This window comes from Seriola aureovittata, chromosome 3 (assembly GCF_021018895.1).
Source record: "Seriola aureovittata isolate HTS-2021-v1 ecotype China chromosome 3, ASM2101889v1, whole genome shotgun sequence".
NCBI lineage: Eukaryota > Metazoa > Chordata > Actinopteri > Carangiformes > Carangidae > Seriola > Seriola aureovittata.
The window spans coordinates 19,895,874-19,953,263 of NC_079366.1; the positions used below are offsets into that span (position 1 = coordinate 19,895,874).

Consider the following 57,390-nt stretch of genomic DNA (forward strand, 5'->3'; position numbering starts at 1 on the left):
TTTGACCACTTGCTGATGAAAAGCTTAAGCTAGACATTTCAGCAATGCAGGTATTCACACACACACACACACACACACACGCACACGCACGCACACGCACACACACATACACACACACACACACAGCTAATTATTGTTGGGGCATGTCCGCACGCTGCTTAAAGTCCTAGCTAAGAAACTGCATGATACTCCAACCAAAGTTTCTCCAAAATATATGTGTGTGTGTGTGTGTTGCGTGTCTTAATTTGCTTCTCTCTCTCTCTCTCTCTCTCTCTGACTGTTTCTCTCTCTCTCTCTCTGTGATGACTACTTTGCATGAATTATCTTGGTATGATGTTTTGTATTTGTGCTTTTTTCTTTGTTCTATCTTGCATCATATTTAACCAGATATATTTGTTTGACATTTTTAAAGTGGACTATGTGGCAGACGCAAAGGAGTTGTTTGTTGATTTTGCTATTGCTACATGGCCAACGTTAGCACACAAATAAACACATTTTTGCAAATGCCAAACCATTAATTTAATCATTGTTTTTTTCACTGCAAAACTAGGTAAGCACTGAAAGGAAAACAAACCTATAAAGCCACCTTTCAAGCCGACAGGGGGTGATACTCAAAAGACTTTTTGGGTGGAGTATCACTTCAACTGAATGCACGGAAATGCGCAGTAAACAAGTCACAAAGGTTACAAGCAATGGCTCACCAGGGATTTGTAAATCCACACATCCTGACACACATTCTCAGTGGGATTGGAAACTCAAATCTCAAACCATGAGACATGGGCTTCAGTTTTGCTTGTTTCAGTCTGACTTTCATTTTCAAATATTCATCTATTACCAGAGGAGAATCACATCCATTGGTGGGTGGTCTGTCACTGTCCTTCTCCGCTGCCCACCCACAACAGAAGATAGGCCTGGTTTGCATATTTATAGGGAGGATGTTTGTTGTTAGAGACCCGCTGTTTGAGTGTATGAATTAGCTTAAGTTCGCCAGTTGCCATGGTCACGGATATGGTTGTTTTACTTGAGCCCATTCAAACTCACATACACACATCCCTGCCCCCCTTAGGCATCCTTGAGTTTCTGTGGCTGTATGGCTTTTTTACACAGTGTCGGTGTCTGTGTTTCAGCCTGGTGTGATTTCCCATCACTAGTTAACTAGCTTGAAAATAAACATAAAAAAAAAAAATTACAGTATGTTTTTATGAGTTTTTACTGTTTTTCTTTGACAAATCTCGTACAATTTCCACTTCCTACCTCAATGCAGCAGCCCTGTGCACTCATGCTTCAACACTGCTTGAGATCCTGGAGGTCCCATGGAGGACATATGCCACAACAACATGGTGCTACCATGTGGCACTGAGCACAAGAGGGGAAGGAGCAAGTGAGAGTCGTTCTATCGCAGCACCCATGGCAGGAAGGCAGAGGAACCCAGGTACCTGGAGAAAGTCCAGATGAGCAGCGCCAGACACAGAAAACAGTCCAGGTGCTACCACTGTAGTGCCACAGAAAAGAGGTTGGACCACAAGACTGAAACGGCAAACGATAGCTGAATAGTTTGCCACCTTTCAGCCTCTTGCTGTGTGAAGAGCTGTCAGCTCTGTGGGCAGAGCCACACAGATGGAGAAAGCAGGACATATGATGGGACACAGATGGTAGAATGCAGGGATGGATGGGGAAAAAAAGAGTCTTTTAGATGGTCGTTATGTGCACAAAGACCCAGAAAACACTGCTGCCAGGGTGACAAGTAAATTACTAACAGAGACCTCCAAAATGCCAAATCAGCTATATGCAAATGTCAGGATAATGGAACAGTCTTCAAAATCATGATGGCAAAAAAGAGAAAGATTTGGTAATGATAGCCAATAATGTATTGAACATTTTACATACATATATTTGTACAAATACTGCTAAAAGGCATGGAACCCAATAATTTGCATTGGTGACTTAGCTGCCTCAAAATGAAAAATGCCTTGAAATGATTAAAATATTAAGGAGCCGACTTCATCATCTTTTAACAATAATTTGTCTGTACTTGTTGAAAACCCCTCGAAAACATCCGAAGTGTGACCTAAGAACATCTGCATCACATGCTGAGATAAGCACATTTATACTCGACAGCCCGGACATTGAAGCTGAACTGTGAAAGCTGACAGGGTGAATACAGTCTTTAAAAAAAAGACCTGATGGCCTCCCCAAACACTTTAAAATGATGCTGCAAAACATAAACATGAAGATCGAGCATGTTGATTGTGGAAGGAAAATTTCGAGACTGGGTACACAAACATGAGTGTGTGTGAGTGTGTGTGAGTGTGTGTGTGTGTGTGTGTGTGTGTGTGTGTCTGTCTGTTTGTGCGTATGTTTGTGTATGTGTGGGAGGATTGCCCTATACATCTGAGATATTCTGGCTGAAAGAAAGAAATATGAGCCCACACGGACTGAGGTTTGAAGCCTAGCAGCCTCAAAGGTTTGAAGTCAGGGTAGATATCGTTCCGTTTTTTGCTGTACCATGAGAACGCCCTGCCTCAAAATCATAAAAACATGGTGCAACAGAGTTCTGCAAATGTACATGTCTTTTTGCCTGTTGGTGCAGAGACATTTGCTCTCAGAAAATGTTAAAGACAAATCAATGTGATGAATTTTCACATTTTGCATTATACAATAACATTTTATTTGCAGTTATTTAGCTCATGCAATCAGATGTTTGGATTACATCAGTGTATATGAGGTGTATAGACTCAACCCTACTTGTGTACACACCTCACCCCACCCCATCCCCACCCTTTAGGAATATTACCAGACAGCTTTGTATTTCTTTGGTTCATCAACAGCTATGACACATCGGATACTCCTGTAAATGCACAGGGAGAGGGGATGGAACATGTAATTTCAGTGACTAAGGCTATTTGTGTTGGTGTCTACTATGCAAACCATGTGGTGTGTTGCATCAAGCTAAATCAAGCTCAAGCCCAATGGAAAATTGTGAATTGCAGGTGTGAAGTCACGCAAGCTGGAGCACCTTTTTTTTCTCTTGGGATATAATTAGTCCAGTGAATGTGAGATGTGTCCCAAGACCAATCAGAACATGCTGATGCTAATACGATATGACCTGTGTTCAGTATGGATCATGAACGCTGGAATTCAGATCTTAGCCTTTTAATGGGCTTTAATTCTATCGGCTCAGGGTTTTAGCATCTCTTTCAGTGCTGACACAGCCTATATGGCTCGATTTTACCCCTTTAACAATAATCTGGTCCCAGGCCTGCAGACAGAAAATACAAAATGCCTCCATGGACTTCAGCCCTTTCTCCAGTTACACTAGAGTGGAGTGGCATTAACAGGCCTAATCCTGATTAAAGTGTGGTCTCAAAATGGTGGAAAGCAGACTACAGTAACTGACCTTTGGCCTAAAGAATGAAGTGGGAGGTGGGGGGTGCTTGCAAAAGGGAGGAAGGTAGTCGGTAAACAATCAGTGTCAACAAGATAAACAACTCCCCACCCCTGCTCTCTCATTAGCTTACTTGAATAACGAATACTCTGGAGCCACATTACCACACTGTAGCAGAGCTGTGATTTCCCACAAGCATGGACCCTAACAATATCAGGGTTTAATGAGATGGTAAACACTGCTGGAAAATATTGACGTTCAGCAAGTAGGTCTTTTTTTTTGGGGGGGGGGGGGTAAAAAAATCATCAAGGTAATCTCACAGTATGCATATTAAGAGCACAAAATGTCTTTATTCAGATGGTGGTAATTCAATTCTGATCTTAAAGAGTCCATCCTGGTTAAAGGAAGGTCAACAGATAAAAAATAATTGACACAAACTGATTGCCCTCAGACTTGGCATGTCTGTCCTCACTCTCTGTCCTGGCTCCATGTTGCCAGACTATTTATTGTCAGAAGAGGTTTTATGAGCCACAGTTAATGCAATGAGACTGACAGAGTAGTCTCATGTTAAAAAGGAACCACCCTCCAGTCACATATTGAAAACATTTGGGTTATTTCCTGAGAACATCACTTTGATTGGGGGATTATCACTTTTAGGCCTGCTGCAGTTGAGGAAGCAGAAAACACATGTTGCTGATGGTTTGTGCCTCAGTTATGCCTAAAAATGGAAATCGAATGAAACAGGAGAATTAAACCTTAGATTTTCAATTCACCAAATTGATTTTACAATTGATGACTATTGCATATGGCAGAACTGGACAGTGAAGAACATACTTGTCATTTTCATCCTTAATAGTTATTAATAGTCTCATGTTTGCAGTATTTACATATGGAGGGCATCTGCAGAGATATAACACAGGTCTTGGTGTGGTATGTATTAAATGTGACTGCAAACAGTTCACCCAATAAGAAGCAAGTAAACAAGGGAAAGGGGCAAAATGACTGAGACTGAGACTGAGACTGAGAAGATTTTGAAGTGGGCGTTGAAGACCACAATGAAGAAACTTGTAGTTACAGTTGACACGGAAATAATTATATCTGAAGTCAAGTCAATGAGGCTCATTTTCTAAAAATAACATGTTTTTTGCTCACAGCGAAACAAATATTAATAGGTAATAGTCTAATGTAGTGCAAGTGCATGAAGGGTTGATATTAAGACCAAAATTTTCCTGAAAAAATAGAGTCCTAATGCTCTTACTCTCAGTGCAGATTTGGTCACTGATGACCCATTGAGGCCAGCTGGTTACTGGTGGGTCGACTGGATCGAAATATTTCAGCAAGCTGGAAGACAACAAACAAACAGTGGAGAGAGTAATGTTTGGCTGACAGGCCTGAGGCAGTGAGCAATGCAAGGCCTGAGCCACTATGATCAGAGAGCAGATGATAAGCCTATAAATAGAAGCATGCAGCGGGGGGGCGGGGGGGGGGGCAAAGGCTATTTCCTTTCATATGATGCAAAAGGGTGGTTGAATTTCTGTACTGTAGTGAGCACTTTGGAAAATGACCAATTATTATTACATTTACACCCATTAAATCAGAGGTTGCCAAACACATTTGGCACATTTCACCAAGGGGGTTTCTGGGATGACAATAATTTACTGCAATATTTTTGTGTCATGCGTACCATGAAAATAGATTACAGACAATTGATATTAAATTAAACCATTTTTTCTGGGTTTACAGCCAAACTTTGCAGATCTCCATGACACTGTTTGACTGGTTTAGGTTGTAATTTTAAAAAATATTTAATCTATGATGCAGGCTTACATCCAAAATTCAAGTAGATTAACAAGCATTTTATACAAATTATTTTGTAAGCCTCCTACATTTTGATAGAATAGAAGATCTGAGTATTCCCTCTGTGTCTCCTTGATCAGCATTCATTAACCATACTAACCCATTTTTAAAAAGGATTCTTGGCCTAACTTGCAGCTGTAACTGCAATGATCGTCAAACCATGTCACAACATAAATGCCGAAAATACAGCAGCAAAATGCCACAATTTTCTACTGAAGTCCACGAGAGTAAGAGAGGAAACAGAACCGTGCAGCGTGAATACATGATAACATGCACAAGTTGATGAATGCTTGCTTACATAAAAGATCCTTGCAGGGTCAAGGTCAAGTTTCTTGCAGGCCTTTGCTTGATTGCATTGACCTGCAGTGAGGTCAAACAAATGTTCACACAATAAAACCTAATAAGACAAACACCCCATGTGACTCCATAAACCTGTGGCCTCCTGCAATCAGAAATGAGCTGCATGTACAGAGTTCAGTGGCACAGTGCATTGACATCACTGCATATGTCAGCCCATGATAAGAAGTTGCATAACTTCTCTATAATTACCAGAGGAATAGTCATGAGGCGTGCTCCAACACAACATCAGACTTGATCGGAGAAATGCATTAATGTTGTGACACAGTTGCACTGTGACTGGGTTATATTCTCACTATGACTGTACACCAGCTGCACAGTTTCAAACGAGGATGTAGCGAGGCTAATTTTGTCTCGTTTACTGTGTCTTCACTTACGCATGAAGAACGTACATGCGGGCAGGACGGAAAACACTATCCTCCTGTGAAAAGCTATCAAACCGCCTCATAAATAAATCATTGTATTCTATCAAAGCTTAAAGAGTGACACAAAAAAGCAAATATCTCCCCTGTTCTGATCTGTATTTAGTGAATTAAAATTGCATGGGAGGAGAGATCACTAATCAGCTCACTGGCAAGCAGCCTTGCTTCATAAGTAGGTAATAAAAGGACAAACTAAGGATAGTCAACATATCATAGAACCCATCCACACCATCAGGGGCTTTACACCTGTCTGCATCATGGCAACAATGAATTTGTAATGAAATATGTGTTGCAAATGTTACAGTAAATAGGAGTTACACACTGAAATTAAGTCATGTACAACAACAACAGGCTAAACACAGGAAATACATTGACATACATACATTTATACAGTTTCATTTGCAGCTGAATGTGGTTTCTGCATGGCTTCAGCTTGGTCAACCAAATATAATCACAATTTTTTATAAATGTCAATTGTTTTTTTTACTTGACGCAAAAAATAACATATACACTTAGCTGCCAGTTTATTTTGTTTTGTTGAAACTTCTGAGGAACCTTTTATAGCCTTTTGCGAAGCTGCAGTTTGTGGTATTGATGAATTATGTTGTGTTGAGAGTGAGAGGTATTTCTTATTTTTTTCCCACCCAATTTATATTGATGAAAGTAAATACTGAAAAAACATCTCTCTGTTAATATATTAACTAGGTATAAATAAACAGGCAGCTGTGTATATACAAACAATGCACAGTATTCAGTCTTTTCATAATATGTTATACAAATGGATATAGTACATTTCAGCACCACTGGTACCCTTCTAACTTTGTTTGGCTGCTAGTGTCACACACAGCTTTACACATTTTACATCATTTTTAAATTCCAGCTTGTTCATATGTACAAAACTGACAGTAACAAACTTGCAAATGTATGATAAATTGTCAGTACAAGCCCCATTAGGATCCTGTGTGGTACTTTTTTTTTTTTAAACTACAACTAAAATATTGTTTCTGGCTCTGATCATCAGACCTTTTCCTCATCATTCACTTCAATGGTATTATATATAAGAATAAGAAGCAATTCACATGTATTAATCGCATTCTTATTGCATATGTGTGAACAGATTGCAACATAACTTAGAAAATTAGACTTTCTTGGTTGCCTATAACAGCCGGTTGACTGATTTCTATTTAAAAGACTCGGGAACAATTTTATGGCAAAATACAGAGGATGTGACGTTTATGCTCACTCACGGATGCCTTGCCTCAGTTCTTCTCTTCTCTGCCAAGGGTGTGCAACACTTGCTAGCATTCGCTTAAAAATGTTGTCCACTGACATCAACAAAACACTGGCTCCCAGCACAACGCAGACCCTCTCACACGCTCCATATAAGCAAAAAAACATCAGCTGATAACAATATTACATTTTATAATTCCTAATTCAAAAAAACATGAAGTTAGTCAAACCATAGTCTCACAGAGCCAGACTTATGACCACGCTTCATTTTAGTGCTGTGCCAGTGCTGCACAGTAAAGTATGGTCTAAAATATAGTTTATAGTCAAACTATAATAAGAATGTAACTGTAGTTATCTCATCTATCAGCAGGATGCCAATCACGTTCAGTCTCATGTTGTCGGACTGGCCATCCAGACTACTGGGACAAATCCTGGAGGGCTGCTGCACCAGTGGGTCAATGGACCGTCAAAAAAAATCCATAGAATTTTTACCATCCCTGTCAGTCTCTCTCTGTGTGCCTGTCTTTTGGGGTGTGCTGAAAGCGTGTTCCAGCAGATAAGTCCACAGCGTCACGCCGCTACCGGTAGACATTCCTTCCATGCACTCACATTTACGTTGCTACTGGTCTCTCGTATGCAGTCCCAATTCATCCCATTCAAAACTCCACATGGTTTAGTGGTGAAGGAGGGGTAGACTACTCCTCCTTCTTATCCTGGTAATCCTTAAATTGGCACTATATCCAAGCACCACAGGGCTGGAATTCTTTCCCTGTCTGACCATCACATCACTGTTTTGGCTGATGCCCAGGATGCTCGCTTGTGCCTATCTATGGAATGCTAACATGCACATGAGCAACAGGATGTTGACTGCAGCTCACTTAACAGCCACCGGTGTCATTACTAACAAGGGTTTTCTGAATCTTACATATAGAACCTTTAAAAGTCACTTGCTTTATTGTAAGTTCATTGCGATTGCTTCAGAATGTATTCCAGCAATCTGATGCACAAACATCCGGCTGCATATTAAGTGCCTGCCATGCAGAGCAACTCATTTTTATACTTATACTTGGATGTAAACTCTGTTGTGGTAAACAAAACATGGATGGCAACATGCAAAACATTGCCTCAGGAATTAAATCTGGATCACAATAGTACATGAACAGTATATACTCATATTTGAGAAGCTGGAAACTGACTTAAATGCCTAACTGACAACTAACATTTTTGTAGACAATTTTGTGCCATTGAACCAATTCATTTTTTCAGCTCTAACTATGTATCAACTAACTATCAAGAATAACATACAAAAGCTCAACAAATATTAAAACGTGCTGAACTTTATTTGTAAGTAATAAAGAATGTAAAAAAAAAAAGGCATGAGATTTCTGCTAATTTACTATTCTGTTAGTACATTTAAAATTGCAAAGAAAATGTGGTCAAGGGTGTAAAATGACTTGTTTAGGACACCAAACACAGAGTTTATGAGCTAACTTGCACTTCATGACCATTGATGATTTATTTGTATCATTCAAATGATGTTCATGTAATAATAAGTAAAATATGTGTCAAACATCTCAAGTAAAATGTGTGCTTTGCAACTTTACATTTCCAACCGTGCAAATAACACCAGCACAATCTATAGCAACCAAATACTGCTTCTGCAGACTCATACAGGACTTTCATGATGAGTTGGACAGGAAATGAAAACACAAACAGTCTGAGTAATTCTGCCATGCCACACACTCCTGTGAGAAACAGCTGACGTGTATACAAGTGCCCTATTTGAGTGGCTGTTGAATGTAGTTTATTTCACGGTTCAGATCCAAAACCCTACTTTAGAGAAGTTATCAAATTTGGCAACGACAACAACACCCCAAGTTCAACCACAACACACGCCCGGATTCATCCCAGCCAATCAGAGACCGCTAGTCTCTGTGTCCAACCAATCAGCTACAGAGGGGGCGGGTCGCTCAGGCTGTTGCTAGGGCATGTCCCCGATGACTTTTATACTGTCACGCCAATCGAATCGCATCTTACCTTGTTCAACCTGCTCATTGGCTAAGACACACCCGGGGAGCCCGCCTCCAGGCTTTTCTTATTGGACAGTGATGCGATCACTCCCTTCGCTGAGTTTTAGTTAGGTGCTGTTGATACTGTAGTTTGGAGTCACCAAGACTCAGAAGTGAATATAGCAGCGCACATACATCGCTCTGAAACAGTTTTTAAATTTCCATTCCATTATTTTATGACTTGTACATTTGTGTAAATAGATTATTTCTATTTTTATAACGAGACAACAACAGGATGGAACTTAATTCTCTTTTAATTCTGCTGGAGGCTGCAGAGTACTTGGAAAGAAGAGACAGAGGTATTTCACGCTAAATTGCCAAGTTGACAGCATTTCACGATCATTTTGTGAATGGAGAATTAAGGGTGGCAGCTGGCTTCACAGTCTAGCATATGTAAAGTTTTAACGTGCCCTGCCATAGTGCAGGTATGATGTCACTTTATAGACAATGGGGCATAGACCAGACGATGGGCGCAAGCTGGACCGAGTAGCCTTTATGCTAGAAAAAGAGTAACTGTAATTCATTATTTAAAGGATGTCATGTATATGGACTGTGTTTGCAGTGTTTCTAATACAAAGCATTTGGTATATACACTTGAGGGCAGTATTTTTTGTAGGGAAACAAGAGTGACATTGAAAATATAGCGAGTATCACAGGGACAGATAGTCATAAATGGCCATGTATTATTGACTGTCTAAAATATAAAGATTGCTGTAGGCTACACATTGCTATATGGACGTATATTGGAAGCTATATAGATGTACTGTTCCTCTTGAATTGATATTTAGCCTCTGAAGCTATTTCATGTTTCACAGTTTCCGACTCAGTGGCAGCTCACTTTATTCTTATCCTTGCAGACATCACAATAAATGAACTTAATTCATTTTGTTTTGTGTGTCATCGTAGAGGCAGAACACGGTTATGCATCTGTTTTACCGTACAGTAGCGACTTCTCCAGAAAGAAAACGAAAGCATCGCCCATTTCCAGAAAGACTCAGAACAATAGGTAAATATATTCCTTGCTTTTGTATTTGTTTGTCTCCATGCCAGCTTATAGAAACACACACACACACATAGAGTGGAGGAGAGCTGTTTTCATGCACACTGCCATCTTTCTTGCTGCCTGGGCTGGGCTCTCTGTTTTGGTCTCTCCAATAAACACTGCCACGCGTACACTGTCAACTCTAGCAGCTCTCTCTCTCTCTCTCTCTCTCTCTCTCTCTGTGTTTCACACACACCTAAAAAAAAACAGCCTTCCCATGCTGAGAGAAAGCACACCCGACATGCACGTAACCTTTCGTTTTTGCACCCTGTCTCACACAGGCTATCATGCTTTCACCTGTGCAACGCTTTGAAATGCCCCTTTCTTCATGTGGTTAGTTTGATTTGTATATTTGTGTCTGTGTGTTTGATGTCAAATGAAAGTAAATATTCTTTACTGTGGGGTCCCATGTCCATGCACACCCCATCCACCTCCTACTTCCACCCAGACACACACACACACACATACACATACTCACATTGTGGACTGTGACACTGTAGATCGAAGCCTCTGATCAGAGTATCCATTGGTTTTCATTCTCTCTTTGTGAAACTTTAACCAACACGAATTCATTCAGAGTTTGACCCCGTTTCTACAGTATGCTTTCACAGTCTTTAGCTACTATAGAAGTTACTGCGATGGTATAACGTTACACTGAATTACTTTACGTAAGTAAATGCAAGTTTCAGTTTCGCTTCAGTCCTGTGACTAACTGACTCTTTGTAGACCAGTTGTACAGCTGATTAAAGGTCATTTAAACATCAGCTGGTTAATGTTTAAGCCTAAAAGGACTAAAAAAGCCTATTCAGTAGGAGGAAAGCTTATAGGGTTGTATTGTATATTATCTTCGTCATCAATTAATCTGCCAGTTATTTTCTTGACTAATCGATTAATTGATTTGCTGTTTTGTCTATAAAATGGCCTTCTTTTATGCAACCATTTGTCCAAAACCTGAAGATATTCAACTGTGTATGTCAAAGCTACACATCTGAGAGGCTGAAACCAGAGAGAGTGGCATTTTGCCTGAAAACCTACCTGCCAATTAATAGATTATTTTAAAAGGTGACGATTAGTTTTCTTTCACTGTGTTGCTGTAAAAGAGGGGTTTAAAATAAGTGAGGGACACACCCTCACCAGGAATCCCCTTTTTCTCCTGAGTTCATATCCACATTGGAGACTTTTACATCCTAGACTACACACACATTTTTACAAGGTTATTTTGCCCAGGTGTGCAACAGTGAACTCATTCAAATAGGAGTCCATCAAATCTGTGATTTGCCGTTAATGTGTTTTTGGTGAAACTTGCCAGAAACATTTGCATAATGTGTCCTCATCAGCCCAGTTTCATTCCCAAAAAAGACGAGCATGTCAAAGATCTGATAAAAAAAAAACATTTCCTGTTGGCTAATATTAGTTTAGGGAAACACAGTGAGCCTGATTTCTTCAGTAGTGAGTCTCAGAGTTACATCATTGCACATACAGCATGTTGGCCTGTAGTATCACTATTGTAATTACACTCCTTCTTCAGGTTTTGTAAATCTGAAAGTTTATTTTTGTCATATTGAAAGTGGCCCCTTCCACATTCCTCTGATACATTCTCTGACAGCCGAACATAAGTAAGTGTGTGTGTGTGGGTGAGGGGTGTGTGAGCGTGGAGATGTGGCAGGTGGGTGTGGTGGCTAAAACAGACACATACACACTGTGACTCACTGGGCTTCATGCACCAGACCTGCTTTTCCCTCCTTTTTCTCGTGGCTGTGAAAAAAAAGTGGGGCACATTTCCAAGCTCTCTTTATACTCTCTTGCAGTTTTTTTTAAGCATCAGCAGGATGGTGTGGGGAGCGGGGGTTAGTGAGGTAAAACCATGTTTCACGTTTGAACTGAAACCAAATTTTAACAGAAGCTGGCTATCAGTTAAAAAGCAAAATGCTTGCTTTGTAGCATCAACAACTTGTGTTGTAGTGTTTGATATCATGATCAAATCGTCAAATTAAACAGATGACATGTTTTTGCAATGGTGCAATATTTAGGGCATGTGAAGAAAACAAAATCAGCCTATTTCAGCACAGAGAAAGAAGAAACCCTGGTGGAGTTTCCTTGTTTCCTGGTTGGCTCTTGTTAAATCAAAACACTTCTAAAAAAAAAAAAAAAAGAGTGATAGCTGGAATTTTATTATTAGTTTTCCTGCTTCACCTTTTTGTCACATTAGATATGAAATTAGAAAACGCCTTTTAAACTGTTTTTACATCCTTGAAATTCTGTGGAAATGTGGGAAAATACACACAAGGTACTCTGACTATGAGCTTTGGCAGTTTTACTTCCCATATAAAAGGTGACATAAGGCCAATTTACAGGCCTTTCATAAGCAGGGCTGAGTTTATGACATCACATCACATAGTCCTTTGCATGCCACACCGTTCTTTTACATAAGATGTGCATCAACCTCCAATCCATGTGCATTCTATTCCTGTGAAATGTGCCGTATGATTTCCTGGTCATGGCCCTGTGCTTTGACTGGGACGTTCCCTCAGTTTCCCAACTTCCTCCATGATGGATTAAAGCTCTTTGTTGGCCTTTTGGATCAGGTTATTAGCAACAGTGCAACATCCTGTGCTCCCTCTTGAATGATTTTGTGCAGGCGCCACATTATCCCCAGTTGCACGGTCAACTGTAACCCCTTTGGAGCAGCGAGCGGCGTCGCTGTGCAGATGCCCCGGCCTCCTCCAGCACAGCTGTGTGAACCACTGCTTCACGAGCTCAAGGGCTCTCAAACTGTGGAAAATCTGAAAGGGCTTGTTGTCAGTCTGGCCCTTTGTTGTTGCTGTTTTTGTTTTTATTGCCGTGGTATCCATGACGGTCTCATGAACAGAGGCCCTGTTTCAGAGGGACTGCAGTGCCCTCGCTGCTCCCGGCTGCACATCATAATAGAGACTCTCCTCGGGATAGCCCACATGCTGAGGAATTCTGCAGCGTCTAGGCCTCCAGACGTCTGGGTGTGTTTTTATCCCATGTCCAGCCAGCGTGTGGCAACAACAGCAGTGCGTGCATGCTGTTTGTATGTGTGCTGGGCGAGCAGGGAGGGGGATGTTGTGCAGTGTCACAGATACTGCTCTCTGTCTCTCTTTCTCTCTCTCTCTGGGCCATTGTTGCCCTCTGCTCTCGCTCTCAGACAGATGTCACACAGATATGGAAAAAGACTTTAAAAAATCTGGCTTTATTTTTGCACGGTTGTCATGGATATCTATTTCCAGAATGTGTGACCAAGTTTCTGCATGTCTGTATCCTTAATTCACCAAATCAGAATGAATATGCAACAGATAAGGCCTGTTATAAAGTGTTACAATATTCGCCCTGTATAACTACAGCAGTTAAAAGCCCCAGAGCCACCTGGAGGCAGAAAGAAAGCAAAAAGCTGAGGAAAATCGAGGCCCTTCTTTGATGTCTTGACACATTTTTCCTGAATGTTTCTCAGATCTGCTGTTACTTGGCACTCTCTTCCAAACATCTTGCTCTAATCTGTTTTACATTTAGATCAGAACATTTACTAACCAAGCTTCTCACCTTGGGATTATTCATTACATCCCATCCTAACTCTTGAAGTTTGTTTAGAAGTTTTGCTGCTTGCTATCTTGACACTAATCTTTGCCTTTATCTGTTTGTCCTTTCAGATCGTCGCACAACGAGCTGGAGAAACACAGGTGAGGTGACGTCTGAAGTTGTTTGTCCTCTTATGTTTGTCTGGTACACGCAAATATCTGTACCCAGCAATACTGAATTCCTAACATATGAAGTGAGGGGATGCTGGCTGCAGGTAAACGTCAGACATATTTCTCTCAGTCAAAAGCACCAGATGGAATCAGGGGTCATCTTCAAAGAGCCAGAGATTTAATCAATTAATTCCTCATGTGTGAAAATGGATAATAAGCTGATTTCAAAGAGCACCTTCATGCTGATTAGATCTGTCTCTGTTTCATGGATGAAACTCGTTACCTTGTATGGAAGGGGAATCCTGTCAGTAATGTGATAATCCTGCCCAGACTGATACTGTGAGCGTAGGCGTGGTGAATCTGTGCCTCGCCTGTCATTTCTCCAAAGTGAGAGGGCCACAGATGACACACACACACACACACGCACGCACGCGCACCATGATCTCGCTTTACTACTCCCAGCATGCACCTCACTGCAACTCAGAAACATGTTCTGTTTCTTATCTTTCCTTCGGGGTACAGCACTAGCTCGTGGTGATGTGATACCCTTGCTCATTAAAGGCACAGGCGTCTGTTTTGATTTCACTAACAGGGGAAGTGACTTCACTGATCCAAAGGGCTTTCTTGTCAGGATTCGAAACACAAAACTTAGCTGCCCTTTTTTTTTTTTTTGTATCAAGGTCAGCCCAACTGACTCTCAAAAAACTGCCTGCCCGAGAGGATTTAGGAAACAGCTGATGTGACTATCAGCATGTGAGCAGAAGCTGAGATGGGTGTGTTATGCTGTATGTGCGTGACACTCTGTCACCCACATTGAGGGATTGGGGTTTGTCAGTCACATGTCTGAGAGTGAGCAATGGATGTGTGTAGAGCAGAGAGAGACAAGTGCGGACATATCCCTCTCTGACCTGAGACACAGAGGAGGCCCCGGCTGATTACAGCGCAGGTGTTGAGACACAACAGTTACCTCACGTCCGATGATGGGGTGTGGTTGGTTACCAATGTAGTGACGTCCAGTCAAACTGACAAATGCAATTGCCAGTAAAGTGTTCCATAATCGCTTTACTCACTTCCCTTGTCATCACTATGGCCGCAAGTTTCTAAAAAATACGTTTTTTTCTTTTTCAACGTCCAGTGCAGTGTCATGACTGATGTTAAAACATGAGTTCTCTCATGTATTCAGTAGTATTTTGGCCATGATGTAATAATATAAATAAGTGAAAATGCTTTAAAACTCTGCAAGTCACATTGTCCACAAGTGAAGTATCGTTCTGTATTTGAAAGTATTGCCCTGCCTTATTCTTTCAAACTACTTATTTGTAATGACAGGCCCTGTAGTGATGAAGTATCACTGTGATCGTTTGCAACACAATGCATCCCGATTCAATCTCGGTCTGGACCTGTGGCCCAAAATGACATGTCATTACTCCAACATAGAGGTGTGAAAGGTTGAAACTGTGACTTGAGGCTTGAGGATATTGTTTAAGTGAGGTGTGGTGCTGAAATTATTAACTGATTGATCTACCAAGAGAAAATGAATCAACAACAATTCTGACACTCATTTAAGTCATTTATCAAGCAAAAATGTCAAACATTTGCTGATACCAGGTCCTCACATCTGAGGATTTTTGCGTATTTTCTCTGTTGTGTATGACTTATATTGATATTTTTTGGTTTTGAAATACTGGTTGGACGAAACAAGTGATCTGAAGATGTCACTTTGAGTTATTAGAACTTGCAATGGGTATTTTTTACACATACGTAATCAAGAGAAACCGAAAGAAAAGATCCTACTGGTATGCTAACAATTGGAATTAATCCAACATTTTCAGTGTCCTTGGTTGATCTTTTGTCTGTCTGCTGATGCTTCATAAGAAAACATAAGTAGTCCTGTCCAACCAGTTTAATGACTGTGTGACTAGTCTGGATTCTCTGATTCGCCTGTTTAATCTACATCAGTTGCTGTATTGTTTCCTGAAGTTCGACACCCCTCACGCCCTTGGATGCCACTCGAGGGTGGTGCTGCTGTTTGAGGCCTGACTCACTTTCTTTATTTGGTTATGTGTTGGTTTGTTTATTTCATGCTCGTGTAGAACAGTCATCTTTCTACTGCAATTCACAAGGTAGACAATGGGGCTGGTGCCATTGAATCTATTGTGAAAAGTCAAATACTAGTTAATTCAGGTTATCTTACAGGTAATTCTGGGTACCAATGTATCTGGAATTTCTTGATTTTCAAGAACTTAATTTAACGTAGAATACTGATGAAAGTTTCGTTCTCAGTAAACAAAATCCAACGGTCACCAAATGTCTAATGCCTACATCAACTTGACATATAAAATACTGACATTCAGGTTGGGAGCAAAACCCATCGTCTGCTAAACATCACAATGTCAGCTGTTTCGACGTCAACTCAATTTTCCGTTGAAAATTTAACGTCTGTTCAACGTTAGAGTCGTTACATTGATGTCAATTATTCACTTCTGAGAAATATAAAACGCATTTCTACTAAACTCCATTTTATCTTTTAACAAAAGAAGCCAAAGTGAAACTTTTTTTAAAGAACTTAAAATGGCTTAAAATTTGAACATTTTGATTGAAATCAAGCAAGAATACAAACCAGACCAGACATACAAGACTCTTCTCTACAGACACATTTTGCTTGCCAACAAAAGTTACAAGCCATCTATCCATTTGAAGCCAGTATATCAAAGTCTAATGTGAAAGTTTTTCAGACACAGTTCTGTCCACATTTTTCCATTTCCTGTAGACACCATTCTGACTTGCTGCTGCTCAGTGATCTTGTGCATGCTAAGTGTCTTTAGTGAAACTGTCCTCTGGCTTGGGACAGCCATTCAGGAGGCACCCTGCATATATTTGTGTCCTGTTATCGGAGTGAGACGTCTGGGTGGGTGCCAGCGTCGTCCCATAGTGTCGCCTGTCCTGACACAACCTGCTTATCTGCTGCAGCCTGAGCACAGTCATGACAGCTCTGTATAGACCATCTCAACAGTGACTCTGCAGGTTTTTTTTTTTTTTATTTCCTCTCATCATTGTATTGGCACAGGACAGAGCTGCTGAGCATCAGCTTGACGTTTCTGTGAAACCAAATGCTACTGTGTGGTTGGTCTCCGATGGTATTGCTTCCTTCCCATTTCTGAGTTCAACCGCTCGTGATCACGCCTCTGACGAGACTCGTCCATGCCACGAGTTTCCTTTTCTGGCTACGCCAAAGATGTTGCGAAACTGCAGACGTTTTGTTTCTCACACATCACCTGTTTACAGGAAATCTGAGTCCAGTCACGTAAGGCCGGGCAACTCGAATGTTTTCACTGCTCACCTCAGTTGACAAAAGGATTTACGGAACTATTTTTACCTCACAAACACGACCCATGTCTGTCAGATGCTCTCAGTTTCATTTCAGAGATTACTCAAGAGTTTGCAGATTGATTTCAACAAACAAAATGTGTTCGCAATACACTGCACTGTATTTCCCTGCTGCAGATAATGTGCAGCAACTGTGTGACACCTCTTGTACTTAACTTTAAATTTACACACACTTCATGGAAACAGGAGTAGGCTCTCAGTTTGTCACGGTCTAATCTTCTCTCTAATTAAATTTACTCTCCCAGTGTCTTCTACTCCCAGCTGTGATGAATGACTTATTTGGCTTTGAGGAACTCTTTCCCCCTGAGTGAAGCTCACCTATGTGTGTGTGTGTGTGTGTGTGTGTGTGTGTATGTGTGTGTGTGTGTGTGTGTGTGTGTGTGTGTGTGTCTATAAGCCGTGTTGGGCAGCAGGAGCAGCAACAGCACCTCACTGAGCTGTTTGAGTTATGGTGGTGGGAGGTAGAGCTGTCCACGGCCCTTTTACTTCACCCCTGTACCTTCTACTCTCTGTCTCCAGAGACCACATCTGTTTTCTCTGTTATCTTTTTTTCTCTTTCTCCTCATTCTTGCTCTAATTTTCCCCCAGTGTCTGAGTCAGCAGAAACCTGAGGCAGAAAGGCAGAGCCCCTCACCTCACACAGGGCCTTTATCATTCTTTACTGATCCTGATCCTGCCAAGACTCATCTGCGCCCGTTGCGACTCTTTTGAGGTGTAAATCTTCTTTTGTGACAGTGAGTTTATGTGGAGGAGTTTTGATGGGCCTGTTAATCTGCTTTTTAATGTGGATTGAACACTCCACACACACACACACACACACACTGTGAAGTAAAGGTCATGTCAAGTCCACATGCTGCTTTTAAATATGAATTATTATTATTATAATTTTTAAAAGACGCTGCTTCATAAACAAAGTGAAGAAAGTTTGGGCTTTAATGTGGCATTCATGTGCTCATATGATTGCACGTGGCTTTTATACTTTACTTCCTCATATGCCACACTGTCAGTTACACTCACATGTGTGTGGTGACCTGGAGTCATTAGGCCTTGGGCAGCCAATAAACCAGATTAATGAGTGATGTGGCCTCATCATTAAGGCTCATGTTGTAATTTGTAGCAACATGTATATTCAACATGAAATCAGTGAATCTGACCTAACATTCGAGTTGGTATGGGCTGTGCCACATGGATAATCTTATATCATGGTTCGCCTAGTTTTATATTGCAACATGAATACATGTTACATTGTTGATTAGTCTCCGGATTATTTTCTGTCAATTGTTCAGTTTATAAAATGTCAGAAAATAGTGAAAAGTGTAAATGAAAATATCCCAGAGCCCAAGGTGACATTTTCAAATAGATTGTTTTGTCCAACTGTGGTGCCGCCACCCCATAAAAAGGGCAGATGATGGTGTTTCACTGGAAACTTTAAAAGAGATGTTCCAAATTTTTTTATTTTATTAACAAAAATATCACCAAACAGAAAAAAATGAACTCCAGGAAATTCAACAAAAAAATAACTTAAACCACAACATCAAAGAAGTAAAAATCTGCATTCTCACAGCAAGCTGCCACCCGCGCTGTCCCTCATTACTACTGCGAGGACCTAATCACACACACCTGTTTCCCCTTTCCCTAACTGAGCTGCTGATCAACCTCATCAACCCAGAAAGAAAACTGAAAATATACAAAGTGGGCTGACCCTTCCAACATATCACACCTACAAACAAAGATCAGCCACATCTCACAACCAATGCATTTAATAACTGAACCTGAAAAATGTATAGAAACATCCAGCTAAAATACAGATTAAATATCAGTCAGACCCTATAGTGAAAAGTAAATGGAGCAACCTTTTCACACCAACAGTTCAAACCTAAAAATATTGAGTTTATTATTACATAAGAGAGGAAAAATCCTCCAAATTAAGAAGCTGGGACTACAGATTTGTAATTATGTACTTGAAAAAATAATTTGAGTTATGAATTCATTATCAGAACTCTCTCAGATTAATTTTTGGTCAATCAAATAATTGATTATTTGACTAAATATTTTAGCTCTGCATATATACATTTTGTGATATGCTCATTTTTCTGTAGCATTTGTAGATTAAGCAAAGATGTGGATTTCTGTGTCCGGTGAATCTAGTGGTTAAAATATATGTAATGGCGTTTAATCAATTTGATGCAAAACTCATGTAAATCCAATACTTTATAGCACAAAATGATTTCCATGAAGTAGTCCCGCTTATTGATCTGCAACATTGCCGACAATGGTCTAATGCAACCAGATATATTAAAGGGATATCTACTTCAATATATTTCTAGCATCTCCCTATATCTTCAGTCATATTACGCAACTTTACAAACTATTACACATTTACTGAAGTCAATGTGGATGTAGCCTTAGGGCAGACTGAGTTGTAACTACTGAAAGTCTGTATGTGCTCAAAGAATAAGAAACATGCTACAGCTGGAGGTCAGCAGCAGAGGTGACATGCGGAATTTCTCCACCCTGAGGTCACTGGGTCCTGAGAGGTTCTTCAACTTTCTCAGGTCAAACCCGGCCATGGTTGCTGCACTGCGTCGCTGTCTGTGTACGAATATAGGCCTGCCGATGATTCGCGGTTGGTTGCTTTTCGAGATATTTGAGCATGAAACCACGCCCGCCGTAGACCTAAATTTGCAGTGAGAACGTTCCTGCTCCCTGTCAGGTGTTGCTGCTGCAGGGCACCCCGCGTTTCTGTGTCAGTAAACTTGCTTTACTGCTGCAAAGCAGCTGATGCTCATAAAAACAACAACGTAGGACGCATTTTAACAAGGTGTGTGCATGGCTTTCTTTTTAAAAAACAATTAAAGAATGAAGTGAAAAGGGGGAGAGCGTGTTGACTAAACCATTCATGGTTTGCTCACCAGCCTTGTGCGCCTGAGGAGGAGGAGGCGAAGACATTCTTGAGCGTTGTGGAAGGGAGGAACGGGAGGCAGCGTAGGACGTGGCTGCTCTGTGTGTGTGAGCAGGCAGTCTGAAATTCAGGTCAGCAGAGTATGCACACATACACTGGAATGTAGAGTTAAGTAAGAGAGGCGGTTTAGGGGGAAGAGTTTGCGGGTGGATGGGGGTCACAAAATTAGCAGACCGAGTATTACGAGAATGCTCTACAGCTGCATCCACATTGGGTGCTGCTTGTTTTGTTGGCAAGCAGGGGATCGCAAGCAAATACTTGTATGATTATGCAGTGATAGAGAGGATTTGAGCTGCAGGCAATCTGTCATTCATAAATCTGTTTTTTCCTCTTGTTTTTATTTTAATAACTTCTGAGGAAATTGAATCTTTTTTGTTGTGTCCCCTTCTCTGTTAGTCACTTCACAACCTCTCAGATTTATCCTGCGATTCCTTTAAGGTGAGTCCAGATCCTCAAATTGGGACCCCACCTTTGCTGCTCTGCAACTTCCTCTCAGAAGTAAACAGCCAAACTTTTACAGTCAACGTGGAGGCTGTTAATCATTGACAAGGATTCATTATAAAACCAGAGCTTGTCGTGTCAGGGGAATGTGTTTACTGAGCTCACAGAACTTGTCTCTGCTAGTCTGTCCGACATTTGCAGATGTACCTTTCAATGCAGGCAGCGGAAGGCAACTAATGTCAAGGTCTGTCATTTGACCTTGTGTTGAAATGATTCAAAGATGCACAGGGAAGGCTTTCTTTATTTACACCCCCTCCCTCCCCCCTCTCTCTGTTTGCTCACACGCTCTGCTCTTTAAATTCTATTTGACATCTGTTTTTCTGTTGACACCACTGTAAGCTGGCTGTGCTGAGGAAGGAATTTTGTAATGATCCATGCTCGCATGGGGGATTGTTTCAGTACATGAAAAAAAAAAAGCCTAATTACTAGGCATCCCCCAGCACACCCAGTGGAAATTCCAGTTTGTTTTGTGGGAATGCCACTACTACGAGTGAACAACAAACTGCCTAATTCTGCAGTTTCCTGTTGTTAAATCACCAGTCAAGCACGCTCCTCTTTCTTCAGAGTGATTCTACGAGTAGTGTAACTGGGCCCCTCCCTCTGTCTGAGCTGCTGTTGTGGTGTGTTCAAGTTTCTGTTTGCGTGGGAGAGCGGAGTGATGTGAGAGTGAGCTCCATGTCCCCGCCGTCAGGAGAATGTGTTTATGGGGGACTCGTATTCTTCTGTCTCACCTCGCAGATGTAGGGTAGGCGTGGCATCCTCGATGACAGAAAACAAACACAGCTTGTCCCAGACGACTGACATTTCAAATCGGCATGATAAAAGCCTCTCGTGTCTCCCCGTGTCTCTCCGTCTCGTGTGTGTCTCATGTCTCGCTGGCGTGGGCAGCGTGGCAAACCACCACAGACAATTTCACACGAGCTGGTTTAACGCCGTCTTATTTTTCTGCCGTCTTGTTCTGCAGAGACGGCACATCAGATCTGTGTTAAATGTAAACAGGTTCAGGGCAGGGCGGGAGGGTGACAGTGAGACTGATGAAGTGGGCTGCTGAAAGGCCTAGTGTGTGTGTGTGTGTGTGTGTGTGTGTGTGTGTGTGTGTGTGTGTTGTGTTTGTTGGCTGGCCCCTGGGTAGGGCCCCTCACCACCTCAAACTTCCCTCCATCTGCCTCGTACTCCCAAGAAACCTGCTAGCCAGATGTGGAGCCACTCCACTGGCAACCCCAAATTCCACCACCTCACCATGGTGATCCACACTCACGCAACGCAGCCCCCGCTTCCACTTCACTCAGCAGAGCCGCGCCGTAAACAGGCCACCAGATGCAGAAAGATTCGGCTTTGGAAAAGTTTTTGGTCATTTTCTTGTGTCCTACTTTACAGTTAAAGCGAAATGTTAAATGACTGATGCTGTATAGAAAGTGTTTTGTTAGAGAATAAACATGTGAAAGTGTAAAACCAGTGACAATACAGGATAAACAAATAATATTGGCAGTTTTTAGATAGAGAAAGAAACTTGTACTCTACTTGTGATGCTGTGAATCTTATCAGTAATGGAAAGATGTTTGATGGGGGTAAGAAACACAAGCAGTCAGGTCACGTTGAACAGGCTTATTTGTAAGTGAAAACGAAGGCAAATGGTTCAATTATTACCTAAGCCGACTTCCTGGTTCAACTAAACCACTTTATTTGGAAGTAAAACTGATGAAATGAGCACGTCGAAAATGTAGGTAATAATCCCTGATTGCAGTTTTGTGTATAAACCTGTGGAAGTAGGCCAGATATTTCCAGATCTCTGCAATGTTATTGTTAATGACAAGAATGATGAATAAAACTATGAATATAATACACAAATTGTAAAGAGCTGGAATTACCCTTTAAGGCCTTACAAACCCAGATTAGATAATCTTTCATTTAGAGAGAAAATTGATAAACTAACTCTCTGCATCACTGTGCCTGCTTCAAGTGGAGCGGACCAGGCAGTGCATCCTCCATGCTGATGTCTTGTGGGCTCAAGTCAAAACAACACCAGAGGCCTGGTATTGCATTTTTTCTTTTCCTCAAACCCAACAGGGAGCACACCGAGTCAGCTCCGGCAGTGAGAGGAAACATTGCAGTGGTGTCTCCTGATGACCTCTGACCTTAGTTTAGCGGGTTTGGCTCCGTGCCAGACAAGCCACTCAGTCCTGTGCGTATGGGTTGAGGAATGCGCTAGGCTGCAGCAAGCTCATTAAACAGTGCAGTGAGTGAAGGCCCGTTGTTTGCACTGGCTCGCCTTCTCAGGCCCTGCAGCTCTTTGTGTGCCCATAGATCGGCAATCCCAGAGCGCTGGACGGTCGCAGGACTCACTAATGTCACCAGGACAGTGTGTGAGAACCACGATGTGTGTGTGTGTGTGTGTGTGGACACTGTAAAACTGGTCATCCACATCCTTTGACATGCATCCGTCAGACATACACAGGCTGCTGTAGATACACTCCTCGCCTTTGACTTAAGCTGCAAAACAAGACATTTCATGCTTGTTCTCCTTCCACGTTCCAAAGTGTGATCAGATCCGTGAGAAAGGCCCGGTCTGTACCCAGTAACCTTGGAGTCAGCAGTTTAAATAGCTTGTTCCAGTTTCAGCAGCGTGCTGCTCTCTGAGCAAAAGTTCCTTTTATTTTTTCCTCCGTCTTTGCTTTGTTTTGGCACTGAGCCCCTGATGGAGAGGGAAGAGGGGGGGGGGGGGCCAGAGATCAGACACAAATCATCCCGTGGTACTCTGCACGTGAGAACGGTCAGGTGGTCATTTCCCTGCAGACATGACTCCGGAGCAAATCAAATGGTAGATTTACTATTAGATCCTCACATGCAGAGAAATCGTAGTCCATTTCATTTTTGCAGTTTTAGCTATTTTAATTTGCCAGGAGAAATTTTTTAATGTTCAAATGCTGTTGTTAGAGCATGATATTGCTGTTCTTGAGTATTGCATGCACTCTACAATGATTTTCACGCTTGCTGACAGACAAACCAGAAATCTGCCTTAACCCTTATGTGACACCACACCAACACTCTCACACTGTGACTAGTGGAATATCAAAGACGGGCCTATTTTCAACCCAGACAAATTGGAAAATTTGACGTGATTCAGAACCATGCGAACTGTCTGCTCTCCGTCAACATTCACGTTTTGTCTGGTACAGCACTTTGCATGGCTGTTTGAGGCAATCTGATAAACATTGCGTGACCAGGGCTTGGCTGAGGCATAACAAACGTGAGTGAGGGAGGGTCCTAACTCCAAATCAGCTGTGCACTCTTGAAGAAAAATAGCGAGTGTGTCTCGCGGCAGGGGAACACGTGCTGCCGGGAGGGAGCTGTCAGGGACACACACACTGCCAGGTTTAACCGGGTCATGTCTTATCGATATGCATCAGACACATGAAGCTTTTCTTAGGCAGGGTCACAGTAAGGACAGATAGAAGGAAAATAGAAAGCAACATATCATGGAACAAATAGTCATCATTTAACCAGACATGTATATTGTCATTAACAGTTATCCCATATTTTAAAGGAGTAGTTTGACATTTTGGGAAATATATTTATTTGTTTTGTTGGATGTTACATGAGAAAGTTGATACCACTCTCATGTATGGTAAATATGAGGCAAAAACCAGCAGCTGGTTATCTTAGCTTAGCATAAATACAAGGAACAGGGGGAAACAGCTAGCCATCTCAACTTTATACCAACTTTTTTTGTTGGCTAAAAGCAACTTTTAGCTTGTCACTGTCCCTTCCTTTTACAATCTAGTCACTATTCAATATACATTTATTGCTGTTTCCTGTAATATCTTTAATATTGTCAATTAACATAGTTAAAATTGTTCCAAAAAAGGCTCTAGCTGTGCACGTCTCCTGAAAACAAGGGTATGGTTTACCTCCAGGTCAACATGTGTTGTCTGCCTAACGAAAAGAAGTGGTATATCTGAGGGCTTGAATACCAAACGGTGGGGACATTGGTTTTATTTTTATGTGGTAGAGGTAATGGTGAAAGTGCATCTGTGCATATTTCAGCCCTCTGCATGCCAGGTAAAATATGTGGTGAGCATACAGGTGGGGCCTGTGATGAATAAGCCAGTAAAAAATGCCAGAGTTTTCTTGGGGTGGGGAAGGTGGGTAGTCAGGCAGAATATTCGGGGGAACGCCTTGTTTTTGTTTTTCATTACAAGAGAGGGAGCGGTGGGGTGGGGGGTGGGTGGTGGTGGTGGGGGGGGGTGCAAGATGGTTGCCCATTGGCTCAAGTTACCCTTTGGATGATGTGTATGGAGTGCTGCCTAGTGCAGCTGAGCACACTGCACTCAAAGAGCCCTTTTTTCAACGCAAGAGAAAGTCATCCACTTGCTCGGACCCACTCCCTTCCAAAAAACACCCCACACCCCTCCTCTGCTGCAGACCCCCAGCTCCTTCCTGCCTGCTTCCCCTGGCTGGACTCCAAGTGCTTCATGTGGCTCGACTGGGGCAGGTTGGAGGTGGGCCCCCACCCCTGTCCTCAGAAGACACTTGTTTTCCAGTGGGATGAGGGTGTGTTGGTGTTGGCAGGGTGGAGTAGAGGGGTGGAGGGGGTTGAGCGGATGGGGGGCAGAGGCGGGAGGCTCCCCCCTGGGAGAGGAGGAAATAAAAGAACCAGTGCACTTTCACACGCCCTTTTTTTTGGGAACGCCTGTGTGCACCTGTAGAGGTAGAGATGGTTTTTAGGCCCAAAAATTTTTTTTTAAATATCAGGTGTGTTTTTATAAGTATGATCAAATCCCTAAGAATTAAAGATACATTTATCATTTAGGATTTTGGATTATTATGTTTAGTCCCTGATACTGTATTGTTGCCCACAGGCTGTCTCCGGCTGACCGCTAAATGAAACAGACGGCGCTAGTGAGAGGGTCTTACTTTATGTGAAAAACACAGGTGACGCCCTTCCTGAAAAAAGAAAAAAAAAAAAACAGGGAAAAGACTGTGTGCATGTGTAAAGAGTGTGTGCACTAGCTGTGGTCTCCTGTGTGCTTGCGCGGCTCTGTAGCCAGCCCCAGAGAGCTTCATTTCTCTGATTAGGTTTATTGTGGTCGCAGCGATGGCCAGTGGAGACCTTGCATTGTTGGGAGTTTGTTTACCGTTCAGCCAGAGTTAGCCAAAGGAACGGGAGAAAAAGGGGAAGGCTAGCTCAGAACAAAGAAACGGTTCATGGACTAGCTTGACTAATGGAGGATTGAAAGGCCTTTATGAACAAATTTGAATGGACCAAGGACAGAGAGGAGAGCTGATCTGCTGATAAAAATGTTGCGAATAAAAGCAGTCCTTAGAAATGATGTACAATATCCATACAAAGTCAAAGAGATTAACTTTGCCTTGTCGTCACTATCACTGAATTCAGCATCCGAACGCTGCGTCCAGTGAGTGTTTGCTCGTCAATCCAGGGTCGCTGTCCTGTCGGGCTTTGGCAGGGATGCAGTATTTTCTGGGGTCACAGTTTGTGTCATCAGTTCAGCCATCAGAGCCATGAGAAACTTCTCATTGCTGTCATTTTGGTCAGTAATGATTTTTGCACCTGGTGACTGTGGGTTTAAGGACTCACCCTCAGTATCAGGGGCACAGGAGGGTTTTCATTCTAATGCACCAGTCAAACAACACGACAGTAATGCACCACTGAACACCGCACAGTTATAATGAAGTCAGTATGTTGCACTAAGGTCTTCTGCATTAGTAATAGTGAGTAGTTTGTTTGTGCAATGCAAATATGTAAATACACTAGTGTTTACAAAATGCAGACACACAATAAGGGTTACATAAATATAATTTACGTTTTCTGAAAACAGAAACGTTTCCAATCTAAGGCACTGTAAGCTGACTGCGTGTCACATGTGGGTGTATTTTGCCACCGCATGAGTGAATGACACTTCCTTTCTCATGCTGGCTTACTTTTGATATGTTTGTCTGGATTAATTACAGCTATTCTGGACCTCTGGGTACTGGACTTGGGGCTGATTGAATATCTGGTTAGATATCATTGTTTGGTGTAGCTGAGTTAATTACATTGGATTCAGACTAGTTAATTACTGGAAACTGCGAGAGTAAATTTAGGTTTATAGAAGATTCACAATGTTGATATACTACAGTATTTTTACGGTGGATGAGGACATTTGCATTGCAGAACAACAAGGAGGCAAATCATTACAGGGGTTTGAAAGTGGTTTGCTGGAGCCTCTGCAAGCTTTGAGCATGTGCAACCTTTAAGACTTGTCCCCGTCAACACAGCGTTTTCACAGTCAAAGTCAAAGTCACACCTAAAACCAATTGTGCAGAGCATCACCCCCCCCACCCCCGCCCCAATCTTGTAGTTTTCAATCATCAGTACAAATATGTTCCACATATACTCTGACTTTCATGTCCTTTTCTTGTACTGATGATTACAAGAAAAGGACATGAAAGTCAGAGTATATGTGGAACATATTTGTTTCTGCCTCTCAGGGATGTGTAGATAAGCTCTTGTCAGTGGGTACCCTCTCACTTTTCTGCTGGTGGACGTGTGCTGCTGACTCACCCTGTGCTTGTGTGTGTTTGCAGACGTGCCAAACTACGGCTGTACTTGGAGCAGTTGAAGAAGCTGGTGCCTTTGGGTCCAGACAGCACGAGACACACCACACTGAGCTTGCTGAAAAGGGCCAAGATGCACATCAAGGTACTAAAAAACACACAGATTTATGAGGAAAATAAAATACTCGAGGCTGGCTGTGTGCACAACGTGTTTGCTAAGTCTCCCTTTGAAAAACAGTTTTAACATTGTATTTCTCAAAAAATCATAGGAAGACAAATCACTGATAAAAAATAATTGTTAGTTGCAGTTCTAGTGCAGACTAAAAATAGATGAAATTCCCCTTCAAAAGTCTTGTTTGTCCCCCTTCTTGAGCCTCAAGAGCACCAAACTCTATTCCATTCCTCCCATTTCTTCTAGCTGTTTGGTTTTCTCCCTTGCCTCCTTTAAGTGGTATATTGTTTTCTAATCTTTCAATCAAAGCGGTTTAGAGACTGCCGGAAAAAATTGCTCCAAAGACTGAAAGAAAAAAAAAAAAACCCTTGACAAACAAGTCAACAAAGTGGGATATACAGGACATTTAGTTGCTGATAGATGGTAGATTTGTGAGAGGAGATAATTGGATGTTAAGTTTGTCTAAGGCCAGCTCCTCCTCCATGGTTCATTAACTCTTTCAGCTCACAAACACACATGCGATATAAAAAAAGAAAGTGTGCAGCAGTGCCAGTTACAGAGAAGGTCCTATAAAACATCAAAGCTGAATATCATTTGATTCTTGACCTTGCCATGTGGAAGATGAGCTGCAAATGTAAGTACAGCTTAGGACACGCTGTACTGATCTGGCTGTTTACAAGCAGCAACAGTGTGGTCGGTGGAAAATCCAGACGTAGCGAGTTTTTTAACCCTTCATTTCCTGTTTGTCATGCATGTCCTCTCTGCTCAAGATGATCTGCGCTAATTCTCGTTACTGTGTTGTGTCTTCTCGTATCACAATGGGCCACATGTGTCTGACTTCGCTTTGATTCACCACCGAAAACTTTCATGAGCAAATAAGTGCAAAATCCAATCCCACACTGAGTCAAACTATTACTGGTGCTCAGCTTTATTTTTACTTTCTAACTTTCAAACCTCATATAGTCACTTCCCTACTACATGTTGAAATATTGTTGTTAAATACACTCTTTTGTAACTTTGGCAGAGGTGGGACTGGCAGGAGATGATAGACAACAAAAGTGGTTTCATAAGCTATCACATTCATACATGATAACATCAGTAACAGTGTCTCTGGGGTATGATGTGAATCGATATTCTAGCAAAGTTAGACAACAATAACACAAATTCTAAAACTATATGGTAATAACAACATGAAAGAAATGATGTTGTTTTACATATTGTACCTTTTGTATTTTCTTATTGTACAGCAAAACTTGAAAAAAAGTTAACTTAGTTAAAAAGGTCATTTTTTTGTGTGAAGACAAAACACAGATATTTGATCAGTCCCACTTTCTTGACAACTTCTGCTATTGCAGCTTTTTTTATTGTTGGTCTCACACTGTGTTTATGTGTATAACATTTTTACTTTCTTATCTTTAGGAAACAAGAATATTATGTGGTGTGCCGAAATTACCTGTCTTTGTTAATATTCGACTGGAAAATGCTGGAAATATTCATTATTTTTAAAACGCAAAATGTATTGCAAGAGAAAAGACAGAAAATCCCCACATTGGCCTTTAGGGGGAACCCGTACGTTATTTAAATTGTGTGACAAAAATGAGTAAATCAATAAATAAATAAACAATAATCACGCAGTGTAAAGGTACAGAGTTAAATGTAAAGATGGAGGTGCCAAGATCATCACTGATTCATGTTATATTTGTGTCTCCGCAGAAGCTGGAGGAGCAGGACAGGAAGGCTTTGAATGTGAAGGAGCAGCTGCAGAGAGAGCACCGCTACCTCAAACGCCGCCTGGAGCAGCTCTCTTTGTCGGGATCTGTTGAGCGCATCCGCACTGACAGCATGGGCTCCACCATCTCCACCGACTCCGAGCAAGGTGTGCTGGCTTTAAAAAGAGACTTAAACATCATTGATGACAAGCACACCCACACTCTACTGTGTACTCCACATAGCTCGACCGTGCCGTATGGACGCTCCTTTGTTGTGGTCAGGCCTTTATTTAACTATGAAATTAATGTAAACAATATGCAGCTCACCTCTGGTTTTGATGCAAATCAATAATGACCAAGGTGTGGCTCGGCGTGGTCTTGACTCGCACACCGCGTACCCTAAAGCCTATACCTAAAATGATTTCTGTTTGCAAATCATTTGTCAACACAACACTAATGGTGCTGTCATCCACACTGCAACTCAGTCAGAGCTGCGTGGCTGATTGCACTCCTCTCGTTGTCCACTGATAAACTCTGAGCCACATGATTATTAGCCCCGGCCTTGTTTGCAGGTGATCCCCCAGGGGTTAAAGGTTAATACCTCAAACTGCAGATAAAGAAATCAAGCTCTCCTTTTTAGCTACTGACCTGTTGCTGATTTTAGCTACGGATTTGTTGTTAGTGTGGTCTGAAAAAGCTCAACAAGCTTATACAAACAATATTCCGTTGCTTCTGTCCACTACTGCTGGTTCTTTCTGAATACCATTATCCTGACCCCCAAGCCAATCTCATGACACTGAAGTCGTCAGTGTACTTCAGTGGAAGTGCTGGTCAGATGGTCGACTGTGTGGCCAGACAGAACAGCTCTAACCTGAGCTTCAAGGTGCATCTGCTGCTCACACGTGTCACACGCTCGCCTGAAATGCTTCGCTAGGACTGTTGTACTGTATGTTTACTAATCCTGGATGAGGTAAACACACATGCAGTTGTTTATCAATGGATGGGGATTAGCCGTGGGAGTACAAAGATCTGCCTGTTTGCCCAGAGTTAATGGCGGCTTGAATCCGGGTTTAATCCGCAGGCGCAGCGGGCTCCTTAATAAATATGCCTATGGTTGGGTGGAAATAAACAGTTTCCTCTCTCTTGCTCTGTTTTTAAACATTACTGAAAATAACCTTGTGTATTTTCTTTTCTTTTCTCGCGTGCAGAGGTGGACATCGAGGGCATGGAGTTCACCCCCGGCGAGGCGGACAGCATCGACAGCATCAGCGACGGCGAGGAGGAGGACCACTACAGCCTCCAGAGCAGCTCCAGCGACACCAGCTACACAGCCACACATTCCCACAGACTGCAGCCGCACCACTGTTAAGACGCCGCGCGACCATCCGTCTCCCCACCAGCTTCCTCCCCCGTGCTTTCCTCCCCCTTCACCCTACCATCCCTGACCATTTACTATCGCCAACGCCGCCCACTACCTACATCAGACCAGTCCACAACGGCGGTACACCCTGAACCAGTTCCTCCTTTCCTGGCCCTGGCTCTCCAGGAAGCACATGGGGCTGAAATGCCACTCAAGCCTTCCTGACCCCCCCCTCCACACACACACACACACCCCCGACCACTGACCCTACCTCGCCCTACTGTATCCTGCCTGACCCTGCCCCCCCGACACGCCCTGCCCTCCCACTGCCCTCACAACCCTTACCTAGTGTTGCCGCAGGCTCAGAGAGAGCAGAGCAGAGTTTGTGTTTTTTATCGGGGACTTCTGTGGTGTGGTGGACAGCTCTGACTTGTTAATCAGCATTTTGTAATATGTGTGTGTGTATGTGTGTGTGTGTATGTGTGTGCACAGGAGAGAAAAACCAAGCAAGGGAGTTTAATAGAGGTCAAAAACAAAATATAAGCTTCATGTCATCTTCATGTCGCAATAATACACAGACAAGGCTTTGCACTAAGTTTGTGCAGTTAAAGCCAAAGCACTTCTGTTTGTTCTGCAATATATGCAACATCGGGACCTCGATAGTAATTTTCAACACACAGTATCTTCCTTTTACACAATGAGATTTACAGGAGTAACTATTGCAGATTTCCTGCTTGTTTTCTTGAAATGTTTGACTTCTGAAAAATGGTCAAAGCTTAAAAACGGATAGCTTCACATTTTGCGGAACGCACTTTTTTTTTTTTTTTTTTTTTTTTGCTGAGAGTTGGATGAGAAAATCGATATTGCTCTCATCTCTGTCCGTTCAGTATGAAGCTAGAGAAAGCAGAGAGTCGTAGCTTAGCATAAAGACCAGAAAGGAGGGGAAACAGCTAGCCTGCTCAAAGCTTAAGATCTGCTGCCAGCATGTTATATCTTGTTTGTTTAAACCGTATAAGACTCTTAAGTTGCTGTTTAACAGTGGGTTATGTGGAGGATCCTGGCCATGAAATAGTCAGACACATTGACCCCCCCAGAAGAACTGCACCTTGACATTTTAAAGGCACGCTGTTCCCCTCTGTTTCCAGTCTTTATGCAAAGCTAAGATTAACTGCTGCACATTGTAGCTTCATATTTACCGCACAGACTTTAGCATGACGTCAATCTTCTCATCTAACTCTTGACAAGGAAGCAAATAAGCCTATTTCCTAAAATGTGGAGTTATTCTGTTAATTGCAGTTGCAGAGCTTCCTGCAACTGCGTCACCAAAGATAGGACCTTTTCAATAGCTACTTCTGTACATAATTACATCTTCATGACCAAATGTGGCCAAGTTTATGGCCAAAGACAAACTGAAAAAGTTGCAGAGCTGTAGCAGAGAAGAAAGAATGTAAATATATGTACAGTTACTGTCCAAAACTTCATGTCTCCCTCTGGTTGGGTTGCCTAACCACTACTCCACACTACTGACCACTACACTATACCACCCTATGGTGTGGATGGACTACTATGTCAAGGAAAAAAAAAAGAAAAGGAGCTGCCTCAAAACTAAAACTCTATTCCTTAAAGATTGAGCTAAATCTTGTGTCTCAGTAGCTAATTGATGTAGCAATTAATACAAGAGGTGGGTGCTTCCTCAGAGTGTTTAAATGACTCTGCTGGACCATGAGGTGTTACCAGAGACTTTTTCCTTTACCTTTTTACCCTGTAGGTGGCAACAAGTGGGCAATGAAAGAGAATGGACCTGCAGAAAAAGGAGCAGCCCTCCTTTTTTCTTTTCTTCACTAAGGGCTCCTTCTCTTTTCCCCAAAGCTACCATGTACCCACAATTTGAATTTCTCTCCAGCTCTGTTACTTTTTCAAGCAGTGTTTACGTATGTCTGTATTTTTTCTTGTTGTTGTTCTGATTAACAAGTCAAAGCTGCAAATGTGGAAAAAAATTAAAAGAAAAAAAAAGGGCCAGCTCTAATGATTTGTTCTCTGTAGAGGCGCTCATTTTAGCTAACTTAGAAAACTAATCACATTCAGTTGAGCTTTTCATTTCTATAACAAAACTAATGATCTTTTCTCTCTCTGCTAAATGTTACCTGTTTCTGGAGCTTCTGGGCACTGCTGAAGACCAATGTAGATGAAATTCTTCTATAACTTGTCTATAACTTATGCACAATAGTCACTATTGACAGAGGAGGCACTTCTGTTGCTCTCTGACCATTTTAATAATTGTTAGGCCTTAGTCTCTGGCAGTCTTTAGAGCTTGGCGTCCCAACACTTCAAAAACAAAAAGGGCCGATCCACCATGGCAGGTCTGACCAAAAAAATTTTTAAAAAACTACAAAAGACTCAAAAGAAAACAAAATAAACTTGTATACAAAAGAAGCTACTTGTCACTAAAAGTGATACTAGCCAGTGTAGTCTATATTTCTTGTATTAAATTTTGTATTATATTTTCCTAAATGTTTTCTTGTAATGAAAAGACAAAAAAGAGTGAGTATATCTATCTATATAAATATATATAAATATATATATATCTGTGTGAGAGAGAGAGAGAGAGAGAGAGACAGACAGGAGGCCAGGCTTGTTGAAGGGAGAGTGGGGGCAGGGGAGCTGATACACTGGCCCCTCTCCCTTGGGTGACTCTCCTGCTGTCATTCTGTGCCTTGGTGAGCCTTTGACCTCCCTCCTCCTCCTCCTCCTCCTGCTCCTCCTCCTCTTTGTCCTCCTCCCACCTCCCTAACCTGCGGTCCCTGCTCAGGTCACAATCCCCTCCTCTTAATCTCATCCTCCCTCTTCTTCATCTCCTCTGGCAGGGCTGAAAGCTTTGATTTCAACCCTAACCATGCCAAGACACTTCCAAGAGCTAGGGGCGCGTGAAGAGAAGACCTCATTATGAGTAAAGGAGGAAAAAAGAAAGAGAAAAGCCCCTTCGGTCTCTACTGAGAAGCCGCTGTTGTACTACACCCTGTCCAGGCACTCCGCACCCTCTTGACGCCCACCCATCTGCCAGTGCCGGCTCTGTCACGGAAAATTATAAAAAAAACAAACAAAAAAAAAAAAACCCCACACACTGGTGAACTCCCATGGCAGCTTCCAGTCGCCCCGAACGGTCACCAACGGGGTTCAAAACTTTTGGGCTTGAAGCGTGTTTATCTTTTTTTTTTTCTTTTCTTTTTTTTGTCATTTTACTATTATTGTATGTTGACTATGTGTGTGTTCAGTGGGAGTCACTGGGAGAGGAGCGATAAAAAGAATAATCCAATCGATGGCAGCTTAAGGTGTTATCCTCCGCACTCCCAGTGGTCCATCCCAAAAATAGTGTTACCCATTGATCAGGGGACCTCTTGAGACACAGCAATATTACCATCTTGTGCTTTCTGAGGGAGGGTGGGTGGGCAGGGTTTTTAAGACAAGCAGGTGGTTTTGCTTTTGACTCTGTGGTGCATTATTATTATTATTTTTTTTTTTTTTGGTGACCAACTCTTTATTTTGTTTTGATGAATTTTACCTCCTATCTGCACTCTCTCCATACACTGCAGGAGGGCAAAAAATTACTAGAAATGAAAAAGCTTTTTGGAAAAGCTGTTTTTTTTTTTGTCATCGAGAGTTTACATTCATGTCAAAGGATTTGTACATGACTGTTTGTAGCAAAAATGTCCTTTTTCAGTTTGTTGTCAAATGAACAACTGAGTAATCCATATTAATGGCATAAGATTATTCTCTTGCACAGAACCTCCCAGTAAGACAGATAAAGACAGAGTGAATGGGAAAAGCTGAGGGCCAGATATGAGATTATAATTTTTCAGTGACATCATTGACAAATGTACATAGCACACGCTCAGCACGTGTGGTTTATTAACAGTCGACTGGACGTGGCAACATTTTGTTTGAATGCTGGACGGGAAGTGTTTATGGAAATTCTTTTAATGATGTGCCTTGGAAAAAGTTATTTTCTTAAAAAAAAAAAAAGAAAAAAAAGCAGAGATTGTAACAATTAAAGAAAACTGTTAAATCAGTCACAGTTGCTCTTATTTTCTAACCCCTTGGAGAGACAACAAGAGATGCTACCACTTTCTTTCTCATTGCAAAAAAGAAAAAAGAAGAAAAAAACGGTAAACATTTATGTCAAGAAGATGAAGGGGCTCTTCACTGAACTCCTATTAAGATCAAAGTGTAATTTAAGAGTCATCAGAGAGACAGGGGCTCAGATTCAAAAAAACTTGACTTCAGAGCAAGATTTTGATATTTGCTTTCATGTTGCTGTTGCACAGAGATTTACTTCAGCGTGTTGGGTTGAGCACAAGAGTCGGCGGGCACGGACACAGAGAAGTGGGTGGGTGGGTTGTGGGATGAAATCAGGGTGAAGCACAGAGCTCCAGAGTTGGGGTGCTCCGATGATGGGGGTCACACCCACATTAGGGCTCATCTTTTTTGTTCCTGCTGTAGAGGAGGGACAGCTGTGCTGGCTGGGATTTATTTGCGAGGAGGATGGTGGGGCATTTGTTTGGGGCTGACATACTGTGCAGAGTAGGGAGAGTTCTGTGCCAGAGACCTGTGAATATGTTCCTTTTTAGCGGATGTGTAATATGCATTCAGAAGATGTTATATAAGTTCCTTTTTTTTTTTTTTTTTTTTTTTTGTTTTGTGTGTGTGAGCGCATGTACACGAAAACCTGGTGCTGGCTACATTTAGCAAACACTTGAAGGTATTGTGTATTCTCTCATTGTAATATAATTAAAATGTTTTATACATAAAGCTGCCACAGCCTCGTTATTGCAGGTGAAATGATTTTCGATTCACTGTCGGGAACAACACGCTGCTCAGTGAGGGGGAAACGGCACTGTGACAACGTTCAACTGCCAAAAAACAAAGCAGCAGGAATACGCAGATAAATATGTTCAAATGTTACGGGGCTTCCTGTTTGGTTTGTGCAGCTGTGAAACTGTGATCTGTCGTCTGGAATATTAACTCGTTTTTAAAGGTCAGAGTTCATCTTTTGGAACAGTTAGAGCAGAGAAAAGTTCACAGAAGAAATCAACACAGAGGCAAAATTTAAACAGTAATTTATCAAATTTAAATAAAGCTCAATTTGACAAATTAAAAAAAAACAACAACAACAACAACAACACTGGACTTGGTTGAAAATGTCTTGGATGTGTTGCAAAACATCTTCAACTGAAATCCCAGTGGATTCTGTTTTTACATATTTTTGGACAGCTTACTACCTGGTTAAAATAAATCTACATGAGCCCAATATTACAAATACTTATTGCTAAATAATTCTTCAAAATACATCACATGAAGTATTTCTGAACTAGAATTCAAGTCTTGCAGCAGAAAAATCCAGTCATGTCCATCTAAAATGGGAATGCAATCTTTGAAATGTGCACCATAATCACTAGTTCAGCTTCCATTCAACACAGTTAAAGGCTAATCATAACATTGCACAATGAACCTGAGCATGAGGATATGAAAACTGCTCATTCTGTCTTTTCTTTTTATTATATTGTATTATATTAAGTCACTTTGGTATCTTGTGATTGTCAGCATTCTGGTACACGCTGTGCTGGCAGTGACTAACCAGCAGCACTTGCACAAAACTTTCTATTTATGTGTGTAGTATCACAGAATACATTCTGTGCTGACTATAGTAACACATACTGTGCGCTATGTTTGAAAGTGTGACATTTACTACAGTTGCAAATCTAGAAAATGTCAAATAAGAGAGAAATCATGAGGAAAGGAACCATTCTACAAAACGGTTAACTGTTTAAATACATGCACATTAAACCAATAAATTATCCTCTTAGGCCTTTCTTGCTTCAGCAAAATTAAAACTATGCAGTCCCACAGCATTATTTGGTCTAATGTGAACTTTAGGCTCGACCGATACCTAAAGCATAATAATGTTACTTGAACTGTCAAACTGTATGAACAGTTTTTACATGAAAAGATAAGCATACATACTACTTATTAATATGTAATTATTCAACAGTCTTCTACAGTGGAGTAAAATATTAAATAAGTGACCTCAAAACATTGGCCTAAATTTGCATTTACACCGATGTACTTAAAGCATTAAAAAGTGCTGCTGGTCTGAAAGTTCACACAAAGGCAATACGTTTCATACAAACGCTCAAGAGCTGACAAGACCTGAGATGTAATGAAAGCTGAGAGAAACAGAGAAGGGAGAGCAGAGAGAGCGAGAGAGAGAGAGACAGAGAAAAATAAAAGTCGGTCTAAGAGCTTTTATTTCCGTCGGTTCACGCGATAGAAAAAAAATAGTGCAGAGAAAAAACAGCGATCAGCGAGATCCCAGCAAAACATCAGTCTGGCTGAGATGATCGGGATGATCTAAAGGCATTGTGTGTTGAGGTCATGTCACCTGTACGGTACTTCACACACAGTCCTGTCAGATGAACTGCTGGGGTTTCTGTGGGGCAGCAGCAGCTGAAGCCAGGTTCTTGGCCGCTTCTTTGGCCTTCCCCGACGCGTCCTTCACTGTGTCCCTGAGCAGCCGCTGGGGCGTCTCTCCTGTGAGACCAGAGAGTGTGCAGACGGACAAGACAGAAAATGAGGACAACAATATCTTTCACTGAGCCCCACAGAATTCGTAATATTGCTGGCTTCATCAAGCAGGTGAAGTGATGCCTTTTTGTGACTTAAACATAAATGTTCCTTTACGGCTTTGCTCGGACATGACGGGATATTTGCGGAAAGAGCCGGTGCTTGTGTGAGATTTGGCCACTGGTGTGTGAGAGGAAGTGTATCACTGCTGGAAAGCAAGGGTGAAAAGTATAGTGATGTGAACAAAGAAGTTTTGTGTTCTCTCACAGGCTGCATCAGTGTTTGATTAAAAAAAAAAAAAAAAAACATATTTTGACCATGTGCTGACAATGCAAATGTAAATAATATCAAGTTAGCACTCCTTTTTGCATTTTTCTGGATATTCATTTATTCATTGCTGAAAGAGGAGGGAGGAGTGATCTGATTATTTCTGAGGTTGTACAAGGGGTTTTCTAACCTCTTTTGCTTCAGACGCACTGTGAGGGGGAAATTATCTGATCTTGACATGAGAAGAATCTCTTATCTTAATCCTAAACTGTGAACCGAGTTTCTCTCTGTGTATTTAACCTTGTGCACCTTTGCTGCAGCCTTTAGGTTAAAGTTACTTTCAACTCAGACTCATGTCGTATTGAAAGTTTATGGCAATGTTATTGGGTTTGACTTAGTGAGAGTCATTACAGACGTTATGTTTTAGAAAAGGTTTTGAACTGAGCACGCCCACATTTGTTTACTGTTATGAACTGCCTCACACTGCATTTAGTGCCATGGGCTGCGGAGTCTATTTGTGTCTGACCTCACTGTGAACCCTCAAGAATAAAGTGCCTCACGTGAGAACAACAACCCGAGTCACAATACAACAGAGTGGTTTCCCTAAACCGTGAGAGGGAAAGACGGAAAAAGAGCCGTGACGAGCCTTTTCCTTCACTTTCACACGCTTTTATACAAAGATATTGCAGAAGTGTTTTTCCTGGGAGGGCGGCTGCAGGCTGGCAGAGGGAGAAATCTAATAACCTGATAATAACTGGAGGGAGTGGATCATGGGAATTCATGGGGGCCACAAACAAAGCAAACAATTGCTTTAGCTGCTCACACAGTTGATTTCTACATCATATAATGTTTCAACCACTAAAAATCTTTTGGTCATCATGCACCCTGTTTTAGTGGGAGGTGACAATCAGCCCTTTATTGAGATTACATTGGCTGAGAGTTCAAGTACAGATTTCGCTTGTAACTGTCAGACTAGTTTTAACATTTTTCCTTTCACTCACTCGAGTGGAGTTGTTTTCTTGTGTATGTTTGCTTCACTGACTGCGTCACCCAATCTAGAGGCAGCAGCTCCACCGACACTGAAAATGAAAGGCAACAAGCTGTGAAGTCACTGCTCGTCTGAAAGCACCTTACAAAACTGTTTGAATCTACCTGCAGGTACTTTCATGATATGAGAAAGATCCCAGCATTCTCATAGTCTATGTTCTGTTAAAGTGGCAGTGTTCAGGGTGTTTGTTTCCCTCTTACACTGTAGTCCTACACATGAGGTCGGACATGTCTCTCCGCCTGTGCACTGTGGTCTCTCAGGATATGTCTCATACACTACTGTTCTCATTTTGATACTAATTCCCCCATGATAACAGCATTTAAAAACATTTGCCATAAACAGGTTTAAAGTTTATATCAATTGTGATTTATTCTATCAGCTGGTATTATAATATCAATTTGTTATTTTGGCATTAAAAAAAAAAAAAAATACAGACTGTTAAATTAAATCCAGCTCCATAAATATTAATACTAGTTTCTGTTACAGAGGGTTTCATGAAACTAGCTACCAAGATTTGTTAGGATTTACTTAGTTATAGGTTCACAGGTATAAAGCTTTGGAATTTGATGCTAAAGAATCCAAGGAAGTCTGACAAAAAATAAATGAAGTCAGAAAAATTCAAATTAAGGAGAGTTAAGACTAAATTAAAGATGATCAAAGTGTAAGCCCTGACATATGTCCAGTTTCATTTATATCATTTTACAACTTCTCTTCTTGATCATCAAGTTTGTCCAGATTCTCCTCTGTTCTATTCTCTTCCTGAGCTCCATTTTCTGCCCATGTTTGTCTTCTCTCTCAATGAGCTGCTAAAATCAGGAGCCGAAACATAAACACACCTTTCTTCTTCACCATGTTAACTTCCTGATAACATCCAAGTTTTGATTGTGAGGAAAATCCGACTTATGAGCTGGATGCTGACACAAACTGTGACATGAACTTGAGAAGCCAGACAGTGATACTCAATATTATGAATTACTGTCTCTGTTTACAGTTCTCACCTATTGTAAGACACAATACAGTGATAATCAAAGTGATAATTATTCTGTTATACACTGGATCAGGCACAAACTCTTCGTCAGCTGTGAGCCAGCGAGGTGATGCTACCAAATGCTTTCAGAGCACATGACTGTTACCAGAAGAGATTGAAGTTTCTTTGATAAATTCTGGTTACACAGTATAATTAGACAATTGCGTACCAGGCTTCTCTGAAAACATCACTAAACATATTTCATAGAATAGGCCTTTCTAGCAGTTGATGATAGCAACAATGCTAATTAACTGACACTTTACTCACAGCAAGAGATCAGAGGAAGAAATGCTATATCTGTGATAGGATTGTGCTCGACAGTGACACTACCCTGAAGGCAGAAAATAAAAAGTGTAATATTCAAGGCAGCATCCAGGATTGCTGACAGAAGAGGCGCACAGACCCAGGTGCACTGCATGCAATCACAGCATCACTTAAACCCATCGCACACATGACACCGTTCTCTCCAACTTTCCCTGTCACTTCTCCATCAACACGACCAATCAGAGGAGAAACATTTTGATTGGGTGCTCTAAAATATATGACGCAGATAAATAACTGCCGAGGTCCTTCAGAGCTTTTAAAGCAAAAACACTTGACATCCTGTCTGTTCTACGTCGCTTATCAGTGACTATACTGCCATACAATGGCAACACACAGTAAGTGATGCTCTTTTCGAGGTCAGGGGTTTGCCTCTACTGTATAACATGTTATTTGTTTCATGTAAATGTAATGTATGTAAGATAGCTGAAAAGTTTCAGCATTTCAATTTTACATGTTAATACTATAGTACTCAAGTATGTCCTGGATTTTCGCTGTATTCTACTCTTGAGGCGCCATGCTGGTGGGTGTGTGTAAAAATATAAATATGTAAAAAATATATTATTAACATGTTTATCAAGGTAATATGAGAGGAAAACGTTCCAACTTGAGCAATTTTCAAAAAAGGTTCAGCTAGATTGTGACTAAAAAGATCAATGTTTAGATATTGTGATTTACAGCCACCCACAAGTGATCTTCCTCACCCCTGTGGGCGGTAGTATTATTACTAAATGACCTGTTAAGTATTAGAGGTCATTTAAGAGAAGAAAACACTCATTGTTGTCATTCAGTTTTCACCTCATACAAAAATGACACTAAGGTCAGCTAAACTACGCAGCTTCTACTTCTATACCAAATATTAGACTAACCTTTGAGTCACTTCTCAGTTTTACAACTCAGACTTTCTGTTCTCTCACTTCTGTCTACTTATCTGCATACACACACACACACACACACACACACACACACACACACACACACACACACAACACACAATGGGAGACAGTCACTACCTCAGCTACAGAAACTACTGTGTGAGGCTCGTATATGGCATCATGTGACAACTCAGGGCAACGGCCTGGGATGGCAGATGGATGCCTCACTGCTAACATACTTACCACAACGCTCACCCTGATGCCAATCCCTGCAGTGCCATCAACAAAGGGGCAGTGGGACAGAATCACAACAATGGGAGAATGTGCTTTCAGACAACAGTATGCTGCATTAGCACAACATGCAGTTTGGAGCACAACACAGACCTCAGTGGTCAGGAGACACTGCCAAACAAGACACTGCCTTTCTCATGTAATGGCTACCTCCTGAAAATACACCTTTCTGATGATTAAAACTGAAACTTTATTTTGCTGCATTGATTTGTCTTTTTTTTTGGTCAGCCAAAAACAAAAAAAAAAGAAAGACTTGATGAAGGCATGACAAATAAAAGATTATGATTGCAGCTGAAACGATTAGGAAGTATTTTAATACTTGAGTAATAATAAAAGTCACTTTATGCTAAGAAATCTAAAAATCCACTTCTTCCAGCTCTGGAAACACAAAGATTTTCTGATTCTCTTATTCTTCTATCATATCAACCTTAATATCTTTGTTTTTGGTCTATTGGTTGGACAAAAAGCAGTCAGATTATGTCAACTTGCTGTCAACTATTTTCTAACATTTAATAATATTTAATAATCTACACTGTTTGTCACCATAGTTGCCATGGTTTCATATCTCTCTGCAGTCACGTGGTATTTCCAAGCATTACCAACCGGGATCTTTAGGCTACTTCTGGTGCTTAAACTAAACTGTTTGATGCAAGAATAATATAACTTATAACATAAGTACTGCTACAAACTACCCTGTGACACTCAAGTAGAATTTGCATGTATAAAAAAGGAAAAATTATTTTCTGTGTCGGGGTCTTGGGAAAGTAAACATTAACCTCTGAATGTCTGGGAGGAGCTACTTCAGTTTTTAGTTGTTTTTTTTCCTTTTACTCATGACAATACATAATGAGGATGTTTAGCCTGAGAGTAAAGACATGTTTAATAATCCTTTCCAGAAATGGCAACAGTTAAAAATAAACTTGTTTTGTTTCTCGCTTCTCTTTTCCTTGGAGTTTTCCCCTGTGTCTGCTGGTGAAGTGTACATACCCTGTAAGTTGGACAGTGCATATTCCAGTCCTTTCATGGCCTTCACCTGGTTGCTCTTGAACCGGGCCAATCCAAACTCCTAAGAAAAGAAAGAACAGGAAATGGCTTTACATGGGGGAGATGTCTGAAAAACACTTAGCTAACAGTCTTCTCTCCCCCTCTCTCTCGAGGGATTTCAAAACAAGCCTGGCATCTTCCATATCTAATAATAACATCTTTAAGCTGACATATTTTTGGTGTTTTCTTTCCTCAAATCTCCCACATTTCCATTTTTGCATTTGCACACATGCTTCTACTCCTTTGCTGCCCATACTATGACCAATACACCAAACATTGGAAGCCTTGGCGGTAGAACTCTATATTTCGTTGTCAATGATAAAAACAAATGAATATACTTAAACTGAAGCATAAATGTATGTATTTCTACACTCTTGCACAGATGACCAGATAGGTGAGAGATTATAGACAACCAAGAGTGTACTTTGCTACTATACTACTACAATTATAATTAATTCACATCTGACTTATGTTAAGAACATAATGACTCTTACTGAATGAAATCAGGGGAACATGATGAAAATTCAAACTCTTCTAATGAGTAGTGCACTCTGAATAACTTATCATGTTAATTTAAGCACCAATTTCTTTCTGCAGAAAGCGGTTGAATGTACCTGAATAGGTCTGGAGAAGCCATAGATGCCTGAGGATATCCACGCCTCCCGTTTAATCAGGGTAGTGGCTGGCTGCTCCAATGAGTCTTGGAAAATGCATCGTTCTTCAACTGACTAATACAGAAGAGAGAGAACGTGAGAGCAGGTAAAGGACAAGGCTGTGGAACTGTTTTAAATCATAATGTAGCTCAGCAACATAAATAAATAGTTTTTTTTTATATAGTTTTGACATACAGATGCTTGGGAGCCTATTTACAGTGAAAACGCATGGTGGGAGCAAATACATTTTCTTGTGAGCTTCTTTGTTAGGTTTAGCTTTAATACACAAGTACATTTTAATTAATAACACAGTAGCAAAAAAAGTATGTGAATCCTTTGCAATTGCCTGGTTGCTGCATTGTTTGGTCATAAAATGTGATCTGATCTTCATCTAAGTCACAAACAGTGTCCCTAAGTGCCCCTTTTTGTGGGGCATTGTTCACATCAGCAGATGCTTTTGTGAACAGTAAACTTGTGTGCTATTAGTTTAAATAGACTGTATTTGTAACTAATTGGAACTTGAAGGAAGATATGACCACATTTTAGCTGCTTTTACGTATAAATGGAAATAATTCTAAAGGGTTTACTTTCTTTTTCTTGCCACTGTATATAAAACTAACCACAACCAATTACATGTAGGAATGTTTGGGAATTTTAGCCATGCCTGGATATAAATAAATTATTGATTGATCAACTTATTAATTTCAAAATCTGCAACCATGTTTATCTTTTTTTGTATTAAGAAATGTTGCCTTCTGTCTCAAAGCTGCAGGAGGCTGCAGGTTTAATGCCAGTTATGTTTCATACTGCAGTGGATTAAAAACCTGAGTAGCATCAATCCAACCTGCATTAGTGTGCAGTGTACAGCATTAAGAATTTGAAAAAAGAACAACTTAAAGCTGCATAATGTACAAGTCATGTCAAGGTCCTTCTTCCCTGGGAGATTATTACATCTGAACTGTGTTCAAACGCTCGTTTTCTTTGAAGATCAGCCTGGTTGAATTAATATTTCCTCTTCGCTACTGGGGTAAGCAGCTACACCTGACTGCACAGTGCAGTCATGGCACAGAGTTCAGTCTATCCTGTCAGCATAGTGTGAGCGAGGATACTCTATAACAATATAATAGCAGAACAGATTTTTTTTTAAGTTAATGCTCCTCTATCCACATCAAACATTGACTATGGCCTGAGTACTCTCTTAACAATGAAGCAAGGTGAGAACTGTAGAGCTGGAAGAATATTTTTTACTCTCAAATACACTCACACAATGTGAAAAAAATATGCTCCCGTCATATGAAGATTAGAGCTTTATAAAACATAGGCCTGCTACACAAGGTCAGTAAGACACAGATGAAAACTTGACTTCTATATCCATACTGACTGGGAAATAAACGCTTTTCAAAGACACTTGGTGGGGAAGAAAGACAATCAGGTGCCTCACCATAAGAGTTGTGTGGTTGAGGTTCCAGGTGTAGGTGGTCAGGCTTCTGCTGACAGGGTCCACGATAGAGTCCTCGATGATGTACACAGAGCGAGACATGCCGGTGGGGAAGAACCGCTCCGCCCAGCGAGGCAGCCGATTGGTCTTCGTAAGGAGGCGTCTGGAGAGGAGCTGGTGGTCTGCAGTCACCTCCCGGTACACAACGTCCTCTGTGAGAACATGGGTGCTGGTTGATACAAAAATAAATAAATAAATAACACACAGCCATGTCAGTCAGATGGTTACAATTTTCAGTTTTCATAATATCTCTGTAGTTCTTTTTAAAAACAGTGGTCCACTTAAAAAAACACTTTAAAGACAAACACAAACTAAAAAGCACTGTCATGTGTGTGAGACATTACAGAAGAAAGATTTCTAAGGTTTCTGACGCTGGTAGGTCAAGTCATAATGGAAAAAGACCCATGCAACTAAGAATATGCTAACCATGGTTTTACTTCCCTGATGCGTTTTCTCAGTTCTCCATCCTAATGCAAAGCAATTTATATTCAATACATTTTTCTGGTTCTTCCACTTGTATTTTCTGGTTCTTCCACTTGTATAGTAGGTTATTCACTGACTCAATACAAAAACAAGATTCCTGCAGGTCTTCAAACACTCCAATAACTTTACTTCCTCTGAAAGGCCCTCTATTGAATATAGATTTAGAGAAATGTAAAAGGTTTTCATTCTGATTTTTCATGAATTGCATAGTGAAAATGTTATTTTGACAGCAATGTAAACACTCTGTAATAACTTCTAATCATGTTTCAAAGTTGGTTGTAAATGACTTTAGCTTGTGAAATATCACATTTCAGGCACCTACTGCAAACAAACAAATTCTACTGTTGTTTGCATTGTTTTTTACTTGTTACTTCTATCAAAATAAAAGTGATCAAGTACTGTATATCGCAGATTCCTTTTTTAATTTCAGGCGTGCATTCGAAAAAAGGTAGATTATCTTGAGGGGTGTAAACACTTTTGACACCCACCACATGTTTTACAATGAGCATCTATGTTAAAATACTGACCCTGATAACATTACGATACCTGAATGGGTTAGGGTACCTCTGCCAGAAAGCAGAGACAACATGGTCCCACGTGCTCCTGATGTCTGCGTTATTACAGAAATACTTGACCATTCTTCTCTTGCTGATGTGCAGGATGGCCTGAATCCCGAACCCTGAGGTCCCTTGCTGTGACTACACAAAACAATGAAGACTTGGGTGCTGACTCCATCCAAAGTCTGACACAGTCCTGCAAAAGTGAAGACAACTATAAGCAAGAAGCACAATAATACGTTCTTACAAATGATATGTGTATGTACTATACACTGCAGTTGAACTGAGTTTTTATGTAATAACATTGACAAGTTATTATTGATACTGTATATCTTGACAGTCATATAAATTTGTTGACTTAATATTTGATTATATCAACCTTCAGAGATGTTGCCATAGAAGTTGGTCCTTCTTTAATCCCGTGTATGTACAAACTTAAGACTTCATCCAAGTATTTTTACTGTGGAATGTAATTGCTCTTAATGTGTTTCATGGGTTTGTCTCATTTAATGAAAGGGGTTCTGTGTTAAAGTATCCTTTTGGCCTAATTACAGTAACATGTGAACATCCTCAGCGCCAGAGATTTTTTATTCTTCACAACAAACCAATTAGACACATCCAAGTCGTTCTTCCAACAGCCCAACAGTAACTGACACAAATGTTATCTGATTATTGTTGGTACTTACCCAGTTACACATGTCACCTTGACGTATGCCTTTACAGTGTGCTATAGCTATATAGCACACAGCTATATAGCCATAGCTGAGTTGTTAACTCGCTGGCTAGCGTTACTGCTAGCAATATGCTAGTTATCTGGACAGCTAACAACTAGCTATTAGCTTCCAAGAAATAATTCAGTGTAGTGTAGAGTAGAGGGGAGTTTGGCATCTAACGGTGACAGTGAAACTGAGTGACAACAGGTATATATTTAGTTATTTTACAGGTCATTCATAATTGACAGCTAGCTTAAACGTAAGAATACTTCAATCTAGATCTATTAAGTTTGGCTACCTAGTATTAATGCTAAGTGTTCTGAAGTGTCAAACGCTGTAGGTAATAAGAAAATAAGAGAGGTCTTACCTGAAGTCACTGCTAAGGAAGTATTAGGCTGATAAATGTGCTGTCTGTTGTGCCCTTAGCCGACAATTTAACTAACGTTTGCTAATCACGTCCATTCTGCTACATGTGACAGACAGGACATCCAATAGTGGACCGAAGTCAGACTGGTTTACAATGACACCACTTCCGGTTAACATTTCACAGTAAAATCTTTATTGACAAATAGATGAGTTCCGACTTCTTATAAATAAAAAAGTAAGACAAAAGAAAAAAAGTACAAGTAAAAATGTCATAGTCGACACTGCACTTGCTTGCATCCGTGAAGTTTGAAGTCGGTTGTAGAAAAAATCAAACACCAGACAGACAGACAGCCAGACAGACATTCCTGTATTTATTTTTAGCAGGATTAAAAAATGACCAGAGGAAAGTGGTATCAGAGTAAGGGGGCGTCAGTAAGGCAAAGGGGAAAATCAATCACTTGTGCTGGTGGGATTATAAATAGGACCCATGATATCCAAAAGGTAATTTTTGACAGTCAGATAACCAATAAATATTTATTCCTTGTTTTAAAATGCCAGTTCACCAACAGAAATACACCGTGCCTGAAAACCCAGGTTACTTGTGCAATTTCTTTTTTTTAATTAACAACATATTCAAGTTCTGAACTGAACCTGAGCTAAAATGGATATGCCTTGGTTTCTCTGTGGATGTCATTGGGTGTTTGAAATGAATTGTGACATCATCTATGACATCATCAGTGACGTCACGTGAGCCTCGCTGAGCTTGTAAATAAACCCCAATAGAGTGCAGGAGGTCATTTTGTGACAATGCCGTGCCACGGTCACAGATACGCGTATCGCCCCGTTCGCAGGCGCAGGAGACCTGCAAAGTCCACTGCTGTCCGCAGACGCAGGCGAACTGCCAGGCGCAGACGCTAGTCAATCAAGTAAACATAAACTGTATGCATTAAATTGGCAGTGAATTTAATTAATCCTACAAAATCGATAAGAGACAGAACGGCTCAGTAAGTTTCACTGCATTTTCTTTTTATATTAACAATCCAGAAGCTTTGTTTTGGACTTGAAGAGGCCGGAACATCTTAACTTTTGGGCCCGTCTTTTGGGCAAGCTCTAAAAACACTGGCTCACCTCCGTCTCATAAAGTGAATCAGTTGTGTCTTTTATTAGGCCCTCTTTGCCTGGTTAATATGCCCACACCTCTCAAACTCACACACCCAGTTTGCAACAGGTTTTCTATAAGAAATTATTCAAGCCCAACCTGAGAGAATCCTGAGATCACCTCCTTCAGAGCCACAGAATACAGTACGGGACTGGTTTCACATGTCGGGGAGTACTAACTAAGACTAATGAACTGAGTTTGCCATGGGACCCTTACAAGGGCTTGTTGCTCATGAAAATGTGCAACTTCTTGGTCATCCTTTTGATTTTCGCCATCTAGTGGATACAACTGGACTTCAATATCAAAGTAACAGGAATATTAAATTGTTGACAAAAAGGTTTTTCTAATAAAACCAGTCATCATACTGATCATTGGTGCAGTGTGGTTCACATCTGTAAAATATTATTTCATGAATATGTCACGAATCAAAAACGCTATCTTAACCTTCCAAGATGTCTGAAACCACTGTCTGGAGCTTACAAGCTGTGAACAAACCTGACTATCATACAGTCAGAGACATCGCTGCTTTCCCGTCACTTTCAGCATGGTTGAATTAGTTTTGTAACTGCATCATAAATAGGAGAATTAATAAATATGGTGTCATACATCATCCCGTCCTCTTGGTGTCGCTCTAGAATCTGTCGAACTGTTCAGTCTGGGTCACGTTTCCTCTTCTTGTTCTTCTTCGCCTGACTGCAAAGGGAAGTGTCCTCCATGGTGTCATTGTAGGTCTGTTGAGGTTGAACATCCAGAAATAAGCAATGTCTGGGTACACACCGGACGAGAAGCTCCGCGTCGAGCAGATTACAAAGCTCCGCAGGCAGTGGCTGAAGGACCAGGAGCTCAGCCCGAGGGAGCCCGTTGTACAAGCCAAACCTTCCGGCGCCGTTAGCAGGTTCTGGACTGGCTTTCTGGAGCCCAAGAGCCTGTGGAGGCTTTACGTGAGTCCTCATGAACAGCTAACGACAGCTAACAACAGCTAACGCTAGCCAGCAAAACACACACCTGTGATAACACATTTAACATGCAGAATATTAGGAATCAAACTCAAAAATTTTCATAGTGTAGCTGCAAGTGTTATGGAAGGTAACGTTAGCATATTGGCAGCTACAGTACTTGTTTACCCGCCTCCAACGTAGTGAAGCGTCTGAGGTTAACTTTGTTCACTTTGTGTGTATGTGTGGCTGTATAAAGATACTGGCATTAATCCCTCTTTCAAAATAATAAATTGTGCTTAGATTAAATCGAAAATTTTGACAGTTTATTGTGGAAAGTGTCTTCACAGCGTCATGTTCTGCAGTTGTTTTTCAGCAGGGCTAATGCAGATGCTTAAACCTGCCTGTTGCTTTTATCAGTCTATTTCTCTTAGATGGTTTTCGTACAGGCAAACTGTAATAGTGACCTTTGTTTCAGATCATGCATATGAAAGTGAAAAAAAATGGGTAGATGTACTCTTTTCCCACGGTGACGAATCAAAAATGTCTGCTTTTCAAAATCCTTTTACATATGGTCATTTGTTGCATTAACTCTACCATTCCTACTTTAACTTACTTGACTGTACATTTTAGACTTCTCTGAGTTGTTTGGGGCCACTTTATGTTTCAGCAACTATTGGAACTTTTGTTCCAATTTAGTCCATTTTTTTTCTAACACTTTATTTATGGGTAAATATTTTATAGCTAAATACATACATGCATAAATATTTTACTTATAATGAGAGAACAAGCCCCCAATTAATGTGTGTATTATCTGTTTGGAGCAACCAGTATAAACACGATTCATTGTGTACTTCTCTTTGTTCATGTTTATTTGTTTATCTCCTTACAGACCTACAAAGCGTATAGAGGTGGAGTTTTCACATTAACACGGCTGTTGATACCTGCTTGGGTTGTTCACTACTATGTGAAATACCACGTTGCTGTAAGTAAACTGAAATGTTTAATGTTATTTGTGATGTTATATTTCATTATGAATTGGGGTCATAGAATTATCGATGTGTATGCCCTTTATGAGTATTTCTCTTAGGCACGTGCACATGTAAGTTCCTGAATAATAACAGGAAGTTAATAAGTTTTCTAAAATGTTATTTTATTGTTAGGTACCATAGGAGGGTAACTTGCAAAGAGCACAAGCACTTCAGACTGACGGATATGCAGCATTAACTTTATTGTTCACATGTTCACTATAATGTCACTGAATTCATGCAGGTGTCAGCTTTAGTTTATAAATGCTTTGATCAGTAAGCATACTATATAACAATGCCATTGTCCCCCACAGAAAAGGCCATATGGTATTGTGGATTTAAAACCCAAGCTGTTTCCAGTAAGTATGACTCATCTATTGATTCTAACATTGTACCTATGTTTATCCTCTAATCATTATCATCCTTCTTTTTATTTTGTCTATGTAAGTCAGCATAAGAGCTTGCTTTACAAGTCATAGCTAGATCTGATTGTCCTACAGTCTTATCCCATGGAAGCAAACCTCTGCCTGAGATGTTCTGATTCAGGAAAATAGTTTTTATTTTCTTAATGTTTTTGTACTCGATTTTGTGTTTAGGGTGACACCATTCTGGAGACAGGCGAAGTTGTTCCAGATCTCCCTGAGACCCATGGTCATCACTGAAGTTGAAATATTTCAATAGTTTCCTTGAGTTTCTGTTGTAAAAACTGTGTATATGCCAATAAAATATAAGATCGTCACATCATTTATGAGTATGAATCAAATTTAACAAATTAATGTAAATAGTGACATATTACAGTGGAGTTTATTACTGGATGTTTTGATGCTTTCACAGGCTGAAGTGTTTCTTAGAAAAGTAATTGCTACTTCATTGCCAGATCTGGTCAGTTTAGAGAAAAAACTTGGGTTTAGTAGGGCAGCAGTAGCTGTAAATCACATTCTTATAACCCATTTATGCACTTGTTTGATGCATTTCCTTTTGAATATTGGGGTGGGATGTAATGCAATCAGAAAGCACATAAATGATAGAAAATTGGTTTGCAGTATTTCCCAGAAGAGCTATATATGTGAAATTGTTCAAAACTTTATGCTGGCTTTGAATTTTAGCTTCATATCAAATCTGGTACACTGTAAAGTAGCCACTGAAAATGCACTGGATTTCCAGGAAGCGAGGACTGCGCAATACTCAAGAACAACAAGAACTATTGTTAAAATGTGTTGAATTCTGACTTTTAAATTCAGTGGCATTTACTTTTACTCTAATATGACTCCAATGACGTTTCATACATGTTTCATATTGATACTGAACTGGATTGGCAACACTCAGTTGGCAGTTTATTAGGTACACATAGCCAAAACTTATGCTGTCTATTACAGCATTAAATCCTGCTATAAATCCTCCATTTCTTTACAGATTTAATATTCTGTTTGTGTTGAAATTCATTTAGAGAGGTGTCAATTCACCTTTATGGTTTGTATTGTGTTATAGGGACAGGTGTTTCTATTATTCTATCTTATTTATATCACAGGGTAGGCAAAATAACAGAAACAGCTTTCTGTATAATACAATACAGTTTAATACTATTACTATCTACATCCTCCAAAGTGACCTTCCGTTTGAAATAACACCTCTCTGAAACAGTTTCAACACAAACTGAACATTATAACCGCCATAAATGTAAGATTCAGGACTGTTGTATAGCCTGCATTCGTTTTAGATAGGTGCACTCAATAAACTGCCAACTGAGTGTATAGTAAGTGGTATATAAAATAAAAAAGGGTCCTACTACCAGCTGGAATGTGTGCTTATACAGGATACAGTAGAGCAAGAAGATTGCAAAACTGCTATTATCAATAAAAAAAAATCTAATAGAAAATTATTAAAATATTATTATTATGATTTGATTTTGTGTATAAATCAAATGTTTGGTATTTTTTCAAAATGCGAAGGTGTCGCTTTTATTTTGAAGGGCGGAAATGGCTAGTTGAATTAAAAAATATACATGAACTCTAGGTAATGATATGAAGGGAGTGTTACGAAGCCAGGCTGTCGAAGGCTTGTAAACAGTTGTACACGACTGACAATCACGTAGAAATGGATGGATTTCTACGAAACGGGGAGAGCTAATTCAGTGTCAACCGTATACGTGTTCGAGGACGGCAGAGGTAAATATTACACAACTTTTTTCAAACGTCCTAGCTAACTAGCTAGATAGCATCTCAGCATACTTAGCTATCTTGCTAACTTTAGCTAACCAAGTCAATCTGTTCGTAAACTAGAGTCTGCAGTTTAGATCGTCGGTGGCGTCAGTCTATTTATGACAAAATAGTTTAGGATCTTTGAAATAATGTCAGCACTTAAACCGAAGTATTTCCAACTGTTTAGCGGCACTACTCTCGCATGTGAGAGAAGCCCACAAAAGGCGAGGCTTGGTACGGTTATAGCATATCCTGCTAAGCTAACAAACCGAAAACACCAACACAATCGAAGGTGGGGAAAGACAAAAACAAGCGTAGATTTAATATGCATTTAATCCCACTGTGTTCTTTTTAATGGTGAAATGTGTATCAAGGTTAGCGATAGATGATGAACCATTTACAGGGTCTGATATGTACAGCACAAGTCGACCTAATATAGGACGTTCATAACAGTTGTGCATTACGAACTGTCATACCAATACGCTGTCGCTCTCCATGTTCTCGTTCATGCTCTCATTTCGGTTATTTAAACTGCGTTGTGTCCTTAATAATATTGATTAGCTATAACAAGATCCTTTGTCGTTATTCCTAAAGACTTTTTTAATTTTTTAATGGCAATTTCTTTTATATGCATTTGTGCTGAGTATGAATGGTGATTAGTGTGCCCATGGATTTCAGTTTTTCTTCACATTTGGAGGGATATATGCTATAACGAAATAAGCTGGCATTAAACAAATAAAAAAACAACAACATTCCAGCACATAAGTATCTTGTGTGAAAAAGATTTTTGTGAAAAATAATATTTCATTGTTTTCATATAAAAAAGGCAGAAATTTTACGTAATGACAAGAAAGATTAAGTCTATCTGGATGATAAAATGCCAGTCAAAAACACCAGGACATTAATCCTCCACCATGACATTCACTCATTTGCTATTTCGTTAGGTTCACAGGTACAGTCTATTGCAATTCAGTACAACAGCCTACAGCTCTACCTTTCACAGAGCTAATGAAATACAGTTTTTTTGCTAATATTGTTGGAAATTATATTGACTGATGTTTTCTACTTTTTTCTCCCTATGGATATAAATTAGGGGGCAGAGTATTAGTGACACATCAATATAATGCAGTCCAGTGCAACACCACTACTAACTATGACCTCTGACAATGACAATTTCAACAACTGAACACTACAAGCTTCCTAAATGTGGAATTTTTGGCACATCCATTGCATTTGATTGCAGTAAATTGTACAGCTGTACCCAATAAAGTGGCCATGGAGGATATGCTTGAAACTGATGCATTCACTGTGTATGTGAAGAAAATTGCACCTGACTTGTGTCCAGCTTAGTGCACAGGTCAGGTGCTACAAGTTCATAGCTGATACATACGGCAGTTGAATTGTCTGCACATGGAAACTTGATCAGTAAATAGATGTGCAATTTAATATCACACATTAAGTGATGTCTTCTGTAGTAGTCACAGTATACAGAGTTCTAGGTTGCCTTATTAATCTGGTGCATATAAATTATTTGAAGTGTTTTGTGCTTTAGCAGGGTTATTTGTAAAATTAAGCTACTTAAGTTATTTTATTCTTACCTGCAGCTCTTCTGTAGAGCTTGCCAGGTTACTCTACAGCTGCCTTACCATTCTTATGAGCAAATGTGAGAATTTCCAATGTGAAAATTATTTTAACCTTTTTTTTTTCTTTTTCTTTTTTTTAATTATGTCAGATCATGTCAGCAATCAAGATTGCCCTGCAGCAGAGCCAGAAGAGTGGCAAAAGGAAAACCTGTGAGGAAATGTCTGCAGAGGTGTCGCCAGACTCCAAGTGTCCCATCTGTTTGGACACATTTAACAACATTTCGTACCTGGACCTCTGTCTGCACAAGTTCTGTTTCCGTTGTATTCATGAGTGGTCCAAGAACAAAGCTGAATGCCCTTTATGCAAACAGCCATTTAATTCTATCTATCACAGTATAAAATCAGAACAAGACTTTAAGAAGTATGACTTGCAGCCAATAAATAATGGCTCCTTTGGGACTTTTGGGGGAGTGCGGTTTAGATACCGCACAACTCTTACCGGAGTCCATCGACAGATGCGTGGAAGGACCTCTCCACCTCCAGACAATGGAGTAATGTTTGAAGCCTCAACAAACAGTCAACAACAGCGGCAGGACCGTTACATCCGGCGCATGATGATGAGGCTGGCAGCCAAGAGGAGAGCTGCAAGTGAAGGCAGGGCAGTGAACAGTGTCAGAGAGTTGGAAATGATAAACTTCAGGAGGGAACTGTACCGACAAGGGGTAAGGGTTCGGACTGTGCGGGATGGTGGTCGCTCGCGTGATACCTCAGCTGAATTCTACCGAAGAAATCCTGCCTGCCTACATAGACTGGTCCCCTGGCTAAAGAGAGAACTCCTTGTGCTGTACGGGTCCCATGGCTCTTTGGTCAACATAGTTCAGCACATCATCATGTCACGCTTGACACGTTATGACATGGAGGATACATCTATTCAGGAAGAGCTCCGGCCTTTCATCCAAGGGCGCACGGAGCACTTTCTACATGAGTTCCTCAGCTTCGCAAGGTCCCCCTTCAATATGGAGGCGTATGACCAGCATGCTGTGTACGACTGCCCGGCCCCTTCCTCGAATGAAGACAGCAGCTCCAACTCATCTGTAATAGCTATTTCAGAGGATGAGGAAAACTCTGTGGAGATGGACCCCCCACAAGACGCTATGTCTTCTCTGAGTCAATCCGTGTGGGATGATGAGACACCTGGGCCATCGTATTCTACGACAGCAGAGCAGAGCAGGGCAGAGCATCTGTCAGTCCTCGACTCAGACTCAGACAGCAGCTTAGAGGAGGAGACACAAGAGTTTGGGGCTTCTCCACAGCAAATGAGTCCCCATAACCAAACAAACATGACTCAGGGTGAAGTTAACAATGAAGAGGGTTTGTCTTCTGACAGCGAAGACTGTGTCATTGTAGGCTTTGTCAAGCCAACATCAGAGAGGACTCCTGAGCTGGTTCAACTCTCCTCTGACTCTGATGAGTCTGGCAGTGAAGATACTAAGGAAGTGCCTCTTTTACCTCAACACATCCGCTTCTGCAGTCTCAGTCCTCCAGCTTCACAGAGCAGCGATCCAAGTGGTGCTGGACGGTCAGAAAATGTTGAAACAGACCAGTATTATCGACTGGATTCAAATGAAAGACATAGCTCTTCGACAACTGGCAGACACAAGACATCCAGTAAGTCAGACAGAAAAGACACAGATCGAGGTTTTGATGGTAATGAGAGATCTAGGGAGAGGCACCGGTCAAAGGACAGAGACCATAGGAGAAGAAGGAGGACAAGAAGTAGAGAGCGCAGGCACTCTAGCAGGAGCCCAGCAATCTCCCAGAGCAGTGTCAGCACCCTATCCAGGGAAAGGGATTATTCTAACTTCAGTGGCAGAGACTTGTACTCTAAATATGACAGTAATTATAAAAGGAGGGACAGCTATCAGAGCTACCAGTCATATAGCCATTATAGCCAAGAGAGAAATGACAGTGGGATGCATTATACAGAGAGGCGGTCTTACTATTACAGTAGTCGCAAGTACTCAGATAGGCACTCGTACTCTCGCTCAAGGAGCCGCAGCAGAGACTCACGGAGACGGGACAAGAGGTATTCTCGATCCCTTTCCAGTAGCTGCTCCCCTTCAGCGAAAAGGAGATCCCACGATGACAAGCCTGGTGGAAAGAGGAAATACAAAACAAGACATTTGGAGGAACCACCCAAAAACATACTTTCCAAATCACATGAAGGTGATTCCTCCACATTATTAACAAAACACAAGAAAAACAGCAAAGAGAAGCATCGCAAAAAATCCAAAGAGAGGTCAAGAAAGAGTCTCAGTGTGGAGCTCATCAATGAGGAAAACTCATGTGAACGAAGCAAACGCCACCATAAGAAAAAGAAGAAACACAAGAAGAAAAGCAAAAGGCACAAGAGTAATGAGCGCACAGAGAAGCGCTCAGCCACCGTCATCACCATTGACAGTGACAGTGATTCTTTTGCTAATGACGGTGTTGCCCAGGCCAGCAGCAATAATAAGGACAATCCTATTGACAATACCACAGATGACCTAGTAGACCCTGCCACTCCCCCCTCTCTGCTGTAGTTATGGAAGTCCAGATTCCTGCTTTGTGTCATGGGAAGATGGATTCACTCTCAGCTGCTAATACCTGTGAGCAGTATTTTAAACAATTTTCAACATGTTGAAGGTCCAGAGACCTTAAAGGATATGGTGAATACACATATCCCTTAAATACCACAGTTGTTTTCTACAATGACTGTTCATTGGACTCTAGCATATGTGACAGAGATTTCTGTGTTGAACTGGAGAGTGATGGTCATTGGATAAAAGACTTAGAAATTTTAGTTTTTGATTGTGTTAACTAACACCTAAAACAATGCTATTTTAAGTGCAACGTGCCACTATTAAACAGGGCAGAAATGAGTAATATTGGGAGTCTCACATTTTTTCAACTGTCAATTCTTACTCTGGAAATTCATTTTCTTTAATGGATTTATTTTATTTTCAAAGTGCTCTCAGGGATCATGTTGAGTACAGTTATTTTATTTTTGGTATCATAACTCAGCTATATTCTTGAGACAAAACCATTTCTACCTGCTGCTCATGGAGTAGAACTTATATCTACAGAGTCTTTTGTATTGAATTTATTTAAAAATAAACTGTATTGATCAACAGTGTGCGATTTTGTTAATGTTGGTTTTGTGTTTATTTCAGGTATGACTGAATAAGTTAAAGTATTGTCAGTCCTATAAATTATAGTTAGTAGATTTGTTACATAACAGTGTAAACATGCTTAAATTGACTGTTATTCATATGATAATTGGAGAATTTCCAATATAGCTGAGTAATATTGTTTCCACTGTGCCCGCAGCTCGAGATAAACTGACATTTTGACACTAAAGCCTAGGAAAATACATTATATTCCAATTTGAGGTGTAAAAGTAAGTCGACAGTAAGCAAATTAAATGGCAACTATTTTGATGATGACAAAATTGTTTTTCAGCAGCTATGATATACATGATACTGAACTGAATATCTTTGGGCTTTCGACTGTTGGTCAGGTAAGACATTTAGGATGTCATCTTGGGCAGAGTAGTTTATATAAGGGCCTAATCAATAGATTAATTGAACATTAGGAAAACATCATTAGCTGCAGCCCTAATTGTTATAAAAGGAGACTAAGATCTGTAAGACTAAGAGGATGATGATATCCAACCCCCTTTACTTTATTGTGTCTTATGTTACAGCTTAAAACGAGTAAAGCTGTAAAACAAGTTGGAGCTAGGATATGAAAGAAGGAAGTAAGTAAAATATACAGTACATTTCTCTGAATAGATTTATCAACAGAGTCATAAAATTGCATGCAAGCTCAGCAAACAGTTTCCTGTCTGGTTCTTGTACCTCTCAAAATAGGCCAACAGCCATAGAATATAATTTCATTAGACAAACCCTTTTGTTCTTACTTCTGTTCATTCTACTGATATATAAAGATTTGCCAAGTGCAAGGCTGATT

General features: G+C 40.7%; 4 protein-coding genes and 1 long non-coding RNA gene across 5 annotated transcripts; 3 read left to right on the forward strand and 2 right to left on the reverse strand.

Annotated features, from left to right (window-relative positions):
* Positions 1-2,804: 2,804 nt before the first annotated feature.
* On the reverse strand, positions 2,805-11,057 carry LOC130165301 (uncharacterized). Its single transcript, XR_008826769.1, has 3 exons — positions 10,841-11,057; positions 4,644-4,726; positions 2,805-4,103 (listed from the first exon to the last, which is right to left on the reverse strand). It is a non-coding gene; the product is annotated as an uncharacterized LOC130165301 (long non-coding RNA).
* On the forward strand, positions 9,416-34,782 carry mxd4 (MAX dimerization protein 4). The gene is made up of 6 exons (XM_056370440.1): positions 9,416-9,619; positions 10,227-10,326; positions 14,031-14,060; positions 27,505-27,619; positions 29,360-29,522; positions 30,564-34,782. Exons 1-6 carry the CDS (start codon positions 9,556-9,558, stop codon positions 30,722-30,724), a joined length of 633 nt encoding a protein of 210 aa, XP_056226415.1. The 5' UTR covers positions 9,416-9,555; the 3' UTR covers positions 30,725-34,782.
* Positions 34,783-35,812: 1,030 nt separating this feature from the next.
* Positions 35,813-46,634, reverse strand: LOC130165295 (PRELI domain-containing protein 1, mitochondrial-like). Its single transcript, XM_056370423.1, has 6 exons — positions 46,478-46,634; positions 45,387-45,593; positions 44,301-44,526; positions 42,821-42,934; positions 42,150-42,228; positions 35,813-37,300 (listed from the first exon to the last, which is right to left on the reverse strand). The coding sequence occupies exons 2-6, from the start codon at positions 45,476-45,478 to the stop codon at positions 37,179-37,181; spliced, it is 633 nt and encodes a 210-aa protein (XP_056226398.1). The 5' UTR covers positions 45,479-45,593; positions 46,478-46,634; the 3' UTR covers positions 35,813-37,178.
* A 1,678-nt stretch (positions 46,635-48,312) lies between these two features.
* Positions 48,313-50,342, forward strand: ndufb6 (NADH:ubiquinone oxidoreductase subunit B). Its single transcript, XM_056370461.1, has 4 exons — positions 48,313-48,576; positions 49,463-49,555; positions 49,913-49,957; positions 50,195-50,342. Exons 1-4 carry the CDS (start codon positions 48,397-48,399, stop codon positions 50,258-50,260), a joined length of 384 nt encoding a protein of 127 aa, XP_056226436.1. The 5' UTR covers positions 48,313-48,396; the 3' UTR covers positions 50,261-50,342.
* Positions 50,343-51,619: 1,277 nt separating this feature from the next.
* On the forward strand, positions 51,620-56,556 carry toporsa (topoisomerase I binding, arginine/serine-rich a). Its single transcript, XM_056372926.1, has 2 exons — positions 51,620-51,763; positions 53,529-56,556. Exon 2 carries the CDS (start codon positions 53,532-53,534, stop codon positions 55,959-55,961), a length of 2,430 nt encoding a protein of 809 aa, XP_056228901.1. The 5' UTR covers positions 51,620-51,763; positions 53,529-53,531; the 3' UTR covers positions 55,962-56,556.
* The last annotated feature ends 834 nt before the right edge of the window (positions 56,557-57,390 follow it).

What these genes read in the sequence shown, in the direction of transcription:
- mxd4 (XM_056370440.1), top strand. Translation starts at nt 9,556, where the DNA reads ATGGAACTTAATTCTCTTTTAATTCTGCTGGAGGCTGCAGAGTACTTG. An exon ending in CTTGGAAAGAAGAGACAGAG is followed by an intron (nt 9,620 to 10,226) that starts GTATTTCACGCT and finishes GTGTCATCGTAG; the next exon opens with AGGCAGAACACGGTTATGCA. An exon ending in GGGCCAAGATGCACATCAAG is followed by an intron (nt 27,620 to 29,359) that starts GTACTAAAAAAC and finishes GTGTCTCCGCAG; the next exon opens with AAGCTGGAGGAGCAGGACAG.
- LOC130165295 (XM_056370423.1), bottom strand. Translation starts at nt 45,478, where the DNA reads ATGGTCAAGTATTTCTGTAATAACGCAGACATCAGGAGCACGTGGGAC. An exon ending in AGGTACCCTAACCCATTCAG is followed by an intron (nt 44,527 to 45,386) that starts GTATCGTAATGT and finishes TGTATCAACCAG; the next exon opens with CACCCATGTTCTCACAGAGG. An exon ending in GCTTCTCCAGACCTATTCAG is followed by an intron (nt 42,229 to 42,820) that starts GTACATTCAACC and finishes TTCTTTTCTTAG; the next exon opens with GAGTTTGGATTGGCCCGGTT.
- ndufb6 (XM_056370461.1), top strand. Translation starts at nt 48,397, where the DNA reads ATGTCTGGGTACACACCGGACGAGAAGCTCCGCGTCGAGCAGATTACA. An exon ending in AGAGCCTGTGGAGGCTTTAC is followed by an intron (nt 48,577 to 49,462) that starts GTGAGTCCTCAT and finishes ATCTCCTTACAG; the next exon opens with ACCTACAAAGCGTATAGAGG. An exon ending in ATGTGAAATACCACGTTGCT is followed by an intron (nt 49,556 to 49,912) that starts GTAAGTAAACTG and finishes TGTCCCCCACAG; the next exon opens with AAAAGGCCATATGGTATTGT.
- toporsa (XM_056372926.1), top strand. Translation starts at nt 53,532, where the DNA reads ATGTCAGCAATCAAGATTGCCCTGCAGCAGAGCCAGAAGAGTGGCAAA.